The sequence below is a fragment of the Hordeum vulgare genome, chromosome 4H, assembly GCF_904849725.1.
Source record: "Hordeum vulgare subsp. vulgare chromosome 4H, MorexV3_pseudomolecules_assembly, whole genome shotgun sequence".
In the NCBI taxonomy this organism is placed as follows: Eukaryota; Viridiplantae; Streptophyta; class Magnoliopsida; order Poales; family Poaceae; genus Hordeum; species Hordeum vulgare.
The window spans coordinates 449048462-449120550 of NC_058521.1; the positions used below are offsets into that span (position 1 = coordinate 449048462).

General features: G+C 44.1%; 1 protein-coding gene across 1 annotated transcript; it reads right to left on the bottom strand.

Moving 5' to 3' along the window:
• Window positions 1–19181: 19181 nt before the first annotated feature.
• On the bottom strand, window positions 19182–20800 carry LOC123450606 (trihelix transcription factor ASIL1-like). The gene is made up of 2 exons (XM_045127771.1): window positions 20041–20800; window positions 19182–19568 (listed from the first exon to the last, which is right to left on the bottom strand). The coding sequence occupies exons 1-2, from the start codon at window positions 20798–20800 to the stop codon at window positions 19552–19554; spliced, it is 777 nt and encodes a 258-aa protein (XP_044983706.1). The 3' UTR covers window positions 19182–19551.
• Between the last annotated feature and the right edge of the window lie 51289 nt (window positions 20801–72089).

Here is a 72089-nt window from a genome sequence, read left to right on the forward strand (position 1 = left end):
ACAATATGTCAACCACATATACTTATCAGAAATTCTATAGTGCTCCCACTCACTTCTTTGGAAATACAAGTTTCTCATAAACCTTGTACAAACCCAAAATCTTTGATCACCTCATCAAAGTGTATTCCAACTCCGAGATGCTTGCACCAGTCCATTGAAGGATCACTGGAGCTTGCATACTTGTTAGTATCTTTAGGATCGACAAAACCTTCTGGTTGTATCACATACAATGTTTGCTCAAGGAAACCGTCGAGGAAACAATGTTTTGACATCCTATGTGCAATATTTCATAAATAATGCAGCAACTACTAACATAATTCTAACAGACTTTTAGAACCGCTACGAGTGAGAAAGTCTCATCATAGTCAACTGTTTGATCTTGTCGGAAACATCTTTGCGACAAGTCGAGCTTTTCTTAATAGTGACTTATCACCATCATCGTCTGTCTTCCTTTTAAAGATCCATCTTTACTCAATAGTCCTATGACCATCAAGTAGTTCTTCCAAAGTCCACACTTTGTTTTCATACATGGATCCCCTCTCGGATTTCATGGTTTCTAGCCATTTGTCGGAATCCGGACCCACCCTTGCTTTCTCCATAACTCGTAGGTTCACTGTTGCTCAGCAACATGACCTCCAAGACAGGGTTACCGTACCACTCTGCAGTAGTACGCGACCTTGTCAACCTACGAGGTTTGCAGTAAGTTGATCCGATGCTCGATGATCACCATCATTAGCTTTCACTTCAATTGGGGTAGGCGCCACAGGAACAATTTCCTGCGCCCTGCTACACACTGGTTGAAGTGATGGTTCAATAACCTCATCAAGTTCCACCACCCTCCCACTCAATTCTTTCGAGAGAAGCCTTTCCTCGAGAACGGATCCGTTTCTAGAAACAAACACCTTGCTTTCGGATCTGAGATAGGAGATGTACCCAACTGTTTTGGATATCCTATGAAGATGCATTTATCCGCTCTGGGTTCGAGCTTATCAGACTGAAACTTTTTCACATAAGTGTCGAAGCCCCAAACTTTCAAGAAACGATACTTTAGATTTCTCTAAACCTCAGTCTATACTGTGTCATCTCAACGGAAATACGCGGTGCCCTATTTAAAGTGAATGCAGTTGTCTCTAATGCATAACCCATAAACGATAGTGGTAATTCGATAAGAGACATCATAGCATGCACCATACCAAATAGTGCGTGGCTATGACGTTCAGACACATCATCACACTATGATGTTCCAGGTGGCATGAACTGCGAAACAATTTCCATATTGTCTTAACTGTGTACCAAAACTCGTAACTCAGATATTCATTTCTATGATCATAGTGTAGACAGTTTATCCCCTTGTTACGACGAACTTCACTCTAAAACAGAATTGAACTTTTCAATATTTCAGACTTGTGATTCATTAAGTAAATACTCTTGTATCTACTCAAATCGTCATTGAAGTAAGAACATAATGATATCCACTGCGTGCCTCAACACCCATTGGATTGCATACATCAAAATGTATCACTTCCAACAAGTTACTATCTTGTTTCATCTCAATGAAAACAAGGCCTAGCTCATGTGGTATGATTAGCATGTCACTAGTGATTCAAAATCAAGTGAATATAAAGATCCATCAGCATGGAGCTTCTTCATGCAATTTATACTAACATGACTCAAGCGGCAGTGCCACAAATAAGTGGTACTATCACCATTACCTCGTATCTTTTGGCACCAATATTATGAACATGTGTAACACTATGATCGAGATTCAATAAACCATTGAAGGTGATTATTCAAGCAAATAGAGTAACCATTATTCTCTTTAAATGAATAATCGTATTGCAATAAACACGATCCAATCATGTTCATGCTTAACGCAAGCACCAAATAACAATTATTTCGGTTTAACACCAATCCCGATGGTAGAGGGAGCGTGCGACGTTTTGATCATATCAATCTTGGAAACACTTCCAACACATATCGTCACCTCGCCTTTAGCTAGTCTCCGTTTATGCCATAGCTTTCATTTCGTGTTACTAATCACTTAGCAACCGAACCGGTATCCAATACCCTCGTGCTACTAGGAGTACTAGTAAAGTACACATCAACATCATGTATATCAAATATACTTCTTTCGACTTTTGTCAGCCTTCTTATCTACCAAGTATCTAGAGTTGCTCTGCCTCAGTTACTGTTCCCCTCATTACAGAAGCACTTAGTCTCCGGTTTGGGTTTAATCTTGGGTCACTTCATTAGTGCAGCAACGGTTTTGCCATTTCACGAAGTATCCCTTCTAGCCCTTGCCTTTCTTGAAACTTAGTGGTTTTACTAACCATCAACTATTGATGCTCCTTCTTGATTTCTACTATCGCAGTGTCAAACATCGCGAATCACTCAAGGATCATTGTATCTATCCTTGATATGTTATAGTTCATCAGAAGCTCTCACAGCTTGGTGGCAGTGACTTTGGAGAACCATCACTATCTCATCTGGAAGATCAACTCCCACTTGATTCAAGCGATTGTCGTACTCAGATAATCCGAGCACACGCTCAACGATTGAGCTTTTCTCCTTTACTTCGTGGACAAAGAATCTTGTCGGAGGTCTCATACCTCTTAACAAGGGCACAAGCATGAAATCACAATTTCATCTCTTTAGCACATCTCTTATGTTCCGTGATGTTTCAAAACGTCTTCGGCGCCTTGCTTCTAAGCCATTAAGTATTTTGCACTGAACTATCGTGTAGTCATCAGAAACGTGTATGTCGGATGTTCACAGCATCCACAGACGACGCTCGAGGTGCAGCACACCGAGTGGTGCATTAAGGACATAAGCCTTCTGTGCAGCAACGAGGACAATCCTCTACAAAGTTTGCTACTATCAACTTTCAACTAAATTTTCTCTAGGAACATATAAAAACAGTAGAGCTATAGCGCAAGCTACATCGTAATTCACAAAGACCATTTAGACTATGTTCATGACAATTAGTTCAATTAATCATATTACTTAAGAACTCCCACTCAAAAAGTACATCTCTCTAGTCATTTGAGTGGTACATGATCCAAATCCACTATCTCAAGTCCGATAATCACGTGAGTCGAGAATAGTTTCAGTGGTAAGCATCTCTATACTAATCATATCAACTATACGATTCATGCTCGACCTTTCGGTCTCATGTGTTCCGAGGCCATGTCTGCACATGCTAGGCTCGTCAATCTTAACCCGAGTGTTCCGCGTGTGCAACTGTTTTGCACCCGTTGTATGTGAACGTTGAGTCTATCACACCCGATCATCACGTGGTGTCTCGAAATGAAGAACTATCGCAACGGTGCACAGTCGGGGAGAACACAATTTCGTCTTGAAATTTTAGTGAGAGATCACCTCATAATGCTACCGTCGTTCTAAGCAAGATAAGGTGCATAAAGGATTAACATCACATGCAATTCATAAGTGACATGATATGGCCATCATCATGCGCTTCTTGATCTCCATCACCAAAGCACCGGCACGATCTTCTTGTCACCGGCGTCACACCATGATCTCCATCATCATGATCTCCATCAATGTGTCGCCATCGGGGTTGTCGTGCTACTCATGCTATTACTACTAAAGCTACGTCCTAGCAATATAGTAAACGCATCTGCAAGCACAAACGTTAGTTTAAAAACAACCCTATGGCTCCTGTCGGTTGCCGTACCATCGACGTGCAAGTCGATATTAACTATTACAACATGATCATCTCATACATCCAATATATCACATCACATCGTTGGCCATATCACATCACAAGCATACCCTGCAAAAACAAGTTAGACGTCCTCTAATTGTTGTTGCATGTTTTACGTGGTGACCATGGGTATCTAGTAGGATCGCATCTTACTTACGCAAACACCACAATGGAGATATATGAATTGCTACTTAACCTCATCCAAGGACCTCCTCGGTCAATTCTGATTCAACTAAAGTTGGAGAAACTGACACCCGCCAGTCATCTTTGAGCAACGGAGTTACTCGTAGCGATGAAACCAGTCTCTCGTAAGCGTACGAGTAATGTCGGTCCGAGCCGCTTCGATCCAACAATACCGTGGAATGAAGAAAAGACTAAGGAGGGCAGCAAAACGCACATCACCGCCCACAAAAACTTTTGTGTTCTACTCGAGAAGACATCTACGCATGAACCTAGCTCATGATGCCACTGTTGGGTAACGTCACATGGGAAACAAAAATTTTCCTACGCGCACGAAGACCTATCATGGTGATGTCCATCTACGAGAGGGGATATTCGATCTACGTACCCTTGTAGACCGTACAGCAGAAGCGTTAGTGAACGCGGTTGATGTAGTGGAACGTCCTCACGTCCCTCGATCCGCCCCGCGAACCGTCCCGCGATCAGTCCCACGATCGAGTGCCGAACGGACGGCACCTCTGCGTTCAGCACACGTACAGCTCGACGATGATCTCGGCCTTCTTGATCCAGCAAGAGAGACAGAGAGGTAGATGAGTTCTCCGACATCATGACGACGCTTCGGAGGTTGGTGGTGATCTTATCTCAGCAGGGCTCCGCCCAAGCTCCGCAGAAACGCGATCTAGAGGTAAAACTGTGGAGATATGTGGTCGGCCTGCCGTGGCAAAGTTGTGTCAAATCAGCTCTAAAACCTTCGTATATATAGGGGGAAGAGGGGGAGCCTTGCCTTGGGGTCCAAGGACCCCCAAGGAGTTCGGCCGAGCCCAGGGGGGCAACCCTCCCCTTCCAAACCGAGTCCAACTAGGTTTGGAAGGAGGAGTCCTTCCCCCTTTTCCCACCTCCTCTTTTTTTTTCTTTTCTCTTTGATTTTCCTCCTATGGCGCATAGGGCCTTCTTGGGCTGTCCCACCATCCCACTAAGGGCTGGTGCACCACCCCCAAGGCCTATGGGTTTCCCCGGGGTGGGTTCCCCCCCCCCCGGTGAACACCCGGAACCCATTCGTCATTCCCGGTAACTCCGAAAACCTTCCGGTAATCAAATGAGGTCATCCTATATATCAATCTTCGTTTCCGGACCATTCCGGAAACCCTCGTGACGTCCGTGATCTCATCTGGGACTCCGAACAACATTCGGTAACCAACCATATAACTCAAATACGCATAAAACAACGGCGAACCTTAAGTGTGCAGACCCTGCGGGTTCGAGAACTATGTAGACATGACCCGAGAGACTCCTCGATCAATATCCAATAGCGGGACCTGGATGCCCATATTGGATCCTACATATTCTACGAAGATCTTATCGTTTGAACCTCAGTGCCAAGGATTCATATAATCCCGTATGTCATTCCCTTTGTCCTTCGGTATGTTACTTGCCCAAGATTCGATCGTCAGTATCCGCATACCTATTTCAACCTCGTTTACCGGCAAGTCTCTTTACTCGTTCCATAATACAAGATCCCGCAACTTACACTAAGTCACATTGCTTGCAAGGCTTGTGTGTGATGTTGTATTACCGAGTGGGCCCCGAGATACCTCTCCGTCACACGAAGTGACAAATCCCAGTCTCGATCCATACTAACTCAACGAACACCTTTGGAGATACCTGTAGAGCATATTTATAGTCACTCAGTTACGTTGCGACGTTTGATACACACAAATCATTCCTCCGGTGTCAGTGAGTTATATGATCTCATGGTCATAGGAACAAATACTTGACACGCAGAAAACAGTAGCAACAAAATGACACGATCAACATGCTACGTCTATTTGTTTGGGTCTAGTCCATCACATGATTCTCCTAATGATGTGATCCCGTTATCAAGTGACAACACTTGCCTATGGCCAGGAAACCTTAACCATCTTTGATCAACGAGCTAGTCAACTAGAGGCTTACTAGGGACAGTGTTTTGTCTATGTATCCACACAAGTATTGTGTTTCCAATCAATACAATTATAGCATGGATAATAAACGATTATCATGAACAAAGAAATATAATAATAACTAATTATTATTTCCTCTAGGGCATATTTCCAACATCTCCTTAGTCCTTTTCATCTACTTCAGGATATTCTTGACCGCCGTCCAGTGATCCAGTCCTGGATTACTCTAGAACCTGCCTGCCATACTTATGGCTAGGCTAACGTCCGGTCTAGTGCACAACATTGCATACATGATAGATCCTATGGATGAAGCATAGGGGACGGTGCTCATATGCTCTCTATCTTTATCAGTTGCTGGGCACTGAGTCTTACTCAATCTCGTACCTTGTAAGACTGGCAAGAACCCTTTCTTGGACTGTTCTATTTTGAACCTCTTCAAAACTTTATCAAGGAATGTGCTTTGTGAAAGTCCTATCAGGCGTTTCGATCTATCCCTGTAGATCTTAATGCCTAGAATGTAAGCAGCTTCTCCTAGGTCCTTCATAGAGAAACTTTTATTCAAGTAATCCTTTATGCTCTCCAAAAACTCTACATTGTTTCCAATCAGCAATATGTCATCCACATATAATATTAGAAACGCCACAGAGCTCCCACTCACTTTCTTGTAAATACAAGATTCTCCAACCACTTGTATAAACCCAAATGCTTTGATGACCTCATCAAAGCGTTTATTCCAACTCCGAGATGCTTGCACCAGTCCATAAATGGATCGCTGGAGCTTGCATACCTTGTTAGCATTTTTAGGATCGACAAAACCTTCGGGTTGCATCATATACAACTCTTCCTTAAGGAAACTGTTAAGGAACGCCGTTTTGACATCCATCTGCCATATTTAATAATCGAAAAATGCAGCTATTGCTAACATGATTCTGATGGACTTAAGCATCGCTACAGGTGAGAATGACTCATCGTAGTCAACTCCTTGAACTTGTGGAAAACCCTTTGCCACAAGTCGAGCTTTATAAACAGTCACATTGCCGTCAGCGTCTGTCTTCTTCTTAAAGATCCATTTGTTCTGAATAGCCTTGCGGCCCTCAGGTAGTACTTCCAAAGTCCACACTTTTTTTTCATACATGGATCCTATCTCGGACTTCATGGCCTCCAGCCATTTGCTGGAATCTGGGCCCACCATTGCTTCTTCATAATTTGCAGGTTCATTGTTGTCTAACAACATGAGTGACAAAACGGGATTACCGTACCACTCTGGAGCAACACGTGGTCTCGTCGACCTGCGTGGTTCGATAGGAACTTGAACCGGAGTTTCATGATCATCATCATTAACTTCCTCCTCAACCGGTGTCGCAACGACAGGGGTTTCCCCTTGCCCTGCGCCACCATCCAGAGGGATGAGAGGTTCGACAACCTCATCAAGTTCTATCTTCCTCCCACTCAATTCTCTCGAGAGAAACTCCTTCTCGAGAAAAGCTCCGTTTTTAGCAACAAACACTTTGCCCTCGGATTTGAGATAGAAGGTGTACCCAACTGTCTCTTTTGGGTAACCTATGAAGATGCACTTTTCCGCTTTGGGTTCCAGCTTTTCAGGCTGAAGCTTTTTGACATAAGCATCACATCCCTAAACTTTAAAAACGACAACCTTGGCCTTTTGCCATACCACAGTTCGTATGGTGTCGTCTCAACGGATTTTCATGGTGCCCTATTTAAAGTGAATGCAGCTGTGTCTAATGCATAACCCCAAAACGATAACAGCAAATCGGTAAGAGTTATCATAGATCGCACCATCTCTAATAAAGTACGATTACGATGTTCGGACACACCATTACGCTGTGGTGTTCCAGGCGGAGTCAACTGTGAAACAATTCCACATTGTCTTAAGTGAGCACAAAACTCGAAACTCAGATATTCACCCCCACGATCAGACTGTAGGAACTTGATCTTCTTGTTACGATGATTTTCAACTTCACTCTGAAATTGCTTGAACTTTTCAAATGTTTCAGACTTGTGCTTCATTAAGTAGACATAACCATATCTACTCAAATCGTCAGTGAAGGTGAGAAAATAACAATATCCGTCGCGTGCCTCCATGCTCATCGGACCGCACACATCGGTATGTATGATTTCCAACAAGTCACTTGCACGCTCCATTGTTCCGGAGAACGGAGTTTTAGTCATCTTGCCCATGAGGCATGGTTCGCATGTGTCAAGTGAATCCAAGTCAAGTGACTCCAAAAGTCCATCAGTATGGACTTTCTTCATGCGCTTTACACCAATATGACCTAAGCGGCAGTGCCACAAAAACATGGCGCTATCATTGTTAACTCTAACTCTTTTGGTCTCAATGTTATGTATATGTGTATTATCACTATCATGATTCAATATGAACAATCCTCTCACATTGGGTGCATGACCATAAAAGATGTTACTCATAGAAATAGAACAACCATTATTCTCTGACTTAAAAGAGTAACCGTCTCGCAATAAACAAGATCCAGATATAATGTTCATGCTCAACGCAAGCACTAAATAACAATTATTCAAGTTCATAACTAATCCTGATAGTAACTGAAGTGAAACTGTGCCGACGACGATTGCATCAACCTTGGAACCATTTCCTACGCGCATCGTCACTTCATCTTTCGCCAGCCTTCGCCTATTCCGTAGTTCCTGTTTTGAGTTGCAAATATGAGCAACAGAACCGGTATCGAATACCCAGGCACTACTACGAGAGCCGGTTAAGTACACATCAATAACATGTATATCAAATATACCTGATTTTTCTTTGGCCGCCTTCTTATCAACTAGATACTTGGGGCAGTTGCACTTCCAGTGACCCATACCATTGCAATAGTAGCACTCTGTTTCAGGCTTAGGTCCAGCTTTGGGTTTCTTCGTCGGATTGGCAACAGGCTTGCCGCTCTTCTTTTAATTACCCTTCTTCCCTTTGCCGTTTCTCTTGAAACTAGTGGTCTTATTCACCATCAACACTTGATGCTCTTTACGGAGTTCAGACTCTGTGACTTTCAGCATCGCAAACAACTCGCCGGGTGACTTGTTCACCCCTTGCATGTTGTAGTTCAACACAAAGCCCTTATAGCTTGGCGGAAGTGATTGAAGAATTCTGTCAGGGATAGCCTCTTGCGGGAGTTCAATCCCCAGCTCAGCTAGACGGTTTGAGTACCAAGACATTTTGAGCACATGTTCACTGACATGCGAATTCTCCTCCATCTTGCAAGCATAGAATTTATCGGAGGTCTCATACCTCTCGATCCGGGCGTTCTTCTGAAAGATAAACTTCAACTCCTGGAACATCTCATATGCTCCATGACGCTCAAAGCGACGTTGAAGTCCCGGCTCTAAGCCATACAAGACTGCACACTGAACTACTGAGTAGTCCTCCTTATGTGTTAACCAAGCGTTCTTAACATCTTGGTCAGCCGTAGCGGGTGGTTCATCTCCTAGCGCAGCATTAAGGACATAATCTTTCTTCCCAGCTTGTAGGATCAACTTAAGATTATGATCCCAGTCTACAAAGTTTCTTCCATCATCTTTCAACTTAGCTTTCTCTAGGAACGTATTAAAATTCAGGGTGACTATTGCGTGAGCCATGATCTACAACACAAATATATTCAAAGTGGACTTAGACTATGTCCAAGATAATTAGAGTTTAACTTAATCAAATTACTTGCTAAACTCCCACTCAAAAAGTACATCTCTCTAGTCATTTGAGTGGTTCATGACCCACTTACACTAGCTCAAGTCCGATCATCACGTGAGTTGAGTATAGTATCAGTGGTAAGCATCCCTATGCTAATCATATCAACTATATGATTCATGATCGACCTTTCGGTCTCATGTGTTCCGAGGCCATGTCTGCACATGCTAGGCTCGTCAAGCTTAACCCGAGTGTTCCGCGTGTGCAACTGTTTTGCACCCGTTGTATGTGAATGTTGAGTCTATCACACCCGATCATCACGTGGTGTCTCGAAACGACGAACTGTAGCAACGGTGCACAGTCGGGGAGAACACAGTTTCGTCTTGAAATTTTAGTGAGAGATCACCTCATAATGCTACCGTCGTTCTAAGCAAAATAAGGTGCATAAAAGGATTAACATCACATGCAATTCATAAGTGACATGATAGGCCATCATCACGTGCTCCTTGATCTCCATCACCAAAGCACCGACACGATCTTCTTGTCACTGGCGCCACACCATGATCTCCATCAACGTGTCGCCATCGGGGTTGTCGTGCTACTCATGCTATTACTACTAAAGCTACATCCTAGCAAAATAGTAAACACATCTGCAAGCACAAACGTTAGTTTAAGGACAACCCTATGGCTCCTGCCGGTTGCCGTACCATCAACGTGCAAGTCGATATTATCTATTACAACATGATCATCTCATACATCCAATATATCACATCACATCGTTGGCCATATCACATCACAAGCATACCCTGCAAAAACAAGTTAGACGTCCTCTAATTTGTTGTTGCATGTTTTACGTGGTGACCATGGGTATCTAGTAGGATCGCATCTTACTTACGCAAACACCACAACGGAGATATATGAATTGCTATTTAACCTTATCCAAGGACCTCCTCGGTCAAATCCGATTCAACTAAAGTTGGAGAAACCGCCACTTGCCAGTCATCTTTGAGCAACGGAGTTACTCTTAGCGATGAAACCAGTCTCTCGTAAGCGTACGAGTAATGTCAGTCCAAGCCGCTTCAATCCAACAATACCGCGGAATCAAGAAAAGACTAAGGAGGGCAGCAAGACGCACATCACCTCCCAAAAAAACTTTTGTGTTCTACTCGAGATTACATCTACGCATGAACCTAGCTCATGATGCCACTGTTGAAGAACGTCGCATGGGAAACAAAAAATTTCCTACGCGCACGAAGACCTATCATGGTGATGTCCGTCTACGAGAGGGGATTTCCGATCTACGTACCCTTGTAGATCGAACAACAAAAGCGTTAGTGAATGCGGTTGATGTAGTGGAACGTCCTCACGTCCCTTGATCCGCCCCGCGAACCGTCCCACGAACCGTCCCGCGATCCGTCCCACGATCTAGTGCCGAACGGACGGCACCTCCGCGTTCAGCACACGTACAGCTCGACGATGATCTCGGCCTTCTTGATCCGGCAAGAGAGATGGAGAGGTAGATGAGTTCTCCGGAAGCGTGACGGCGCTCCGGAGGTTGGTGGTGATCTAATCTCAGCAGGGCTCCGCTCGAGCTCCGCAGAAACGCGATCTAGAGGTAAAACCGTGGAGGTATGTGGTCGGGCTGCCTTGAAAAAGTTGTCTCAAATCAGCCCTAATAGCTCCATATATATAGGAGGAGGGAAGGGAGGCTTGCCTTGAGGCTCAAGGAGCCCCAAGGGCTGTGCACCAAGGGGAGGAGGAGTCCTCCTCCAATCCTAGTCCAACTAGGATAGGAAGGTGGAGTCCTTCTCTCCCTTCCCACCCCTTTTTTTTCTTTTCTCTTTGATTTTCTGCCTATGGCGCATAGGGCCTTCTTGGGCTGTCCCACCAGCCCACCAAGGGCTAGTGCGCCACCCCCAAGGCCTATGGGCTTCCCCGGGGTGGGCTGCCTTCCCGGGTGAACATCCGAAACCCATTCGTCATTCCCGGTACATTCCCGGTAACTCCGAAAACCTTCCGGTAATCAAATGAGGTCATCCTATATATCAATCTTCGTTTTCGGACCATTCCGGAAGGCCTCGTGACGTCCGTGATCACATCCGGGACTCCGAACAACATTTGGTAACCAACCATATAACTCAAATACGCATAAAACAACGTCGAACCTTAAGTGTGCAGACCATGCGGGTTCGAGAACTATGTAGACATGACCCGAGTGACTCCTCGATCAATATCCATTAGCGGGATCTGGATGCCCATATTGGATCCCACATATTCTACGAAGATCTTATCGTTTGAACCTCAGTGCCAGGGATTCATATAATCCCGTATGTCATTCCTTCGTCCTTCGGTATGTTACTTGCCCGAGATTCGATCGTCAGTATCCGCATACCTATTTCAATCTCGTTTACCGACAAGTCTCTTTACTCGTTTCGTAATACAAGATCCCGCAACTTACACTAAGTTACATTGCTTGCAAGGCTTGTGTGTGATGTTGTATTACCGAGTGGGCCCTAAGATACCTCTGCGTCACACGGAGCGACAAATCCCAGTCTCGATCGATACTAACTCAACGAACACCTTCGGAGATACCTGTAGAGCATCTTTATAGTCACCCAGTTACGTTGCGACGTTTGATACACACAAAGCATTCCTCCGGTGTCAGTGAGTTATATGATCTCATGGTCATAGGAACAAATACTTGACACGCAGAAAACAGTAGCAACAAAATGACACGATCAACATGCTACGTCTATTAGTTTGGGTCTAGTCCATCACGTGATTCTCCTAATGACGTGATCCAATTATCAAGCAACAACACCTTGTACATAGTCAGAAGACCCTGACTATCTTTGATCAACTGGCTAGCCAACTAGAGGCTTGCTAGGGACAGTGTTTTGCCTATGTATCCACACATGTATATAAGTCTTCATTCAATACAATTATAGCATGGATAATAAACGATTATCTTGATACAGGAATTATAATAATAACTATATTTATTATTGCCTCTAGGGCATAATTCCAACACAAACCTCAACAGCGCACACACGCCGACCCCGAGGCCGCACTCCACATGAGCCGACGACTCTGCCGCCCACGTGACCAGACCCGACACTCCAGAACACAAACGTGCTCTTCGAAGCCATCGCTCTAACTTCCCCTCTGGCCCCGAGGCCAAGCTTCGCATGAGCCGACGTCTTTGTCACCCATGAGACTAGATCTGACACTCCACAACACTTAGATTCTCTTCGAAGCCACCACTCCAACTTCCCTGCTGGCTCGAAGGCCACGCACCTGCCTAGCCGATGACGAAACCTTAGGACAACAAAGAGCCACCAAAGGAGAACATAAGATCGGGAATCGAAGGCGGTGCCCCCATGGGGGAAGAGGCAGGAGCGCCGTCGTCGCCCGCCCCGGCTAGTACCGGAACTTAGGTTTTCAGCCAGAGCTCTTGGGACCCAAAAAGTACCAAGGAGGTGAAGCGGCTCCACGACGACGCCTCCAAGAAGGTGAACGACGTCCGAGGACACCACCGACTTTGACCGAGGTTGCTACAAAGCTTTCGCTTGGAGTTCACCATGCCCAAAGTCATGGCATCTCATCCCGACCTTTGTGTGAGAACTAGTAGTCAAGTGTCAAAAAAGACTCATCATCGCCAACATCCACCTCCCACCATCCTGATCCACAACTCCACGGAACCACCATGAATGAACCACGAAGCCGCTGCAACTCCATCCCAGGGCAGCTACCCCGGCATCCTCGTGCCCCGCTGCAAATCCACCCCGATGCAAATCCCAACACCCCCACACTGGCCAGATCTGGCAAAACAAAAATTCATGTCACATGGGAAGAGTAAATCATGATACTAATTGATTGTGCATTTGCTTTCAAACATAAATTTAAAATAATGCACAATTTTAGGGGGAGCTCTTGCTTATCACATACTTCTCAAAGCGACGACGTTATTGATTGACTATATCCAATGCCGAAGCTTTGATCTATATCTTGTCAACAATTAGCAAAAAGGGGGAGATTTAAAGTGCAACTAATCCTCTGCTGTTTTTGGTAATTAATAACAACATATACATCATTGAACTAATGCCTATTCAAGATCATTTCAGTAAAGTTCAAAGTAGGTGTGGCAATGAGATGTGAATGTGGACCCCTCAAAATGCACACGACAAGGATTGGCAAAAGCTCCAAGACTCTAATTCTTCGTTAAGTGACCCAAGATCATATTGAGTCCATAGAACAATCGATAATATTAAATGGGGGTAGGTTTGATCATGACTCAATTCCTCGAAGTACTTGAAGATATTGCTCCAAAACCCTTAGCCACATTCTCACAGTCCAACCTATCAAAAACTACAAAGTCAATCTCGGTCCCATCAAATACTCTAGCCTAAACCCATCGAGGTACTTAAGACACAGCCATTGCCTAAACCCTAGAAACTCGGTCTCACCGAGATGAAATTCAATCCCACCAGAGTGCATATGCCAAACTTATGTAACCCATTGATTTCACTTTGGAACCTCCCAGTGAAACCAATATGAATTACCAAAATGAAAACTCATTAGGTCATCACGAATCGGTCCTACCGAGTAGATCGATCTGGTCTCACCAAAATGTCTCACGTTCGAATATTTTGCACTAGTCGCTGCCTCCGAGAATTCATATCGGATTCGTCGAGTTTGCATAAAGTGTGTAATGACTAGATCTTTGGTGATGGCTATGTATTACCAACCCACACAACCTACTCTCGATGAGAGCAACCAGGACGAAGCATACTCCATGTCCATTTTCCGAGAGAGAACCACCTATAGTTGTGTTGAGATCAAGTCATTCCACTCCAACCATATGATACTTACTTACCCAAGTTGTTTTCCACCAAGTCCCTCTCTTCTACCAAGCCAAATCTGTGAGAGAGTGATTGAGTGTTGAAAAGGCTATCTTTTGAAGCACAAGAGCAAGGAGTTCATCATCAACAACAACGTCTATCACCTTTTGGAGAGCGGTGTCTCCTCGATTTGTCATGTGTCACTTGGGAGTCTTCAAATCTTGTGGAGTTGAACCAATAAGTTTCTAAGGGCAAGGAGATCACCTACGTCGTGAAGATCTACCCCGAGTGAAGCTAGTCGTTCATGGACGTAAGCCATCGTGGAATAGACAAGGTTACTTCCTGGACCCTTCATGGGTGGATCCCTCCATGGACTCGCGCAACCTTATCCTCCATGCGTTGAAGCCTTCATCAAAGTGGACGTACGATAGCACCACCAATCAGAACCACGTCAAAAACCATCGTGTCTTCATTGTGTTTGATTTCTTTGATCCCTCCTTTACTTTCATATGCAATGTCTCTATTTTCTACTGTCCACTAGTTAGACTTGCATATGTAAGATGTTGCTTGACTCATGTATATCGCTAGAACTTGCCTACAATTAATATTGGGGAATGATTAATTCTTATTTGGTCAAATAGTTTAATCACTCTAGACCTACTTGCGATCCTACACTTGTATATAGTGTGTCGTAGTTTGTCCTCCGCGCTCCTGGTTGCGCACCATTTCTGGTTGTGGTAGCACTTGTAACCGCGGTATTGCCGTCGGAACCTCTGTTTTTCTCCTATACCCTTCTAATACATCGACATGCACAACTTTTGCGTGTTCGCAAAAAATAAATAAATCGCAAGTGTATATGTATTGAAAAAGATCGACTCGTTCCCTTAGATTTAAGGCATCGAACAGCCGAGCGTCATCATCCATCATTGCAACACATGTCTTGTTGCAATAATTTCTTGCTACATACATTTAGTTGTAATTTTTTTGCAAAAAATGACTTGTTGTAGTTTTTTTTGGAACAAAATTATGTCGTATTTTTTTAGAATTTTTCTGCAACAATCATCTCGTTATGGATTTTATTTTTGCAACCAAAGACTTGTTGCGGGATTATTCCTACAAAACAAAGCTGTGTCACATAGTCGTTCTCCATCAAGATTTGCAACAACACCATTGTTGCTGAAATAAGTGTTTGTACCTGATTTTATACTAGAGATGCATGCCACACAACGGAGGCGGCGGATGCACCATGATTATCAGCCGACTGATGGAAATTATTTCCCATATATATTAGCATAACATTGGCAAAGACTCCTTTGAAATTTAAAGTTTAAAAGCATTTACTCTCAAACAAGTTTGGGTAGGCTAGAGGTGAAATTCTTAAGATCTCGCGACCAACTCATGATTCTCGCACATGGATAGCAAGCTTCCATGCATCCCTGCCTATGGCTAGTTCTTTGATGATGCTCCAATCCTTTAGATATATTTTTACGAACTCTTCTCATGTCAAATTCGGTCTACCCCGACCTCTCTTGACATTATCATCATGCTTTAGTCGTCCGCTATGCACTCGGACTTCTGGAGGCGTGCACTGAATATGCCCAAACCATCTCAGACGATGTTGTACAAGCTTTTCTTTAATTTACGCTACCCTAACTCTATCTCATATATCATCATTTCGTATTCGGTCCTTCCTTGCGTGTCCACACATCCATATCAACATACGCATCTTCACCATAGCTAGTTGTTGCACATGTTGCTCTTTAGTCGGCCAACACTCAGCGCCAAACAAGATTGCTGGTCGAACCTCGTCCTATAGAACTTGCCTTTTAGCTTTTGTGGCACCCTCTTGTCACAAAGAATGCCAGAAGCTTGGCTCCACTTCATCCATCCGGCATTAATTCGATGGTTCACATCTTCATCAATATCCCCACTCGTCTGTAACATTGACCCCAAATATCGAAAGGTGTCCTTCCGAGGTACCACCTACCCATCAAGGCTAACACCCCTCCTCCTCATGCCTAGTAGTACTGAAGACTCAGTCTTAGTCCTACTAAGTCTAAAACCTTTAGATTCCAAGGTTTGCCTCCATAACTCCAACTTCTTGTTGACCCCGTGTGACTATCATCGACTAGCACCACATCATCCGCAAAGAGCATACACAATGGGATATCTCCTTGTATATCCCTTGTGACCTCATCCATCATCAAGGAAAAAAAAGATAGGGGCTCAAAGCTGACCCCTGATGTAGTCCTATCTTAATCTGGAAGTCATCAGTGTCGCCATCACTGATTCGAACATTTGTCACAACATTATCGTACATGTCCTTGATGAGGGTAATGTACTTTGTGGGAATTTGTGTTTCTCTAAGGCCCACCACATAACATTCCACGGTATCTTACCATAGGCCTTCTCCAATTCAATGAACACCATATGCAAGTCCTAAGTTTTCATACCAAGAAAATGACTTCCATGGTCAACCTCCCAGGCATGAAAACAAACTGACTTTTGGTCACGCTTGTCATTCTTCTTAAGCGGGTACTCAATGACTCTCTCCCATAGCTTCATTGTATGGATCATCAATTTAATTCCACAGTAATTACTACAACTCTGAACATCCCCCTTGTTTTTGAAGATTGGTACTAATATACTCCATCACCATTCTTTTTGGCATCTTGTTCGCCCAAAAAATAAGGTTGAAAAGTTTGGTTAGCCATACTATCGCTATGTCCCCAAGACCTCTCCACGCCTTAGTGGGGATACAATCAGGGCCCATCGTCTTGCATCCTTTCATCATCTTTAAAGCCTTCTTGACCTCCAACTCTTGGATTTGCCGCACCAAAAGTCTGCTAGTATCGTCAAAGGGGTCGTCCAGATCACTGGTGGACCTCTCACTCTCCCCATTGAACATCTTGTCAAAGAACTCCCGCCATCTATGCTTAATCTCCTCGTTCTTCACCAGGAGTTGCTCTGATCCGTCCTTGATGCACTTGATTTGGTCAACATCACTCGTCTTCCTCTCTCGGATCTTGGCCATCTTATAGATGTCCCTTTCGCTTTCATTCGTGTCAAACCGTTGGTAGAGGTCCTCATACGCTCGACCCCTTGCTTCACTCACATCTCGCTTTGCGGACTTCTTTGTCATCTTGTACTTCTCTATGTTGTCTACACTCCTATCTAAATATAGGCGTCTGAAACAATATTTCTTCTCCATACTTGCCTTCTAGACATCATCGTTTCACCACTAGGTATCTTTAGCTTCTCTTCTACTTTCCCTGGACACTCCAAACTCCTCTGAAGCCACCTTACGAATGCAAGTCACCATCTTTATTCACATGTTGTCTGCATCACCTCCTTCCTCCCAAGAGCCCTCCTTAATGACCCTCTCCTTGAACGCGTGAGTTACCTCTCCCTTGAGCTTCCACCACTTCGTTCTAGCGACTTTGGCACACTTGTCCCGCTGGACACGAATTCGAAAGCGGAAGTGAGCAACCACAAGCTTATGTTGAGGGACAATAATCTCTTCAAGTATCACCTTACAGTCTAGGCATGCACGCATGTCTTCTCTTCTCGAGAGGATGAAATCAATCTGGCTGGCTAGAGTGTTGCCTATTAGTGTAAGTCACTAGATGTGGTTCTCTCTTCTTAAAGAGGATGCTAGCTACGATCATGTCGTAGGCTAGATCAAAGCTTAACACTTCTTCTTCTTCTTAATTCCCGATGCCATAGCCAAATCCCTCATGCACCCTTTTAAAACTTGTGTTAGATGTGCCCACTTGGACATTGAGGTCTCCTCTTATGAAGAGCCTCTCGCCAATTGGTACACTCCTAACCATGTCTTCCAAGCCTTCCCAGAACTTCCTCATTGTGGCCTACTTGCGGGGTATACGCGCTGATAACATTAAGAACTAAGGGTGTGTTTGGTTTGAGAACCAAAAGGCATGGCATGTCATGGTCTCATTTTGAAGTAATGGGTTGGTTCCATTCTTGCGTTCAGTTGAAGATAAAAAATGTCACGGATTCGTTCCATTCTTGTGTTTGGTTGGAGATATGAAATGAGAAGAACATGACTCAACTCATCTTGTGGGATTTTTCTTTTTCTTTTATCGATATATTATATAAATTCCAGCAACATTTCCATTGTATTTTTGGTTTTAACAATTAGCAGGGATGTTTTCTTTTTTTCTTCTATCAATACGAGAAGAATAACCAGGTGATTCCTTCGATTTGGTGCAATCGGTTGATGAAGCATATATAAGGAATATTCCTTTTCTGAGGATCACCTGGTTCCGGTTTCATCCTCAACTAAACACTGGAATGATGGACTAGGGACGGAATGAACCCGTCTCGTGCCACTATATCCTCAAAGCAAACACACCCTAAGTCCCCAACTACCAGCTTGACCAGGATAATCCGGTCCCACGTCTCTTGACATCTACCACTCCATACTTAAGACTCTTGCTGATCAAGATGCATACTTCATTTTTGTTTGCAACCATCCCATATCCACCTCCTTTGCCTTCTGCCCCCTTCATTTGGTCTCTTGGACGTCAAAGATATCAACGCCTCTCCTCACCGTTGTATCAACTACCTCCTGAAGCTTACCTGTCAGAGACCCTACGTTCCAGCTACCTAAACGAATTCGTCTAGGCTCGGCTGGCTTCCTTACCCTTCGCACTGGTCGAGTCAAATGCAAAGACACTTGCTCATCTTTCACTACACACGAGCGCCGATGTAGCGTCATTAAGGATCGACGACCCAATCCTTGCTCACTTGCCACAGTATCAAGAACACGATACAACGCGTCACCTGGGTGACGGCCCTGCCCCTTACTGAAGTAGCCAAAACATCATATTTACCGATAATGTTTCACAGCTGAATGGTTCGTGAGCTGGAAACACAAGGTGATTACAGCAGTAGTTACCGTATACCCACATGACTGGCTGAGTCGCAAAGAACTGAAGGACACATTCAGGCAAATCGAGTCCCTCGTCCTGCACTGCTGTAAAACCCGCAATCATTTGAACTAAAAAAGGTCTCATCATGTGCTATCCTATATCTGGCTAAGCTTTTCCTGTAACCTAAACCCATGTAACTTTTGGTAAGGGCATCACCATGATCACGTCAGTTGGCTTCTCCACGCTGCAATCATCTCCTGAAAAGATAATCTGGAATCCGGAGGGCTCTACCATGGCCAGTCTATTGTACTAGTTCCTCTGTCAAAAAGCACAAGACAAACAAAAATGTCAGAGAACTGTGAATCCTGAACAGATGATTCCTAATTGTTCAAAGCAACATAACGATGCACATGATGAACAGATTATTACTACCACAGTACAGTACAGTACTTGTTAACAGTATTCAGTGGCCATCTCTCTGAAATCTTGCAGTTGGTGTTCTACAGGAGATGGATGGAACAGAGCATAAGCAGAGAGCAACCTTGCACATGATTAGTCTGATTAGAAATAATGGCATCGCATCTTCATATTATCTTATGAATGAATCACTCAGGGCTAATAATGAATGTCTCACCACATTTAATGATCTCATTGCTCATGCCGAAGCATAAGCTGATGCACTCAGGAATTGCAGATTTGCAGCCATGTTGCGTCCAAATTCAAACGCGAATCAACAATGATTAACCATGGACAATGAGCAGATGGGCTCAGGCAACAGGAGAAAACTCACCAACTAGGCTGCCGCCGGCTGAGGCGGAGGCGGAGGCGGATGAAGGGTGCGTATCGTCGGAGGTGGAGATGGCGACGTCGGCGAGAACCCGCATGCGCTCGATCTCTAGGTCGCGCTTGGCCTCCAGGCGGCGCTCCTCCAGCCGCGTCGCCTCCATCTGCTTGGCCGCTTCAACCCGCTCGTACGTCCCCGCCAGCCTATCCAGAGCAGCCGCGACCTCCGTGCAGGCCGCTCCTCCGTTCCCGTGGTGATGCTCCGCGGAGGAGCTGAGCGGCGACAACGAGACGGCCGTCCTCCGCCGCTTGGGCACCGGCGGCCAGTCGCGGTAGAGGGGAGACCGGGACCGGTCGGTCTCCTCGTCGTCGTCCTGGCGGTCCTCCCGCTGGACCATGGGCGCGAGGCGGTGCGGGACCGAGGGGGCCTGGCGGAGGAGCTTGGCGAGGCGGCGGAGGGAGCCGGAGAGCGGCGGCGGCGGCGAGAGCCTGGAGCGGTCGGCCCTGAGGCGCTTCTTGAGGTAGTCCATGCGGTTCTTGCACTGGTCGACGGTGCGCGGCGCGCGGCCGTCTGCGGCGCGGCGGGAGGTGACGGCGGCGGCGCAGGCCCGCCAGTCGGAGGTGCGGAGGGGGCCGCCGCCGGCGCGGAGGTGGCGCGGGCCCCAGGCCTCGAGCAGCGCGGACGTCTCGCCGTCGCTCCAGGGCTCGGGAGTCCACGCGGGCGGGGGCGGTGCGGGGCGGCGGCGGCGGTGCGCGATGGCGGACATCGGCGCGGGCTCTCCTTTGGGAGGGAGGCGAGGCGAGGCGTGGCGTGGCGTGGGTGCGTGTGCCTGGCTTCTGAGTCTGATGGATCAATGCGAGCGACGGGGGGTCCTGGCCCTCGGACCCCGGAGGTCCTGTGCTGCGTCTAATATATATACGGTGGTGCCGTGCCTGCGTCGGCGACTCCTACCGTCCTACGGAGCCGAGGCCGAGAGCGAGAGCGAGAGCGAGAGCGGTGCGTCGCAGACTCGCAGGGGAGGGGAGGGGAGGGATTCGGTAGTGCCGTCCCTGTTCCTGTTGTGTGTGCTTGGATCGGCCGGCGGGGCTGCGGCTTGTGATTTCAAACCAGAGGCGTTCCTCTCCTGGTTGTGATTGTGGTTGGGGATTTTGGGATCGATGTTCCCTTCCCTTACATTGCCAGCTCTCAGGGTCGTCCAATTCCTTAATTTTTTTTTTGACAATCTCGCAAAGCTTTTATTCAACCGTCACAAGGTTTATAGAGACGAAAGAAAGATTTTCGGATGGCCTAACTAAATATGGAGGCCACCCCAACTTTAAAGCATGCTTCGCTAGATTGTGAGCCTCGACATTCGAGCTCCTAAATTCATGAACGAAATTACATCTATCAAAAGAACTATCACACTATTATTTCATGTATAATGGCTCCATAAGTAGCCACGTTCCTCTACTTGATAGCGTTCACCACCACTTTGCAATCAGATGCCACATGGATCTGTTGCAAGTTTAGGTCCTCAGCTAGTGCAAGGGCCTCTCGAACCGTGAGAGCCTTCAAAGTCGGTGGGTCTCGTGTTCCTCCAAAAACAATAACCGAAGCCCCTAAGAACAGACCATCGTGAGATCGACACACTGCAGCGACCGATCCATAGCGCTGATTCCTGCTAACTGCCGCATCAGAATTGAGCTTGGAGAAGCTCGCCGGCGGCTGCTGTGAGCCTATCGATCTGTCCGTGGGAGCTCTGGAAACTGATGTTGAAGCACCGAATTTGTCCAGCGTTTCGAGATCTGCCAGGAAATTAGTGATGAAGTGATGGGTGGATAAAGGGCTATGGAAAATATCTTCATATATGGCCTTCCTTCGAGCTCTCCAAATAGCCCATAAGGTAACTAGGCAGCATAGAAATTCCTGCTCGAACAACTTCTCTTGCATAGCAAAGATCCAGTTTCTAGCATTGCAGTCTTGATTCAAACTGAGTTGGTGAACGAGGTTCTCGTCAGCCAAAGACCAAATAGACCGGGACATGGTGTAGTTCAAGAGTGCATGTCTCTAGGAGTCCTGCATCCCGCAAAGCGTGCATCGAGAAGAATCAGCCATGTGCCGGTGGTGAAGCACGTCTGCCGAAGGGATAGAATGTGGGGCCAGATGTGAGCAAAACACTTTGAGTTTGGCGGGACTTTGTTTTTCCACAACGATGTCTATGCCTTTCCCTAGGTTGCATCGTTGGAGGTGCCGCCATTTTCCTCAAGCCAGTTCTCCCTGTGAAACTTTGTGTTCATGATCATATGATAAGCTGATCGGACACTAAACACCCCCTTCCTTTCACTGCTCCATGACCAGAAATCATCAACAGTCCTAGTGCAAAGTGGAATAGCGAGAATAGCTTCCGCATCGATTGGTAAAAAAGTAGAGCAAATCAAATCATACCTCCATGATGCTGAAGTTTCATCAATGAGCTGCGAGACCAGCCTAGGCGGATTATCGGTCAGAGATGCGATAGGTCTCATTGGTCCCACTCTCAGAATCCAGTTTGTGTCCCAAATATCAGTGGTTGCTTCAAGGAAGAGACCGGCCCAATTCCTTCATGATTCTATCAGCGACCGAGTGGTAGAAGAGGTCGTGCAACCAGGAAAAGACCGGCCCAAGAAGGAGCCTCTCAAACTGGCTCGGCTCGCTGGGCCTAAATGGGCTTAAGGCATCGGATGTTCTTATATGACGAGACATGTAGAACTCGCGGGCGACGAACGGCTAGGTAGAGGCGTGTGTTGTGAGAGAAAGATAGTGTGTTCCCCTCTTGTAGCTCGAGATATGGCTTTAATGGATGAATTCAAACTCTAGCCCTCGTAATTTGGTATCACAGCCTCCGAATTCTGGAGATCCCTAGCCACCGCTACCACACCCACATAGAAAACCACCGCCAAGCCAAAGCCATGGACAAAAATTCGCCGGAAGCCCGCGCCATCTATGAGTTTTTGTGCGCTGGCTTCGACGCCGCCGTCGCCAAGACCACGACGGACCGCAGGCCTTGCCAAGCTGGACGGTAAGCTAGATTTGCTGTCCAGACGCATCGACGACGTCAAGCTCGCCATTGGCGTCGGCCTCGACGAACTCTGTGGCCAAATTGGTGTTGACAAAGCACTCATGTCACACCGTCATCCGCGTCGGTGTCTCCAAGGGAGCCACTGTCGAGCTATCAGCCACCTTCGCTCAACGGCGGAGCGAGTGGATCTGAAGGATTCCAGCCACATCTGGAGCAGCGGAACACTGGCAGATGAGTCCTGGCAGTCCAATAGCTGATTCTGGCAATACACATTCATTTGTTGATGGATCTATAGCTGCCAAACTACATGCAATTTCTTCTATACCAGTGAGTATGGTTAAGGTGGCTAACGGTCAGGTGATTGCCTGTGATAAGCAATTGTTGAATTGGCAATGGTCATGTGATAATCATAATTTTGTCAATAACTTTAGAGTTTTGCCTTTGGGTTCCTATGATGGTATTCTAGGTCTGGATTAGCTAGCTATTCACAGTCCCATGCAGGTAGACTCGGGAACACATTGGCTAAGTTTTTAGTTGGGAGACAATCAAGTAACATTATTGGGTCAAGATGCATCCCCTCAACTCCTTACTCTCATTGAGATCTCAGCCCTTCTTGTGACTGATAACAGTACACCATCTGAGATACCCAAGGAAATCCAAGCTATTCTTGATCAATTTGCTCCTATTTTTGAAAAGCCTACTGGTTTACCTCCCAGAAGAAAGTATGATCATATTATCCCATTAATTCCTAGAGCTCAACCAGTTTATACCAGACCATATAGACTTGCTCCTCATCTCAAGGATGAGGTGGAAAAGCAAGTGAAGGAAATTCTTGCAGCTGGAATCATCACACACGTTAACACTGCATTCTCTCCCCCTATGATCATGGTTTAGAAGAAAGAAAAAACTTGGAGGCCTGTCTTGTTGGGGAACGTTGCATGGGAAACAAAAAAATTCCTACACACACGCAAGACCTATCCATGGTGATTATCATCTATGAGAGGGGAGATCGGATCCACATATCCGTGTAGATCGCTAAGCGGGAAGCGTTAAGAAACGCGGTTGATGTAGTTGAACGTATTCGTGATCCAAATCACACGCCTTCCAACGAAACTCGTCCCGATCTAGTGTCAAACAGACGACACCTCCGCGTTCAGCACACGTGCAACTCAATGACGATCTTTGCCTTCTTGATCCAGCAAGAGAGACGAAAAGGTAGCTGAATTCTCCGGCAGCTCGACGGTGTGGCGGTAATGGTGGTGGAGCTACTCCAGCAGGGCTTTGCTACCGTACTGAACTAGCTACAGGGTGTCATGAAGTGGTGGAGGGAGAGAGGGATGCGCCTTTGCTTGAGGTGCCAAAAGCCTCTCTCACCTCCACTATATATAGGAGGGAATGGAGGGTGGCGCCCTAGGGACAAATCCTAGGGTTCGGTCGGCGCAAGGAGAGGAGGAGGAGGAGTCCTCCAATATGGTTTGGAAGGAGGACCTCCCTTCCCCAATTCGGTTTGGCCCCACCCTCCTTTCATTGTTCCCTTTGGCTGAATAGGCCTCCTCCTAGGGCTGGTGTGCCACCCTTGTGGTGGAAATATGCCCTAGAGGCAATAATAAAATGGTTATTATTATATTTCCTTGTTCATGATAATTGTCTATTGTTCATGCTATAATTGTATTAACCGAAAACCGTAATACATGTGTGAATACATAGACCACAACATGTCCCTAGTGAGCCTCTAGTTGACTAGCTCATTGATCAATAGATTATCATGGTTTCCTGGCCATGGACATTAGATGTCGTTGATAACGGGATCACATCATTAGGATAATGATGTGATGGACAAGACCCAATCCTAATCATAGCACAAGATCGTGTAGTTCGTCTGTTAGAGCTTTTCTAATGTCAAGTATCATTTCCTTAGACCATGAGATTGTGCAACTCCTGAATACTGTAGGAATGCTTTGGGTGTATGAAACGTCACAACGTAACTGGGAGATTATAAAGGTGCACTACAGGTATCTCCGAAGGTGTCTATTGGGTTGGTACGAATCAAGACTGGGATTTGTCACTCCGTGTGACGGAGAGGTATGTCTAGGCCCACTCGGTAATACATCATCATAATGTGCTCAATGTGACTAAGTACTTAGCCATGGGATCATGTGTTACGGAACAAGTAAAGAGGCTTACCGGTAACGAGATTGAACAAGGTATAGGGATACCGATGATCGAATCACGGGCAAGTATCATACCGATAAACAAAGGGAATTGTATACAGGATTGAGTGAATCCTTGACATCGTGATTCATCCGATGAGATCATCGTGGAACATGTGGGAGCCAATATGGGTATACAGATCCCAATATTGGTTATTTTCCAAAGAGGTGTCTCGGTCATGTCTGATGGTTCCCTGAACCCATAGGGTCTTCACACTTAAGGTTCGGTGACGTTAGAGTTGTAATGCTAATTGTATATGTGGTTACTGAAAGTTGTTTGGAGTCCCGTATGAGATCTCAGACGTCACGAGGAGTTCCGGAATAGTTTGGAGGTGAAGATTTATATATGGGAAGTCCAGTTTCGGTCACCGGAAAGGTTGCGGGGTTTATCGGTATTGTACCGGGACCACCAAAAGGGTACAGGGGGTCTACCGGGAGGGTCCACCTGTCCCGGAGGTCCACATGGGCCGAAAGTGGGAGGTAACCAGCTCCCTGGTGGGATGGTGCAAGCCACCAAAGAGGCCCAAGGCGCATAGGGCAAAAAAAAACCTAGGGCGTGGGGTTGCCTCCGTCCAACTTGAGAGGCAAGCCACCCCTAGGGCTGCTGCCGCCCCCTCCTAGGGTTTCCTAGGGTGGCCGCCCCCCTCTCTCCTTCCTCCTATAAATAGAGGAGGGTTGGGAGGGATGCGCACCCCCCTGAACCCCTCCCCTTAGCGCAGCCCTACCTCTCCGCTTCTCCTCCTCCGCGGCGCTTGGTGAAGCCCTGCTGGAGAACCACAAGCTCCACCGCCACCACGCGTCGTGGTGCCAGAGCTCTCCCTGAACTTCTCCTTCCCCCTTGCTGGATCAAAAAAGAGGAGACATCCCCGGGCTGTACATGTGTTGAACGCGGAGGCGTCGTTCGTTCGGTGCTTGTATCGGATCACCGTGAGTACGACTCCATCGACTGCGTTCATAGTAACGCTTCCGCTTAGCGATCTTCAACGGTATGAAGATTCTATCCCTATCTCTTGTTGCTAGCATCTCCTAGATTGATCTTGGTGACACGTAGTAAAATTTTAAATTATTACTACGTACCCCAACAGTGGCATCATGAGCTAGGTATATGCGTAGATTCTATGCACGAGCACAACACAAGTAAGTTGTGGGCGATGATTTGTCAATTTTCTTACCGTTACTAGTCCTATCTTGATTCGGCGGCATTGTGGGATGAAGCGGCCCGGACCGACTTTACACGTACTCTTACGTGAGACTGGTTCCACCGCGTGGCATGCACTTGTTGCATAAGGTGGCTAGCGGGTGTCTGTCTCTCCGACTTTAGTTGTATCAAATTCGATGAAGAGGGTCCTTAATTAGGGTAAAGAGCAATTGGCATATCACCGTTGTGGTTATGACGTAGGTAAGAGACGTTCTTGCTAGAAACCCATAGCAGCCACGTAAAACTTGCAACAACAATTAGAGGACCTCTAACTTGTTTTTGCACGGTATGCTATGTGATGTGATATGACCAAAAGGATGTGATGAAATATATGTGATGTATGAGATTGATCATGTTCTTGTAATAGGAATCACGACTTGCATGTCGATGAGTATGACAATCAGCAGGAGCCATAGGAGTTGTCTTAATTTATTGAATGACCTCCATGTCAATCAAAAACGCATGTGATTACTTTACTTTATTGCTAACTGTTAGCCATAGTAGTAGAAGTAATAGTTGGTGAGACAAATTCATGAAGACACAATGATGTAGATCATGGTGTCATGCCGGTGACAATGGTGATCATGCCGCGCCCCGAAGATGGAGATCAAAGGCGCAAGACGATATTGGCCATATCATGTGAGTTTATGATTTGCATGTGATGTTTATCATGTTTCTACATCTTGTTTTCTTAGAACGACGGTAGTAAATAATATGATCCCTCACTAAAATTTCAAGAAATGTGTTCCCCCTAAGTGTGCACCGTAGCGAAGGACCGTTGTTTCGAAGCACCACGTGATGATCGGGTGTGATAGATTCCAATGTTCGCATACAACGGTGTAAGCCAGATTTACACACGCAAAACACTTAGGTTGACTTGACGAGCCTAGCATGTACAGACATGGCCTCGGAACACGAGAGACCGAAAGGTCGAACATGAGTCATATGGTGGATACGATCAACATGGAGATGTTCACCATTGATGACTAGTCCGTCTCACGTGATGATCGGACATGACCTAGTCGATATGGATCATGTATCACTTAGGTGACTAGAGGGACGGCTATCTGGGTGGGAGTTCATTAAATAATTTGATTAGATGAACTTAATTATCATGAACTTAGTCTAAAATTGTCTTTTCAATCTATATTGTAGTTTCGATGGCCCACGCCAATCTCTCCCTGAACTTCAACGTGTTCCTAGAGAAAACCAAGCTGAAAGACGATGGAAGCAACTATACGGACTGGGTCCGTAACTTGAGGCTCATCCTCATAGCTTCCAAGAAAATATATGTCCGTGATGCACCGCTAGGAAATGCACCCGTTTTTCCGGCGGCTCAAGATGATATGAACACCTGGCAGTCGCGTAGTGATGATTACTCCCTGGTTCAGTGCGTCATGCTTTACAATTTAAAACCGGGGCTCCAAAAGCGTTTTGAGCAACATGGAGCATATGAGATGTTCCAAGAGATGAAACTGGTTTTCCAAGCTCATGCCCGGGTCAATATATATGATGTCTCCGACAAGTTCTTCAGTTGTAAGATGGAGGAAAATGGTTCTGTCAGCGAGCACATAGTCAAAATGTCTGGGTTGCACAACCGCTTGTCTCAGCTGGGAGTTCATCTTCCAGATGACACGGTTATTAACAGAATCCTCCAGTCGCTTCCACCTAGCTATAAGAGATTTGTGATGAACTACAACATGCAAGGGATGGAGAAGACCATTTCCGAGTTGTATTCAATGCTGAAATCGGTAGAGGTGGATATCAAAAAGGAACATCAAGTGTTGATGGTAAATAAGACCACTAGTTTCAAGAAAGGCAAGGGTAAGAAGAACTTCAGAAAGGACGGCAAAGCAGTTGCCGCGACCGGTAAACCAATTGTCGGGAAGAAGCCCAAGAATGGACCCAAGCCTGAGACTGAGTGCTATTATTGCAAGGGAAAGAGTCACTGGAAGTGGAACTGCCCCAAGTACTTAGCGGATAAGAAGGTCAGCAACGTCAAAGGTAAATATGATATACATGTTATTGATGTGTACCTTACCAGCGCTCGTAGTAGCTCCTGGGTATTTGATACCGGTGCAGTTAATCACATTTGTAACTCAAAACAGGAGCTGCGGAATAAGCGGAGACTGGCGAAGGACGAGGTGACGATGCACGTCGGGAATGGTTCCGTGGTCGATGTGATCGCCGTCGGCACGCTACCTCTACATCTACCTTCGGGATTAGTTTTAAACCTCAATAATTGTTATTTAGTACTAGCTTTGAGCATGAATATTGTATCGGGATCTCGTTTGATGTGAGATGGCTACTCATTTAAATCTGACAATAATGGTTGTTCTATTTATATGAGAGATATGTTTTATTGGCATGCCCCGCTGGTCAATGGTTTATTCTTAATGAATCTCGAACGTGATGTTACACATATTCATAGTGTGAGTACCAAAAGATGTAAGGTTGATAATGATAGCCCCACATACTTGTGGCACTGTCGCCTTGGTCATATCGGTGTCAAACGCATGAAGAAACTCCATACAAATGAACTTTTGCAGTCTCTTGATTTTGAATCATTTGACACGTGTGAAACCGTGTCTCATGGGTAAGATGACTAAGACTCCGTTCTCCGGAACAATGGAGCGAGAAACCAACTTGTTGGAAATAATACATACCAATGTATGCGGTCCAATGAGCGTCGAGGCTCGTGGTGGCTATCATTATGTTCTCACCCTCACTGATGACTTAAGTAGATATGGGTATGTCTACTTAATGAAACACAAGTCTGAGACCTTTGAAAGGTTCAAGGAATTTTAGAGTGAGGTAGAGAATTCCTATGGCAACAAAAGTCCTTCCCTGGCGCTAGGAATTCTTCTTGTTACTTCTCTCGTTTGCGTCGGTTTTTCCCTTGAAGAGGAAACGGTGATGCAGCACAGGAGCAGTAAGTATTTCCCTCAGTTTGAGAACCAAGGTATCGATCCAGAAGGAGGGTCTCGTCAAGTCCAGAGTACCTGCGCAAACACAAACAAGCTTGCACCCAACGCTTCAAAGGGGTTGTCAATCCCTTCAAGATTGTTTGCAAAGTGAGATTTGAAGGCGGAAAGTGCAACGAAGTAAAAAGTGTAAGGCTGAAAATATGGTGTGGAGAAGACCCGGGGGCCATAGTGTTCACTAGAGGCTTCTCTCAAAATAGCAAATATCACGGTGGGTGAACAAATTACTATCGAGCAATTGATAGAACCGCGCAAAGTCATGACGATATCTAAGGCAATGATCATACATATAGGCATCACGTCCGAGAAAGTAGACCGATAATTCTGCATCTACTACTATTACTCCACACATCGACCGCTATCCAGCATGCATCTAGTGTATTGAGTTCATGACGAACAGAGTAACGCCTTAAGCAAGATGACATGATATAGAGGGATAATCTCAAACCAAGGATGAAAACCCCATCTTTTTACCATTGATGGCAACAACATGATGCGTGCCTCGCTACCCCTCCTGTCACTGGGTGAGGTCACCGCATGGTATGAACCCAAAACCAAGCACTTCTCCCATTGCAAGAATCATAGATCTAGTTGGCCAGACGAAACCCACAACTCGAAGAGAATTACAAGGACATGAAATGATGCATAAGAGATCAGAAGAAACTCAAATAAGATTCATAGATAATCTGATCATAAATCCACAATTCATCGGATCTCGACAAACACACCGCAAAAGAAGATTACATCGGATAGATCTCCATGAAGATCATGGAGAACTTTGTATTGAAGATCCAAGAGAGAAAAGAAGCCATCTAGTTACTAGCTATGGACCCGTAGATCTATGGTGAACTACTCACGCATCATCAGAGAGGTCATGGTGTTGATGAAGAAGCCCTCCGTGTCCGAATCCCCCCTTCGGCTGGGCACCAGAACGTGCCCCAGATGGGATCTTGCGGAGACAGAAGCTTGCGGCAGCGGAAAAGTACTTTTGATGATCTCCTGATTGTTTTGGGATTTTTAGGGAATATATAGGCGCAACCCCTAGGTCAGAGGGTGCTCAAGGGGCCCATAGGCCTGTGGGCCGCGGCCTACCCCCTGGCCACGGGGTGGGGGCTTGTGGGGCCCCTGAGGCTCCCCTGCCTTGGCTCCCAAGCTTCCCGATCTTCTTCCGTTACGAAAAATATCTTTTCGGGGATTTTCTTCCGTATGGACTCTGTTTCAAAATCTCCTCTCAAAGGGGTCAAAAACATGAAAAAAAACAGGAACCGGCACTTGGCACTGAGTTAATAAGTTAGTCCCAGAAAATATATAAAAGGCATGCAAAACATCCAAAGTTTGACAAGATAATAGCACGAAACCATAAAAAATTATAGATACGTTGGATACGAATCAAGCATCCCCAAACTTAACTCCTGCTCGTCCTCGACTAGGGAAGTGATAAAGAATGATTTTTTTATGTGGAATGCTACCTAGCATAGTTGTCCTTTGCAACTTCTTTCACGTGACATGAATGTTCAGATCCATAAGATTCAAAACAATAGTTTGCTATTGACATGAAAACAATAATACTTCAAGCAAACTAGCAAGGTAATCATGAACTTTCAAAATAACAAGGCCAATGAAAGTTATCCCTACAAAATCATATAGTCCGGCTATGCTCCATCATCCTCACACAACTAATGTAAATCATGCACAACCCCGGAATTGGCCAAGTAATTGTTTTCGCACTCTTACTTTCTCAAACTTTTTATAACTATCACGCAATACATGAGCGTGAGCCATGTATATAACACTATAGGTGGAATAGAGTGTGGTGGTGGTTGTGAGACAAAAAAGGAGGAGATGGTCACATTGACTCGGCGTATCAAAGGGCTATGGAGATGCCCATTAATAGATATCAATGTGAATGAGTAGGTATTGCCATACAAGAGATGCACTAGAGCTATAAGTATGTGAAAGCTCAAAAGGAAAACTAGTGGGTGTGCATCCAACTTGCTTGCTCACGAAGACCTAGGGCAATTTTTGAGGAAGCCCATCATTGGAATATACAAGCCAAGTTATATAATGAAGATTCCCACTAGCATATGGTAGTGACAAAGCAAGAATCTCTCAATCATGAAGAACGTGGTGCTATTATGAAGCACAAGTGTGGAAAAAGATAGTAGCATTGTCCCTTCTCTCTTTTTCTCTCTTTTTCCATTTGGGCTCTTAGGCCTCTTTTTTTCTTTTCTTTTATTTTTTTATTTTTGGGCTCTTTGGCCTTTTTTTATTTCCTCACATGGGACAATGCTCTAATAATGATGATCATCACACTTTTATTTACTCACAACTCAAAACTCACAATGATGACTCCGTAGGAAATACCTCCGGCACTGTACCGAGATGTGCAACGATCTAGCATGGCATATGACGTTGAGACATCTCTCTAGCTATCTTACAATCATGCAATGGCAATATGAGAGTGACGACACAAGTCATGAGACGGAACGGTGGGAGTTGCATGGCAATATATATCGGAATGGCTATGAAAATGCCATAATAGGTAGGTATGGTGGCTGTTTTGAGAAAGGAATATAGTGGGTTTGTGCACCGGCGAGAATTGCGCGGTACTAGAGAGTCTAGTGATACGTCTCCAACGTATGTGTAATTTTTGATATTTTCATGTTGTTATCTTTTCAAACTTTGGATGTTTTATATGCCTTTTATATATTTTTTGGGACTAACCTATTAATTCAGTGCCAAGTGCCAGTTCCTGTTCTTTCCGTGTTTTTGACCCATTTTCAGGCGGAGTACAAACGGAATAATTCTTTTGCGATGATTTTTGATGGAAAATATCAAAAATACCGGAAGGAAAAGATACCGGAGAGGCGTCCCGAGGAAGCCACAAGACCTGTTGGCGCGCCCCCACCAGGCCGCACCAACCAACCTTGTGGGCCCCTTAGGGGCCCACTTGACGCAACTCCACCGCCATCTGGTCCTATAAATCCAGAAACCTCCAGAAAGAAACCTTGATCGGGAGTTGGCACATGTTTTGACTCTCTGGTAGAAACTTTGAGTCACTCTTTGAAGTTCTATGTGTTGGTTGAATAGATGATTCTGAGATTATGTGATGCATATTATATAATCATACCCACGGATACTTGAGGTGACAATGGAGTATCTAGGTGACATTAGGGTCTTGGTTGATATGTATCTTAAGGTGTTATTCTAGTACGAACTCTATGATGGATCGAACAGAAAGAATAGCTTCGTGTTATTTTACTATGGACTCTTGAATAGATCGATCAAAAAGAATAACTTTGTGGTGGTTTCGTACCCGACAATGATCTCTTCGTTTGTTCTCCGCTATTAGTGACTTTGGAGTGACTCTTTGTTGCATGTTGAGGGCTAGTTATATGATGCAATTATGTTATCTTTGTTGAGAGAACTTCCACTAGTGAAAGTATGAACCCTAGGCCTTGTTTCCACGCATTGCAATACCGTTTGTGCTCACTTTTGTTACTAGTTACCTTTCTGTTTTTGTAATTTCAGATTACAAAAATCTATATCTACCATCCATATTGCACTTGTTTCACCATCTCATCGCCTAACTAGTGCACCTATACAATTTACCACTGTATTGGGTGTGTTGGGGACACAAGAGACTCTTTGTTATTTGGTTGCAGGGTTGCTTGAGAGAGACCATCTTCATCCTACGCCTCCCACAGATTGATAAACCTTAGGTCACCCACTTGAGGGAAAATTGCTACTGACCTACAAACCTCTGCACTTGGAGGCCCAACAACGTCTACAAGAAGAAGGTTGCGTAGTAGACATCAAGCTTTTTTCTAGCGCCGTTGCCGGGGAGGTTAGCGCTTGAAGGTATATCTTTAGATCTTGCAATCAAATCTTTTTGTCTCTTGTTCTTTAGCTAGAAAACTACAAAAAAAATGGAATTGAGGATGCCTCATATGCTCCATCTTTTCAATGTCTTTCGTGAGCATGATGGGAAGGAAAATTGTGCTCAAGTGCTGAAAGAAGAATTACATAGAATGATTGACATAGAATACGTGAATGATGAGCATGATTGCAATGTTGTTAGCATGAATTCTATGAATATCCATGATGCTAATTGCGATTGCACTATTCATGATGAAAATGTCTCCTATAAGCATGTTGATTTCTGTGGTATACATAGAGTTTGCAAATATATACCAAAAAGAGAAGATAGATTTTGCAAGACGCATAAGTATTTAGAAACTATGTCATTGCATGTGAGGCTAGATGATTGTGCTGAAATATTTAATATTGACAGCCGTCCTTGTGAACTTTGCAATGAACATGATCATTTAAATCTGCAATGCAAATTGTTTCATGATCAAATTGTGTCCAAAAATTTTGATGACTTGATTTCCCTTGCGTATCACAATGAACTTAGTGTGCTTCTGAGATATGAAGAAATGAAACGTATAACTAAGCACCTTCCAGATTGGGCTGTCATGAAAATGCTTGATTATGATCTAGAAGAAATTTATTTGTATTGTGCGATGAATTGCATTGAGAATCCTTATATTGCCAATTACCTAAAGGCAAGGAAACAAATAGGATATAAAGATAAGACTAACGAAGGGGAAGAGGTTTCCCAATACCCTCCTATTATTTCTTATGATGAATCAGGTAACGAGGAGGAGCTCTCTATTCAACCAACCTCTCCAAAAGGAAGCTTGGAAGAATTAAGTAAATCTTCACATGGGGTGAAGAAGAAGAAAAGAAGAAAAAGTAAAGGTAAAGAGGTATCACTCCCAAATGGTATAAATGTGGAGGATGACAATAATTTCTATACTCTTGGAGACTTAGGACAGTAGCGTCGATAGGCAGTAGGGCAAGCTGCCGGATTGAGAGACAGTTATTAGGACAGTGGGTAAGCTACTTAGGCTAGATAAAACATAGGATAACCCAGATCACTCGGACTAGCTGAACTCTCCAGAACAAACACAATCTAGGTGGTTTGACTAACGTTTTGGCACATTAGACTAACCTAAGACAACTCCTGGCTTTGAAGTTAAACTTAATTAAACAAGCCAAGCAATTCTATTTGCTTACAATCACAAGAAATTTGTCCCCCGCCATATTTTCTTCCCCTCTGTTTGTCCACTACCTTGCAAAAGCACAAGCTTGGGGATGCCATGTTTGAGAATATATTTGCTACAATTAAAGTTTGTCCCAAGCTTGGGGATGCTTCGTTAAGTGAAGATGATCCTTTTAGTCCCCCCACTTTGAGTGGTCAAATTTACTATGACTTTTGCATGCCTCCTATCTATGATGATTATTGCGAGGATACTTATGCTATAAAGAAGAGGGATAATAAAACTTGTCATACTCTCGAGTACCCCTTTGCTAAACCTTTCTTTTTCAATGTGGAAACTATTTGTAGCATTCAAGTCCTTTACGATACTCCCACTACTATTCTTGAGAATAGATTTCCTTATGTGGAGAGTAGTAAAATTCCTATGCTTGTAGATCATGAAAAGAAAGCCTTAGGTGCTGGTTATATTGTTGAATTCATTCATGATGCTACTGAAAATTACTATGAGAGAGGATCATATGCTCCTACTTATTTTAATAGTATCAAGCTTCCTCTCCATATGTTGAAATTTTTGAAGCTATGCTTGTTTTACCTTCCTATGCTAGTTGATTCTTGCTCCAATAAATTGTTTGATCACAAAACCCCTATACATGGGAAGTGGGTTAGACTTAAATGTGCTAGCCATTTGCTCCATGATGCTCTCGTTGTGTTTCAGTCCTTATCTTTTATGTGAGCATCATTGAAATCAATGCCTAGCTAAGGGCGTTAAACGATAGCGCTTGTTGGGAGGCAACCCAATGACTAAATTTTTCTTTGCTTTTTGCTTCCTGTTTTGTTTTCTCCACAGCATCATAATTCTTTTATGATTGTGTATTTTGTGTTTCTTTTTGTGTTTGTGCCAAGCAAAACCATTATGATTAGTCTTGGTGATGATTGTTTGATCATGTTGGAAAAAGACAGAAACTTTCTGCTCACGAAAATAATTTTCATTTTTATTCTGTAATATATTTTGAGCTAATTCTTTTTGCTGATGATTGATATGCTTTTTCCCCAGGCCTTCGTAATTTTTTCGATTTTTTTAGGTAACAGAAGTATACGAAGTATACAGATTTCTACAGACTCGTCTGTTTTTGACAGATTCTGTTTTTGCTGAGTTGGTTGCTTGTTTTGATGAAACTATGGTTAGTATCAGGGGGTACTAGCCATGGAAAAGTGAGAATACAGTAGCCCATCATCAATATAGATAGAATTCAAGTTTTCTGCAGTACCAAAAGAAGTCATAATTTGTTTTCTTGTGCTAATGTTATCATGAGTTTCTCTTTAAGTTTTGTGTTGTGAAGTTTTCATGTTTTGGGTGATGTTCTCATGGACGATGGAATAAGGAGTTGCAAGAGCCTAAGCTTGGGGATGCCGAAGGCATCTCAAGCCATATTCAAGTATACCAAAAAGCCTAAGCTTGGGGATGCCCCGGGAAGGCATCCCCTCTTTCGTCTTCAATCCATCGGTAACATTACTTGGAGCTATATTTTTATTCACCACATGATATGTGTTTTTGCTTGGAGCGTCTTGTATCGTAGGAGTCTTTTCTTTTTGTTGTGTCACAATCTTCCTTGCTGCACACCTAGAGAGAGAGACATGCACTCACCGTGATTTTGTCGAGCTTCACTTATATCCTTTGGTTAGGCAATGCAGCTCACATGTATTTCACTTATATCTTTTGAGCTAGTTGATTTTGCTCTATGTGCTTCACTTCTATCTTTTGGAGCACGGCAGTGCGTGGCGTGGTAGTCGATCCATGCTATGAAAGTAGTCTCAAAAGGGGTAGTTATCCAAAGGGATATGAAAACTTCCACCTTCATGTGCATTGAGTAGTTAGAGAAGTTTGATTCATCTCAATTAGTTTTGAGTTGTGGTTGTGGTAATATTGAAGTTATACTAGTAAGGTGTTGTGGATCTAGAAATACTTGTGTTGAAGTTAGTGATTCCTGTAGCATGCACGTATGGTGAACCGCTATGTGATGAAGTCTGAGCATGATTAGTTTATTGATTGTCATCCTTTGTGTAGCGGTCGGGATCGCGCGATGGTTTATACCTACCAACCCTTGCCCTAGGAGTATGCGTTGAATGCTTTGTTTCGATTACTACTAAAACTTTTGCAACCAGCATATGAGTTCTTCTTGACTAATGTTGAGTCCATGGTTTAGATTCACTTTCACCTTCCACCATCACTATCTTCTTTAGTGCCGTGCAACTTTCGCAGGTGCATAAAACCACCATTAGCCTCCCTGAAAACAGCCACCATACCTACCTACTATGGCTTTTTCAAAGCCATTCTGAGATATATTGCCATGCAAATACCACCATGACATGTGCCACAGCTTCTACATTTCCATTGCATGATCATAAGATAGCTAGCATGATGTTTCCATTGATGTCTATGCCATGCTAGATCATTGTCACGGTACACTACCGAAGGCATTTCATATAGAGTCATCATTGCTCTAAGTTTTGAGTTGTAAGTGTGATGATCATCATTGTGGAGCATTGTCCCATGTGAGGAAATAAAAGAGGCCAGCGAAGCCCATTTACAAAAAAGAGGCCAAAGATGCCCACCAAAAAAAAAGATGCCAAAGAGCCCACCAAAAAATGAGAGAAAAAGAGAGAAGGGACAATGCTACTATATCCTTTCCACACTTGTGCTTCATATTAAGCACCATGATCTTCATGATTGAGGGTCTCTCGTTTTGTCACCACCATATAGCTAGTGGGAAATTTTCATTATATAACTTGGCTTGTATATTCCAATGATGGGCTTCTTCAAAATTGCCTTAGGTCTTCGTGAGCAAGCAAGTTGGATGCACACCCACTAGTTTTATTTAAGAGCTTTCACATACTCCTAGCTCTAGTGCATCATTTGTATGGCAATCCCTACTCATTCACATTGATATCTATTGATGAGCATCTCCATACACTACTGGAATCAGAGATTTTGCCGTCTGCCTAATCTTTGTCGTCTGCTACCAGACGACAAAGACACTCTTTGCCATCAGCTTCAGCAAAACTGACGGCAAAGAAGTCGCTGATGGGAAAGAAGGTCTTTGCCAGCAGTCAACTCTTTGCCGTCTGCCGCAGACGGCAAAGAAGCTCATCTGGCCGGGGGAACCTTAGGTCAAACTACTCCCTTCTTTGCCGTCTGCTGGCTGACGGCAAAGATGCCAGAGGCAGACGACAAAGAGTATAGACCCATTTGTCGTGTGCTAGCAGACGGCAAAGGTCTTGAATCTAGTAACGACTGTCCCGCCCCCACCGCGGCCCTCTCTCTCTCAAACGGCCCCTCCCTCTCTCTCTCCTCCCCCGACACACAACGCCGCCACCACTGTCGCCCGGCCACCCCCGGCACCGCCCCGGTGCGCCTGGTGCCGCCCCGAAGCCCCACAACCCCCCCGGCGCCCCCTGGTGCCGCCCCTGAAGCCCCACCGCCGGCGCCCCGTGGTGCCCCTGGTGCGCCCCGCTGCCCCACCCCCGGCGCCCCTGGTGCCGCCCCCGCAGCCCCACCGCCGGCGCCGCCGGTCCAGCCACTGCCCCGCAGGCCTCGGCGCCACCCCCGCAGCCCCACTGCCGGTAAGCCCATCCACCCCCGCCCCCTTGATTTTTTATTTTTTGGTATTTAGTTTTTTGGAATTAGATTATAACTACCGGCATGATTTTTTATTGTTGTTGTAGTTGTTCTTGTTATTGTAGTTGTTGTTGTTATTGTAGTTGTTGTGGCATATATAGTTTAGTTGGTAGGTTAGTTAATTAGTAGTTTTAGTGGTAGTTTAGTTAGTTGGTAGATTTAGTTAGTTAATTAGTAGATTTAGTAGGCATTTTAGTGGTAGACTTTGTTTTGTTATTTAGTGGTAGCTAGATTATTTTTTAGTTACTTAGTGGTAGATTCTGTTTTTGTTATTTTTTTGCTGTTTAGTGCTATCTAGGTTTAGCGATAGGTTTAGTTAGCTTCGTTAGTTAGGTTAGTTAGTTAGTTAGCTTAATAGAAAGAATAGGAAGAAGAAGAAGAGGAGGAGGAGGAGAAGAGGAGAAGAGGAGGAGGAGGAGAAGAAGAAGAAGAAGACGAAGAGGAGGAGGAGGAGAAGAGGAGAAGAGGAGGAGGAGGAGAAGAAGAAGAACAAGAAGAAGAGGAGGAGGAGGAGGAGAAGAGGAGAAGAGGAGGAGGAGGAGAAGAAGAAGAAGAATAAGAAGAGGAGGAGGAGGAGAAGACAAAAATAAGAAGGAGAAGAAGAAAAGAAGAAGAGATGAAGAAGAGAAGAAGAGAAGAAGAATACCTTCTCCTCCTTCTTGCTTCAATTTCCGCAACAATGACATAATTAGCCCATTTAGCTCCAAAATGCCATAATAACCTCAAAATGGCATAAGAACCTTGGTTAGCTCATGAATATTATATACTTAGCTTGTTTTCCTCTAAAATGACATAATTGGAATATTTGTGTTGATCGGGTGGATTTACATGTGATAGTTGTCTCGTCGCTGTGAGGTCTGCTGTGCGAAGACCTGCCAGTGCGTTGTACGAGCTCCGCCCCTGCATTCGTGGGTCAGTACAAATTTCATCTCCTCCCCGCCCCTTCATTTACTGTGGCTCGGTTTCCGGATGGAACTTTCTAGATTTAGGTAATTCAATTAATTTATCAGTATGCGTGACCAGTATGCGTCTCCCGTTCGAAAGGGCGACATCTATAAATATGCATGTCTTTGCATATTTATAACCGCCATCCTTTCGAATTGTCCAACATTATACATGGACAGCCCGAGTATGTGTAGATTGGGTTCGTTTTCCCGTATGTTGTGCTCTGGATCCGATGCGGAATTTTGTCAGTGCCTCCCTGTTGTTCTCCCTTCCACCCCTATCTCTCCGTAGAGCCTTGGCAGACAGTCTTTCGATACCAGCCGGGGGTTCTTCTTCGACGGCGGCATTGCCCACTGGGAGAGGTGCTGGTCGGGTAGGGAGGAAGGGGAAGGGTACAGGGAGAGGTGGTGGCCGCAGAAGATCCAGGAGGACTGTTGAGCCGTCCTCGCCACCACCACCAGCTCATTCACCCGAGCATAGGACTAGTATGGTCGACCCGTTTGCGGAGGAGGCTACGGGGACTCCGGTCCAGGAGCCTGGTGTTCACGGGCATTCGTCCCATGAGACTCCGGTCCAGGAGCACCCTCGGGTCGAGGTGCATTCGGCCCAGGAGCAGCCGGAGGAGACTACGGTTCCGGAGGCTTCACCCGACGTGGAGAGGCCCGGATGGGAGCCTTGGCCGGATCGTACCGAGTTGCCGGATTGGACCGAGGGTCCGGGTGGCTCAGGGGGCGGGGATGGCGGGGATGATCTTACAGATAGTGAGGGCGATGCGCAGGTGGACGGGGCCACCATGTACAAGCGTGGTAGTACACGTCTCCCGGTCACCCCGGCTACCCGCGAGCAGAGGCCGGTGATTAAACCTGAAGGAGATAGGTAAGTACATTTACCCTTTTTTTAGCTTTTGCCTTCAAGTTTGTTCAAATATCTAATGTGCTGACCTTATCATACTGCAGGGTATGGGTACACCCTCTTGGAGTCCGCAGGCCGAACTCCATCCTTGGTGTGCTTTGTCGGACAAATTTCCCGGGGTTTGTCACGTTGCCTGGTGAGGGTCAGGTTCCTACACTAGGATTTACCTAGGAGCACTACCAGGCTGCGCAGGCCCCGCCGGAGGAGATTATAGATGGTGTCTTGTGCCACGCGAGGGCCGAGATGGTGATCAAGAGCTTTTGGGTAAATTATCCTTTTACAGAATCTAAAATTAACAATATACCTAATTATTGTACTAATCGGTGTTTTCACGTTTGATTGCAGACCTTCTATAGGTGTGAGGATGGATATGAGGAGGAGGCGGCCAGGGTTCTCGAGGTCGAGTGCAGGCGGTTACTACAGAACTTGCACCACGAGGCTCGGCCGCAGGCTATTCGAGATTACTACGCCACGCGTGGTATTAAGAAGGAGAAGAAGGATTGTCGCGGAAAGTTTCTGAAGAAGGAGCAATACATGAAGGTAATTACCTATTCTTAAGTCCTTCTACGTAGTTTTCTTGATTTCATTCATAGGCGTAGCGCTGAAAATTCTTTCTAATAACTTACAAGTGCCCCCGAGATGGTGTGCGGATAAGATGGATTGTTGGGAGGCGTTGGTTGATGAGTGGTGCACAGGCAGCTGGCGAGCCGTCCACGAGAATGCGAAGGATCGGCGTAGCCAAATGGTTGGTGTGCCACACCATCAAGGCAGCGCCAACTTACTTCAGTCTGGACGAAACTGGGTATGTGATTTGCTTCATGATTCATGCAATTCATTCTTGATGCTAATATTTTGTTCCTCTCTTTTAGGCGCATCACAATAAGACTGAGATGCCACACTTCTATGACCTTTATGGCATGGCCCATACTACCTCGTACAAGAAGGCGAAGGCATTCTCTGAGTCTGACCTAGATGATCCCAGTAACTTCACCAACATATCATCCCACCAGAAGCTCGTGGCATACAGGGACGCGGGGAAGGCTACGAAAGGGGATGACTTTAACCCTAGCCAGGAACCTTTGGATCCAGAGCTGGTGATGATATCTGGTGGCGGGAGGCCCCATGGCTCGATAGCCATTGGAGATGGGATAATACGTTGTCCACTCACTCTGCCGGAGATCAAGGCGCGCCAGTTGAGCAGATGTCCTGAGATAACGCCTCGTCCACGGCCAGTCGAACTTGCCATCGAGGTTAGTTGTACGGACTAAGAACACTTTCATCCATTTCATTATGTGTGTCACCATAGATCATTAGTGTGGTAACGAGGAATGGTTTTTCAGGCTGCTCTTCAGAAAGAGAGAGCGGCAAACCAGGCTGCTCTTGAGAAAGAGAGATTGGCAAGCCAGGCTGCTCTTCAGGATGCTCTTGATGAGAGGGACCAGACCACGACACGATTGCTTGAGGAGGAGAGGGCCCGGAATGAGGCGGGTCAACGGGCCCTGTACGAGCTTTTTGTGGTATGTTTTTTTTCACATTAGCCAAATCATGTGTGTAATGTCTGTTTCAATACTAACTAATACGACCCAATCTTCACGGTCTGTGCGAGAAGAGCGGTCAAGTCCCTCCGCCGATGCCCGTCTTCTCTTTGATTGGCACGGTGAGTTTCATTATAAACTAGTATTAATAAGTGAATGTCATCATGCTAACTGAGACATTGCAAAATATCTTTTCTACAGAATAACTCCCGAGCGGCATCGCACGACCCTTCTCCAGGGCAACCATCTCCAAACGAAGCCGGCGCGAGCAACCGTGGTGTTTCTCCTCCTTGATGACCACTACGATAAGTTTCTCCTCCAAACTTAGCTTGTTTTCCTGTAAAATGAGATAATTAGCCCATTTAGCTCCAAGAAGACATAATTAGGTAATTTAGCTCCAACAAGAGGAGAAGAAATAGGAAAAATGAAAAGAAAGAAGAATAAGAAGAAGAGAAGAAGGAGAAGGAGGAGAAGGAGGAGGAGGAGGAGGAGGAGGACCTTCTAGTCCTTCTCCTCCTCCTCCTTCTCCTCCTTCTCCTCCTTCTTCTTGATTTCTTCTTCTCCTCCTCCTCCTCCTCTTTCTTCTCCTCTTTCATATTATCCTTGCTTTAATTAACCCAACAATGACATAATTAGCCCATTTAGCTCCAAAATACCATAATAAGCTCAAAATGGCACAAGAACCTTGGTTAGCTCATGAATATTATATACTTAGCTTGTTTTCATCTAAAATGACATAATTGGAACATTTAGCTCAAAAAAGACATAATTAGGTAATTTAGCTCCAACAAGAGGAGAAGAGGAGAAGAAATAGGCAAAATGAAAAGATAGAAGAAGAAGAAGAGAAGAAGAAGAAGAGAAGAAGGAGAAGGAGGAGGAGGAGGAGGAGGAGAAGGAGGAGAAGGCCAAGGACCTTCTAGTCCTTATCCTCCTCCCCCTTCTCCTCCTTCTCCTCCTTCTTCTTGATTTCTTCTTCTTCTCCTCCTCCTCCTCTTTCTTCTCCTCTTTCATATTATCCTTTCTTTAATTAACCCAACAATGACATAATTAGTCCATTTAGCTCCAAAATACCATAATAAGCTCAAAATGGCATAAGAACCTTGGTTAGCTCATTAATATTATATACTTAGCTTGTTTTCCTCTAAAATGACATAATTAGCCCATTTAGCTCAAAAAAGACATAATTAGGTAATTTAGCTCCAAGAAGAGGAGAAGAGGAGAAGAAATAGGCAAAATGAAAAGAAAGAAGAAGAAGAAGAAGAAGAGAAGAAGGAGAAGGAGGAGGAGGAGGAGGAGGAGGAGAAGGCCAAGGACCTTCTATCCTTCTCCTCCTCCTCCTTCTCCTCCTCATCCTCCTCCTTCTTCTTGATTTCTTCTTCTTCTCCTTCTCCTCCTCTTTCTTCTCCTCTTTCATATTATCCTTTCTTTAATTAACCCAACAATGACATAATTAGCCCATTTAGCTCCAAAATACCATAACAAGCTCAAAATGGCACAAGAACCTTGGTTAGCTCATGCATATTATATACTTAGCTTGTTTTCCTCTAAAATGACATAATTGGAACATTTAGCTAAAAAAAGACATAATTAGGTAATTTAGCTCCAACAAGAGAAGAAGAGGAGAAGAAATAGGCAAAATGAAAAGATAGAAGAAGAAGAAGAGAAGAAGGAGAAGGAGGAGGAGGAGGAGAAGGCCAAGGACCTTCTAGTCCTTCTCCTCCTCCTCCTCCTCCTTCTTCTTGATTTCTTCTTCTTCTCCTCCTCCTCCTCTTTATTCTCCTCTTTCGTATTATCCTTGCTTTAATTAACCCAACAATGACATAATTAGCCCATTTAGCTCCAAAATACCATAATAAGCTCAAAATGGCATAAGAACCTTGGTTAACTCATGAATATTATATACTTAGCTTGTTTTCCTCTAAAATGACATAATTAGCCCATTTAGCTCAAAAAAGACATAATTTGGTAATTTAGCTCCAACAAGAGGAGAAGAGGAGAAGAAATAGGCAAAATGAAAAGAAAGAGGAAGAAGAAGAAGAAGAAGAGAAGAAGGAGAAGGAGGAGGAGGAGGAGGAGGAGGAGGAGAAGGCCAAGGACCTTCTATCCTTCTCCTCCTCCTCCTTCTTCTTGATTTCTTCTTCTTCTCCTCCTCCTCCTCTTTCTTCTCCTCTTTCATATTATCCTTGCTTTAATTAACCCAACAATGACATAATTAGCCCATTTAGCTCCAAAATACCATAATAAGCTCAAAATGGCATAAGAACCTTGGTTAGCTCATGAATATTATATACTTAGCTTGTTTTCCTCTAAAATGACATAATTAGCCCATTTAGCTCAAAAAGAAGGAGAAGGAAGAAGAAGAATAAGAAGAGAAGAAGAAGAGAAGGAGAAGGAGAAGAAGAAGAAGGAGGAGGAGAAGAAGAGAAGAAGAAGGAGAAGGAGGAGAAGAAGGAGAAGGCTTCTCCTCCTTCTTCTTCTCTCCTTCTTCTCCTCCTTCTTCTCCTTCTTCTTCTCTTCTTTTTTCTTCTTCTCCTCCTCGTTCTCGTTCTCCTTCCCCTTCCCCTCCTCCTCCTCCTCCTCCTCCTCCTCCTTCCTGTTTTTCTTCTCCTTGTTCTCTTCTTGCTTCTTATCTTTCTTCTTCAATTTAGTTTATTTGTCATATATATGTTGTTGTTCTTCTTCTTCTGACTTTCTTATTCCCATTTTGCAGATTGGATGTACTACATGCATGGAAGCTGGCGTTGGAGTGCTTTAGTTTCCGTTTTTATTTGAGTTGATGAACAATGTGGAACTATATGTATATGTATATATGGATGAACAATATATGTGCAACTATATGTATGTATATATGGATGAACCTTTGTATGTGTTGGTTCTTTTGATATATGGGATGTACGTTGATGAACAAATGGCATTGATGAGCTTTATATGTATATCATATATGTGTTGTGACCTATTTATGATATATGTGCTATGAATTATATGTATATGTGCTGTGAAATAGAAAAAATAAATAAAAATGTGACAATATAGGCTCTTTGCCGTCTGCCAGCTGATGGCAAAGGCCTTTGCCGTCAGCTGACCGACGGCAAAGGTGCCACGTGGCGCCCAGCTGTGCAACCTGGGCAGTAGCAGCTGGCCATATAGTCTCTTTGCCGTCAGCCTCCAGGGTGCAGACGGCAAAGAAGAGGGAACAGAGGAGGAGGCAGACGGCAAAGAGTGGAGAGAGGGGGAGGGGAGGACCCGGCAGACGGCAAAGATGGACGTGGAGGCAGACGGCAAAGATGGAGGGGGAGGGGAGGGGAGGAGAAGGCAGACGGCAAAGATTGATGGGGAGGCAGACGGCAAAGATTGACTGGGAGGCAGACGACAAAGGCTCCGTTAACCCCTAACGGAGGCAACGCGTGTCGGCTGCCGTCTCAAGAGCTTTGCCGACAGCTCCTGAGGAAAGCTAACGGCAAAGAGCTTTGCCGTCCGCCTTGCGCGGGCAGACGGCAAAGAAGGTCCTATGCCGTCGTAGGCCGACGCAGAAATTTTGCCGGCCGTGACAATCTTTGCCGTCTGTTGTATTGTCTTTGCCGTCAGGGATATTGTCTTTGCCGTCTGTGATGGCAGACGACAAAGAAGGTGATTCCTATAGTGATACCTCATTGATATGCCTAGTCAATGTGACCATATTCTCCTTGTTTGCCTTGCAACCTCCACCACACTCCATTCCACTTATAGTGCTAAAACCATGGCTCACGCTCATGTATTGTGTGAGAGTTAAAAAAGTTTGAGAAAATAAAGGTGTGAAAACAATTACTTGGCCAATACCGAGGTTGTGCATGATTTAAATTCGTTCTGCAAGGATGATAGAGCATAGCCAGACTATATGATTTTGTAGGGATAACTTTCTTTTGGCCTTGTTATTTTGAAAGTTCATGATTACCTTGCTAGTTTGCTTGAAGTATTATTGTCTCCACATCAATAGAAAACTATTGTTTTGAATCTCACCGATCTGAACATTCATGTCACATAAGAGGAGTTACAAAGGACATCTATGCTAGGTAGCATGAAAGCATCAAAAATTCATTCTTTATTACTTCCCTACTCGAGGACGAGCATGAGTTAAGCTTGGGGATGCTTGATACATCTCCAACGTATCTATAATTTTTGATGGTTTCATGTTGTTATCTTGTCAAACTTTGGATGTTTTATATGCATTTTATATCTTTTTTGGCACTAACCTATTAATTCAGTGCCAAGTGCCAGTTCCTGTTCTTTCCGTGTTTTTGACCCTTTTTCAGGCGGAGTCCAAACGGAATAATTCTTTCGCGATGATTTTTGATGGAAAATATCAAAAATACCGGAAGAAAAAGATATCGGAGAGGGGTCCCGAGGAAGCCACAAGCCCTGTTGGCGCCCCCAAGCCACACCAACCAAGCTTGTGGGCCCCTCAGGGGCCCAATTGACGCAACTCCACCGCAATTTGGTCCTATAAATCCAGAAACCTCTAGAAAGGAACCTAGATCGGGAGTTCCGCCGCCGCAAGCCTGTGTAGCCACCAAAAACCAATCTGGAGCCCGTTCTGGCACCCTGCGAGAGGGGGAATCCATCTCCGGTGGCCATCTTCATCATCCCGGCGATCTCCATGATGAGGAGGGAGTAGTTCTCCCTCGGGGCTGAGGGTATGTACCAGTAGCTATGTGTTTGATCTCTCTCTCTCTCTCTCTCTTGTTCTTGAGATGTCTTGATCTCGATGTACCATGGGCTTTGCTACTATAGTTGGATCTTATGATGTTCTTCCCCCTCTCCCTCTTTTAATGAATTGAGTTTCCCTTTGGAGTTATCTTATCGGATTGAGTCTTTGAGAACACTTGTTGTATGTCTTGCACGTGTCTATCTGCTGTGATCAACTTGCGGGTTTGTGACAATTTGGAACCTATGCATATGGGTTGGCACACATTTGATTCATGTGAGTACTCGATGTACGTTTTGGTGATCAACTTGTGGGTTCGTGACATTGGGAACCTATTCATAGGGGTTGGCAGACGTTTTGACTATTCGGTAGAAACTTTGAGGCACTCTTTGAAGTTCTATGTGTTGGCTGAATAGATGATTCTGAGATTATGTGATGCATATCGTATAATCATGCCCACGGATACTTGAGGTGACAATGGAGTATCTAGGTGACATTAGGGTCTTGGTTGATATATATCTTAAGGTGTTATTCTAGTACGAACTCTATGATGGATCGAACGGAAAGAATAGCTTCGTGTTATTTTACTACGGACTCTTGAATAGATCAATCAGAAAGAATAACTTTGTGGTGGTTTCATGCCCGACAATAATCTCTTCGTTTGTTCTCCGCTATTAGTGACTTTGGAGTGACTCTTTGTTGCATGTTGAGGGCTAGTTATACGATCCAATTATGTTATCTTTGTTGAGAGAACTTCCACTAGTGAAAGTATGAACCCTAGGCCTTGTTTCCACGCATTGCAATACCATTCGTGCTCACTTTTGTTACTATTTACCTTTCTGTTTTTGTAATGCCAGATTACAAAAGTCTATATCTACCATCCATATTGCACTTGTTTCACCATCTCTTCACCGAACTAGTGCACCTATACAATTTACCATTGTATTGGGTGTGTTGGGGACACAAGAGACTCTTTGTTATTTGGTTGCAGGGTTTCTTGAGAGAGACCATCTTCATCCTACGCCTCCCACGGATTGATAAACCTTAGGTCACCCACTTGAGGGAAAATTGCTACTGTCCTACAAACCTATGCACTTGGAGGCCCAACAATGTCTACAAGAAGGTTGCGTAGTAGACATCAGCTAGCAATGGTGGAAGGTGAAAGTGCATCTATACCATGGACTCACATTAGTCATGAAGAACTCACATACTTGTTGCGAAAGTTTTTATTAGTAATCGAAACAAAGTGCCAAACGCATACTCTGAGGGGAAGGGTTGGTAGGTATTAACCATCGCGCGATTCCGACCTCAACACAATGGATGACAATCAATAGATCAATTATGCTCCGACTTCCTAACATAGCAGTTCACCATACGTGCATGCTACAGGAATCACTAACATCAACACAAGTATTTCTAGATTCACAACACCCTACTAACATAGTTCTTAATATTACCAAATCCACGTCACAAAACTAATTGAGAGGAATCAAAACTTCTCTTTCTACTCAATGCACATGAAAATGGAGGTTTTTGCATCCTCTTTGGGTACCTATCACATTTGGGACTACTTTCATAGCATAAGCCAACTACCAAATCACGGACCACCGTGCTCTAAAGATATAAGTGAAGCACTAGAGCAAAAGTATCTAGCTCAAAAGATATAAGTGAAGCACTATGAGCATTCTAGCAAAATCACGATGAGTGCATGTCTCTATCTCTCAAAAAGGTGTGCAGCAAGGATGATTGTGACACAATAAAAGGGAAAGACTCCTAAGATACAAGACTCTCCAAGGAAAACACATATCATGTGGTGAATAAAAATATAGCTCTAAGTAATGTTACCGATGGATTGAAGACAAAAGAGGGGATGCCTTCCCAAGGCATCCCCAAGCTTAGGCTTTTTTGGTGTCCTTGAATTTGCTTGGGATGCCTTGGGCATCCCCAAGCTTGAGCTCTTTCCACTCTTTATCTCTTTGTCCATGAGAACATCACCCAAAACTTGAAAACTTCACAACACAAAACTTAAACAGAAAACCGTGATAACATTAGCACAAAACGCAAACTACCACTTCTTTTGGTACTGTAGAAAACTTGAATTCTATCTATATTGGTCTTGGGCTACTGTATTTTCACTTTTCCATGCCTAATACCCCCCGATACTAACCATAGTTTCATCAAAACAAGCAACCAACTCAGCAAAAACATAATCTGTCAAAAACAGACCAGTCTGTAGCAATCGGTATACTTCTATACTTCTGGTACCTCAAAAATTCTGAACAATTACGACTGCCTGGGCAAAAGGTATATAAACCAGCAGCAAAAAGAATCAACTCAAAAGCTCTTTATGAATAAAAATGAAAAATCATCTCGTGAGCGAAAAGTTTCTGTCTTTTTCCAGCAGGATCAAACAACCATTACCAAGACTAGTCATAAAGGTTTTGCTTGGCTCAAACACAAAAAGAAACACAAAAGACACAATCATAACAGAATTATGATGGTGTGGACGCAACAAAATAGAAATAAATTCATTGGGTTGCCTCCCAACAAGTGCTATTGTTTAACGCCCTTAGCTAGGCATTGATAATTCAATGATGCTCACACAAAAGACAAGAATTGAAGCACAACGAGAGCATCATAAAGCATGTGAAAATCACATCTAAGTCTAACATACTTTCTATGCATAGGAATTTTATAGGAAAACAAATTGTCAAGACAACCAATAGTTACCAAATGGAAGGAAGAAGAAAGAGACAATAGCAATCTCAACATAACGAGAGATGATTTAGTGATATGAAACTTTCTTCCACCATATTTTCCTCTCTCATAATAATTACATGTGGGATCATATTCGAATTCAACAATGTAACTATCACATAGGATATTCTTTTTATGATCCACATGCATGCAAAGTTGATGCTATTCAAAAATAGTGGGATTATCATCAAGTAAAGTCATGACTTCTCCAAACCCACTTTCAATAATATTGCAAATATCATATTCATCATGAGGTTTAAACAAATTTTCAAGATCATAAGAAAAATCATTACCCCAATCATGATCATTGCAACAAGTAGTGGACATAGCAAAACTAGCATCCCCAAGCTTAGGGTTTTGCATATTTTTAGCATGATTGTCACTAATAGAATTTATAGTGAAACCATTTCAATCATGCTTTTCATTCAAGGAGCCCTCGTGAATCACTTCATAAATTTCTTCATCACGATTTTTAGATTCACGCATCTCACTACTGGAATTCAGTTATTTGCCGTCAGCCCCTTCTTTGCCGTCTGCTGGCTGATGGCAAAGGCCCTATTTGCCGTCAGTCACAGGAAAACTGACAGCAAAGAGCAGACGGATGGCAAAGATACTCTTTGCCATAAGTCTTGTCTTTGCCGTCTGCTCGCAAACGACAAAGAGCAGGAGGGCACACGACAAAGAGCCCACCGCACACCCCCTCCCACCCCATAACGGGCGCTCCCTTTGCCGTCTGCCCTCCGTCTCTTTGCCGTCGGGGGGCGGACGGCAAAGCGAGCCCCCCCTAACGCCCGTCTCCCCACCCCGTCCCCCTATCTCCTGCTCTTTGCCGTCGGGGGGCGGACGACAAAGAGAGCCCCCCCTAACGGCCGTCTCCCCACCCCAGTCTCCTCCGCTCCGACAGTACTCACTGTTTCTCTCACCCGCTCCTCCCCCGCCCGCCGGCCGCCTCCCCTCCCGCCCCCTCCTCCCCTCCCGCCGGCCGCCTCCTTCCCCGCCCCCTCCTCCCCTCCCGCGGCACCCCTCCTCCCCGCCCGCCGGCCGCCTACCCTCCCGCCCCTCCTCCCCGCGGCCTCCTCCCTGCGCCCTCCTCCTCACACCCCTCCTCCTTGCCCGCCGGCCGCCTCTGCTCCCGCCCGCCGGCCGCCTCCCCTCCCCCCCGCCGGCCGCCTCCCCTCCCGCCCGCCGGCCGCTTCCCCTCCCGCCCCCTCCTCCCCACGCCCTCCTCCCCGCGCCCTCCTCCCCGCGCCCTCCTCCCCACACCCTCCTCCCCGCCCTCCGGCCGCCTCCCCTCCCGCCTACCGGCCGCCTCCCCTCCCGGCAGCCAGCCACCTCCCCTCCCGCCTGTCCTCCCCGCCCCTCCTCCCCGGCTGCCCACCGCCCATAGGTGAGTTTTTTATTTAATTAGATTTAGTTAGTTGATTTAGTTATTTGATTTAGTGGTAGTTTAGTTAGTTGTTTTAGTTAAATAGTAGATTTAGTCCTAGGTTTAGTTAATTAGTGCTAGGTTATTTGTTATTTGTTAATTTAGAGGTAGATTCTATTTTGTTAATTAGTGGTAGATTCGTTTTTAGTTAATGATTGGTAGATTCTGTTTTTGTTATTTTTTTGCTGTTTAGTGCTATATAGGTTTAGCGATAGGTTTAGTGATAGGTTTAGATTCAACATAGTCATAATTGAAATAAGTAGAAAAAAGATGAAGAATAAAAGAAGAATAAGTAGATAAGGGAAGAAGAATAAGAAGAAGAGGAGGAGGAGGATAAAAAGAAGAAGAAGAAGAAGAAGAAGAAGAAAAAGAGGAGAGAGGAGAAGAATAAAGAAGATGAAAAAGGAAGAAGAAGGAATAAGAAGAAGCAGAAGAAGAGGGAAATGGAAAAGAAGGAAGAAGAAGAAGAAGAAGAAGAAGAAGAAGAAGAAGAAAAGGAAGGAAGTAAGAAGAAGAAGAAGAAAAGGAAGAGGAGGAAAAAAAGAAGATGAAGAAGAAGAAAATGACACCCTCACACCTCAACACCCCGACACGATGCCCGAAACCCCGACACGACATCCTGATGACACCCTGGCAGAATACGCCACCCCCGACGCCACTGACCCCCAACCCCCGACCTCTGACACCTCTTGGGACTCTTGTTGACTGAAAAGTCCCCCGACCACCGACCCCTGACGCCACTGACCCTGGACCCCCGACGACACTGACCCCCAACCACCAACGCCACTTACCCCCGAACCCTAACGCCACCGACACCCGACACCACCGACCCTCGATGGCACTGAGTCCTGACGCCACTAAGCCCCAACCCCCGACAACTCTTCTACCTCCGGTTGAACGAGAAGGTGCTTTTCGGCCTTCCACAAACCGACGGGGTCATAGTTTTGTAAATTATAAGTTAGGTCACATATTTTCCGATTATGTTTTAAAAACATCATATTTGTGTTGATCGTGTGAATTTCAATGTGCAGTTGTTCGACGACCTCCACGTGCGTTGGACGAGCTACGCCCCTGCGTTTGTTGGAAAGCACAAATGACTTCTCCTCCTACACCCTTAATTTGCTCTATTCTGGTCTTCGTGTCGATGAAACTTGCTAGATATAGGTTTCTTCAATCATGAGTATGCGTGACCAGTATGCGTCTCCCGTTCAAAAGGGCGGCATCTATAAATATGCATGTCTTTGCATATTTATAACCGCCATCCTTTCGAATTGTCCAACGTTATCCATGGATAGCTTGAGTATGTGTAGATTGGGTTCATTTTCCCGTATGCCGTGCTCCGGATCCGACACGGAATTTCGTCAGTGCCTCCCTGTTGTTCTCCGGGTACACATCCTCTCTGCTTATTGCCGAGACGTGTATCAGGAGAACAGCAGGGAGGTGCTGCCGAAATTCTGCGTCGCATCTGGAGCAGAGCATGGGAAAACGAACCCAATCTACACATACTCTGGTGGGATTAGGACCTATATTTACCTATTAGCGTGTAGGTTGCAAGGACGTAATAAAATTGACAAACTTGATTAGCGAATGAATATAGATGATGAATTATATATTTATTTCTTGTGCCCCCATAGGTAGCTAGGCAAAATGAGTGATCGTGCTTGGATGTACACTGGTCACCCTAGTCAGAAATACATGACCCATGAATGGTTAACAAAAACCAGGGGTTTGTGAGAGCTGCATTTGCAAATGGCCAGCAAAAAACATGGTGCCCCTGTCCCACCTGCGACAACTGGAAAAAGCAGACAGAGTTTGAAATGGGTAAACACCTGCAGGAGTGGGGTTTTACGCCTAATTATACGGTGTGGACTTTTCATGGTGAGTCTGACCAACGTGCCAGAGCTGAGGTGATTCGTCGTCGCACCGACGAGCATGGTACCGGGATTGAAGACATGGTGCAAGACTTTGATGATGCTCGGGATTCGGATGATGAGATGGAGGAATCTGCAAAGGCCTTGTATGTAATATTGGAGTCTTCAAAACGACCTCTCCACGAGGAGACTGAGCTTTGTCAGCTGGATTCCATCGCGCAAGTAATGGCTCTGAAGGCTCAATTCAACCTAGGCAGAGAATGCTACGATGCGATGATGATGATATTTGGACGCTTTCTACCCAAAGGCCATGTATTGCCTGCAAACCTGTACCAGTCAGAGAAAATCCTCCGTGTACCTAAGATGCCCTATGAGAAGATACATGCCTGTGAGAATGGATGTGCCTTATTTAGGCTTGAGTATGCGGCCTTGAACTATTGCCCCATTTGCAATTCTTCCAGGTATATTGTGGTAGACAACGGTATGGGTGAGAAGAATTAGACCAAAATCCGCATTATGTTGTGCGTTGGAACCAATATGATTACATTGCTAACAATGAGTTGTGTTGTAGATTGCTATTCAGAAAGAGAGAGAGGCAATGCAGGCGGCTATGGCGGAGAAGGATAAGGAGATTAGGGAGCTGGAGGAGAGGACGACTGCATTGGTTGAGGCGGAAAGGGCACGGAATGATGCGTCTAACAGGGCCATATACGAGCTCTTCGTGATAAGTTTCTTCTTCATGTTATTTCAAATCTTGCATTTGAATGTCCGTTTCATTAATAAATAAAAAGTTTGACTTGTCGAAACCAAATGTATAGTCTATGTGCGAGAACAGTGGCCAAGTCCCCCCGCTGATGCCAGTCATTAACGTGGCGGGGACGGTGAGTTTCATTTCAGTGCAGTGATCTTAAGAGTGTCCTCATGCTAACGACACATTGCAAACGATGTTTGGTGCAGAATATCTCCCGAAACGCATCGCACGACCCTTCTACAGTGGAGCCTTCTCCACGGCAGCCTTCTCCAGGTGAAACAAGCCAGAGCCACCGTGCTTCACCGCCGTGATGACGATAATGGTATGTTATTTCTAGTGTTTCAATAAAAAATAGCTACACTTCCATCTAAATGACATAATTAGCTTAGTTAGCTCCAAAATGGCTAAATTGGCTAATTATCCTACAAAATGACATAACTAGCTTAGTTAGCTCCAAAATGACCTATTTAATAAAAAATGACCTATGGTTAGCTAAGTTCTCTCTTAAATGACATAATAAGGTTTACGTAACTGCAAGATGACCTATTCCCCCTAACTTAGGTATTGAATGGCCTACAATTAGCCTAACTAGATCCAAAATGGCTTAATAAGTATAGTTTGCTCCGGAATGACCTATTTTACCCAAGTTAGATCCGAAACGACCTATAGTTAGCTAGGGTTCCACCTAAATGACATAATTAGCTTAGTTAGCTCCAAAATGGTCTATTTAATAAAACATGACCTATACTTAGCTAATTATCCTCGAAATGACATAATTAGCTCGAAAAAGGCATCTTAGCTAATTTAGCCCGAAGAAGGAGAAGAGAGGAGAAGAAAGAGGAAAAATGAAAGGAAGGAAGAAGAAGAAGAAGAGAAGAAGAAGAAGAGAAGGAGGATAAGAAGAAGGAGAAGAAGGAGGAGAAGAAGGAGAAGGAGCTCCTCCTTCTCCTTCTTCTTCCTCCTTCCTCCTTCTCCTTGTCCTTCTTATTTTCTTCTTCTTCTCCTCTTCCTTCTCCTTCTCCTCCTCCTCCTCCTCCGCCTCCTTCTTTTACTTCTTCTTCTCTTTCTCTTCTTCTACGTAGCTTAGACTCATCCAAGAAAGACTAAATTTGCTAATTATCCTACAAAATGACATAATTAGCTTAGTTAGCTCCAAAATGACCTATTTAATAAAAAAATGACCTATAGTTAGCTAAGTTCTCTCCTAAATGACATAATAAGGCTTACGTAGCTACAAGATGACCTATTCCCCTAACTTAGGTATTAAATGGCCTATAATTAGCCTAGCTAGATCCAAAATGGCTTAATAAGCATACTTTGCTCCGGAATGACCTATTTTACCCAAGTTAGCTCCGAAACGACCTATAGTTAGCTAGGGTTCCACCTAAATGACATAATTAGCTTAGTTAGCTCCAAAATGGTCTATTTAATAAAACATGACCTATACTTAGCTAATTATCCTCGAAATGACATAATTAGCTCCAAAAAGGCATTCTTAGCTAATTTAGCCCGAAGAACGGGACAAGAGGAGAAGAAAGAGGAAAAATGAAAGGAAGGAAGAAGAAGAAGAAGAGAAGAAGAAGAAGAGAAGGAGAATAAGAAGAAGGAGAAGAAGGAGGAGAAGAAGGAGAAGGAGCTCCTCCTTCTCCTTCTTCTTCCTCCTTCTTCTTCATTCTCCTTCTCCTTCTTCTTTTCTTCTTCCTCTCCTCTCCCTTCTCCTTCTCCTCCTCCTCCTCCTCCTTCTTCTTCTTTTGCTTCTTCTTCTCTTTCTCTTCTTCTACGTAGCTTAGACTCATCCAAGAAAGACTAAATTGGCTAATTATCCTTCAAAATGACATAATTAGCTTAGTTAGCTCCAAAATGACCTATTTAATAAAAAATGACCTATAGTTAGCTAAGTTCTCTCCTAAATGACATAATAAGGCTTACATAGCAGCAAGATGACCTATTCCCCCTAACTTAGGTATTAAATGGCCTACAATTAGCCTAGCTAGATCCAAAATGGCTTAATAAGCATAGTTTGCTCCAGAATGACCTAATTTACCCAAGTTAGCTCCGAAACGACCTATAGTTAGATAGGGTTCCACCTAAATGACATAATTAGCTTAGTTAGCTCCAAAATGGTCTATTTAATAAAACATGACCTATACTTAGCTAATTATCCTCGAAATGACATAATTAGCTCCAAAAAGGAATTCTTAGCTAATTTAGCCCGAAGAAGGGGACAAGAGGAGAAGAAAGAGGAAAAATGAAAGGAAAGAAGAAGAAGAGAAGAAGAAGAAGAGAAGGAGGAGGATAAGAAGAAGGAGAAGAAGGAGAAGGAGCTCCTCCTTCTCCTTCTTCTTCCTCCTTCTTCCTCCTTCTCCTTCTCCTTCTTCTTTTCTTCTTCTTCTCCTCTTCCTTCTCCTTCTCCTCCTCCTCCTCCTCCTTCTTCTTTTACTTCTTATTCTCTTTCTCTTCTTCTACGTAGCTTAGACTCATCCATGAAAGACTAAATTGGCTAATTATCCTACAAAATGACATAATTAGCTTAGTTAGCTCCAAAATGACCTATTTAATAAAAAATGACCTATAGTTAGCTAAGTTCTCTCCTAAATGACATAATAAGGCTTACGTAGCTGCAAGATGACCTATTCCCCTAACTTAGGTATTAAATGGCCTATAATTAGCCTAGCTAGATCCAAAATGGCTTAATAAGCATACCTTGCCCCGGAATGACCTATTTTACCCAAGTTAGCTCCAAAACGACCTATAGTTAGCTAGGGTTCCACCTAAATGACATAATTAGCTTAGTTAGCTCCAAAATGGTCTATTTAATAAAACATGACCTATACTTAGCTAATTATCCTCGAAATGACATAATTAGCTCCAAAAAGGCATTCTTAGCTAATTTAGCCCGAAGAAGGGGACAAGAGGAGAAGAAAGAGGAAAAACGAAAGGAAGGAAGAAGAAGAATAAGAGAAGAAGAAGAAGAGAAGGAGGAGGATAAGAAGAAGTAGAAGAAGGAGGAGGAAGAAGAAAAGAAGAAGCCTATAGTTAGCTCCTTCTCCGTCCTCTACTCCTTCTTCTTCTTCTTCTTGTCCTTCTTCTTTTCTTCTTCTTCTCCTCCTCCTTCTACTCCTCCTCCTTCTTCTTCTTCTTTTTCTTCTCCTTCTTCTTCTCTTCTCTCTTCTTCTCTTCTTGCTTCTTCTCTTTCTTCTTCTACGTAGGTTATTTTCCCCAACAAAGACATACTTAGCTAATTATCCTCCAAAATGACATAATTAGCATAGTTAGGTAAAAACATCATAAGAACCTTGGTTAGCTCATTAAAATGACTAATTTAGCTCCAAAATGACATAATAAGGTCAAAATGGATTAATAATCATAGTTGGCTACAAAATGACATATTTTTTATCCAAGTTAGCTCTAGAATGACCTATACTTAGCTAAGTTCTCTCCTAAATGACATAATAAGGCTATGTAGCTCCAAGATGACCTATTCCACCTAATTTAGCTATTAAATGGCCTCTACTTAGCTAATTTCTCTCCGAAATAACCTATATATACTTCTTCATCTAGTATTCTTCTTCTAACTTTCTTATTTGTCATTTTGCAGATTACATTCACTTCACGGGAAGCTTGGATTATATTGATGGAATTCTTGAAGATGATTTCTTGTACCATGGATTCATGGAAGCTTGTATTGAAACTATTGTAGTATATGGATATATATGAAACTTTGTATGCATGTGGATGAAACTGGTGTAATATATGGTTTGGTACGGATGCAACTTGCATAATAAGTATGCACTATGGATGAAAGTTATTTTAATATGGTTATGAGTACGGAAAGAAAATTATTTATGTCAAATATATATATATCCTGATTATTGTTAAAAATGCTGGATATAATAAGAAATAAATTAAAAAGGGGCTGGTTCCCCCCTTTGCCGTCTGCCCCCACATGGCAAAGGGGTGATGGCAGACGGCAAAGGGGAAGAGAGGGGGGGCTGGTTCCCCCCTTTCCCGTCTGCCCCCGCATGGCAAAGGTGGGATGGCACACGGCAAATAGGGGAGAGAGAGGGGGATGGTTCCCCCCTTTGCCGTGTGTCCCCACATGGCAAGGGGGGGAACCAGCCCCCACTCTCTCCCCTCTTTGCCATGAGCCCCCACATGGCAAAGGTGGGATGGCAGACGACAAAGAGGGGAGAGAGAGGGGGCTGGTTCCACCCTTTGCCGTCTGCCCCCACATGGAAAAGGAGGGATGGCAGACAGCAAAGAGAGGAGGCCTGTCGTTAACACTTAACGGGGCCATTGGAGTATGTGCCGTCCCATTTAATTTGTCGTCTGCCCCCTCATGGCAAAGATTCTTTGTCGTCCTCTTTAAAAAAGCAGACGGCAAAGAACCTCTTCCCCGGATTTTTTTTGCCGTCTACTTTGCCGTCTGCTGACCGACGGCAAAGCCTTTGCCGTCAGTGGTTCCCCCCTTTGCAGTCCGCCATGGCAGACGGCAAATTTCTGAATTTCAGTAGTGTCTCAAGCAAAACTCCATAGAGAAAGTCAAGTGCACTCAACTCACTAGAAATAGGATCAACATAATTGGATCTCTTAAAGAGATTAGCAAGTGGATGAGGATCCATATCACTAGATTTTCAGCAAGCGAAGATGCAAGCATATTGAAGGCACGTAGCACACAAGTGAACAGAAAGAAAGCGAAAGAAAGGGCGAACAAAAAAGGCAAAAGAAAAAAAAGGCAAACAAAAAAGGAAAATTGTGAAGTGGTGGAGAGGAAAACGAGAGGCAACATGCAAACAAAGTAAATGCAAGAGATGAGTTTGCGGGACCTACTTGGATGAGTTCTTGACTTAATCCTCCCCGGCAACGGCGCTAGAAATTCTTCTGCTACGGCAACAAAAGTCCTTCTCTAGCGCTAGGAATTCTTCTTGTTACTTCTCTGGTTTGCGTTGGTTTTTCCCTTGAAGAGGAAAGGGTGATGCAGCACAGGAGCAGTAAGTATTTCCCTCAGTTTGAGAACCAAGGTATCGATCCAGAAGAAGGGTCTCGTCAAGTCCAGAGTACCTGCGCAAACACAAACAAGCTTGCACCCAATGCTTCAAAGGGGTTGTCAATCCCTTCAAGATTGTTTGCAAAGTGAGATCTGAAGGCGGAAAGTGCAACGAAGTAAAAAATGTAAGGCTGAAAAGATGGTGTGGAGTAGACCCGGGGGCCATAGTATTTACTAGAGGCTTCTCTCAAAATAGCAAATATCACGGTGGGTGAACAAATTACTGTCGAGCAATTGATAGAACCGCGCAAAGTCATGACGATATCTAAGGCAATGATCATACATATAGGCATCACGTCCGAGACAAGTAGACCGATACTTTCTGTATCTACTACTATTACTCCACACATCGACCGCTATCCAACATGCATCTAGTGTATTGAGTTCATGACGAACAGAGTAACACCTTAAGCAAGATGACATGATGTAGAGGGATAATCTCAAACCAATGATAAAAAACCTCATCTTTTTACCCTTGATGGCAACAACATGATGCGTGCCTCGCTATCCCTTCTGTCACTGGGTGAGGTCACCGCACGGTATGAACCCAAAACCAAGCACTTCTCCCATTGCAAGAATCATAGATCTAGTTGGCCAGACAAAACCCACAACTCGAAGAGAATTACAAGGATATGAAATCATGCATAAGAGATCAGAAGAAACTCAAATAAGATTCATAGATAATCTGATCATAAATCCACAATTCATCGGATCTCGACAAACACACCGCAGAAGAAGATTACATCGGATAGATCTCCATGAAGATCATGGAGAACTTTGTATTGAAGATCCAAGAGAGAGAATAAGCGATCTAGTTACTAGCTATGGATCCGTAGGTCTATGGTGAACTACTCACGCATCATCGGAGAGGTCATGGTGTTGATGAAGAAGCCCTCCGTGTCCGAATCCCTCCCTCCGGCAGGGCACCAGAACGTGCCCCAGATGGATCTTGCGGAGAAAGAAGGTTGCGGCGGTGGAAAAGTACTTTCGATGATCTCCTGATTTTTGGGATTTTTAGGGAATATATAGGCGCAACCCCTAGGTCAGAGGGCGCTCAGGGGGCCCATAAGCCTGTGGGTCGCGGCCTACCCCCTGGCTGCAGGGTGGGGGCTTGTGGGGCCCCTGAGGCTCCCCTGCCTTGGCTCCCAAGCTTCCCGATCTTCTTCTGTTACAAAAAAAATCTTTTTGGGGATTTTCTTTCGTTTGGACTCTGTTTCAATATCTCCTCTGAAAGGGGTGAAAAACATGGAAAAAACAGGAACTGGCACTTGGCACTGAGTTAATAAGTTAGTCCGAGAAAATATATAAAAGGCATGCAAAACATCCAAAGTTTGACAAGATAATAGCATGAAACCATCAAAAATTATAGATACGTTGGAGACGTATCAAGAATCAACATGACAAGAAAATAAAGTTCTTACGATCTGATCATGGAGTAGAATATTTGAGTCATAAGTTTGGCACACACTTAAGGAAATGTGGAATTGTTTCACAACTCACACCGCCTAGAACACCTCAGCGTAACGGCGTGTGTGAACACCGTAATTGCACTCTATTGGATATGGTGCGATCTATGATGTCTCTTACTGATTTACCGCTATCATTTTGGGGATATGCATTGGAGACTGCCGCATTCACTTTAAATAGGGCACCGTCTAAATCCGTTGAGACGACACCGTATGAATTTTGGTTTGGGAAGAAACCTAAGCCGTCGTTTCTAAAAGTATGGGGATGTGATGCTTATGTCAAGAAACTTCAACCTCAAAAGCTCGAACCCAAATTGGAAAAGTGCGTCTTCATAGGATACCCTAAGGAAACTATAGGGTATACCTTCTACCTCCGATCTGAAGGCAAGATCTTTGTTGCCAAGAATGGATCCTTTCTAGAGAAAGAGTTTCTCTCGAAAGAAGTGACTGGGAGGAAAGTAGAACTTGATGAGGTAGTTGTACCCCTCTCGAACCGGAGAGTAGCGTAGCACACGAAAATGTTTCTAGGGTGCCTACACCGCCTACAGAGGAAGTTAATGATGATGATCATGAAACTTCGGATCAAGTTACTGTTGGGGAACGTCGCATGGGAAACAAAAAATTTCCTACGCGCACGAAGACCTATCATGGTGATGTCCATCTATGAGAGGGGATTTCCGATCTACGTACCCTTGTAGATCGCACATCAGAAGCGTTAAGAAATGCGGTTGATGTAGTGGAACGTCCTCACGTCCCTCGATCTGCCCCGCGAACCGTCCCACGAACCGTCCCGCGATCCGTCCCAGGAACCGTCCCGCGATCCGCCCCATGATCCGCTCCGATCTAGTGCTGAACGGACGGCACCTCCGCGTTCAGCACACGTACAGCTCGACGATGATCTCGGCCTTCTTGATCCAGCAAGAGATACGGAGAGGTAGATGAGTTCTCCGGTAGCGTGATGGCGCTCCGGAGGTTGGTGGTGATCTAATCTCAGCAGGGCTCCGCCCGAGCTCCGCAGAAACGCGATCTAGAGGTAAAACCGTGGAGGTATGTGGTCGGGCTACCGTGGCAAAAGTTGTCTCAAATCAGCCCTAATAGCTCCATATATATAGGAGGAGGAGAGGGGAGGCTTGCCTTGAGGCTCAAGGAGCCCCAAGGGCTGCGCCACCAAGGGAGGAGGAGTCCTCCTCCAATCCTAGTCCAACTAGGATTGGAAGGTGGAGTCCTTCTCTCCTTTCCCACCTCCTTTTTTTCTTTTCTCTTTGATTTTCTATCTATGGCGCATAGGGCCTTCTTGGGCTGTCCCACCAGCCCACCAAGGGCTGGTGCGCCACCCCCAAGGCCTATGGGCTTCCCCGGGGTGGGCTTCCCCCCCGGTGAACACCCGGAACCCATTCGTCATACCCGGTACATTCCGGTAACTCCGAAAACCTTCCGGTAATCAAATGAGGTCATCCTATATATCAATCTTCGTTTCCGGACCATTCCGGAAACCCTCCTGACGTCCGTGATCTCATCCGGGACTCCGAACAACATTCGGTAACCAACCATATAACTCAAATACGCATAAAACAACGTCGAACCTTAAGTGTGCAGACCCTGCGGGTTCGAGAACTATGTAGACATGACCCGAGTGACTCCTCGGTCAATATCCAATAGCGGGACCTGGATGCCCATATTGGATCCTACATATTCTATGAAGATCTTATCGTTTGAACCTCAGTGCCAAGGATTCATATAATCCCGTATGTCATTCCCTTTGTCCTTCGGTATGTTACTTGCCCGAGATTCGATCGTCAGTATCCGCATACCTATTTCAATCTCGTTTACCGGCAAGTCTCTTTACTCGTTCCGTAATACAAGATCCCGCAACTTACACTATGTCACATTGCTTGCAAGGCTTGTGTGTGATGTTGTATTACCGAGTGGACCCCGAGATACCTCTCCGTCACACGGAGTGACAAATCCCAGTCTCGATCGATACTAACTCAACGAACACCTTCGGAGATACCTGTAGAGCATCTTTATAGTCACCCAGTTACGTTGCGACGTTTGATACACACAAAGCATTCCTCTGGTGTCAGTGAGTTATATGATCTCATGGTCATAGGAACAAATACTTGACACGCAGAAAACAGTAGCAACAAAATGACACGATCAACATGCTACGTCTATTAGTTTGGGTCTAGTGCATCACATGATTCTCCTAATGATGTGATCCCGTTATCAAGTGACAACACTTGCCTATGGTCAGGAAACCTTGACCATCTTTGATCAACGAGCTAGTCAACTAGAGGCTTACTAGGGACAGTGTTTTTGTCTATGTATCCACACATGCACTATGTTTCCAATCAATAAAATTATGGCATGGATAATAAACGATTATCATGAACTAAGAAATATAATAATAACTAATTATTATTGCCTCTAGGGCATATTTCCAACAGTCTCCCACTTGCACTAGAGTCAATAATCTAGTTCACATCACCATGTGATTTCAACGAATCCAACACCCATATAGTTCTAGGGTCTGATCACGTCTTGCCTGTGAGAGAGGTTTTAGTCAACGGTTCTAAAACTTTCAGATTCGTGTGTTCTTTACAAATCTTTATGTCATCTTATAGATGCTGCTACTATGTGCTATTCGGAAATACTCCAAACATCTACTCTACTATACGAATCCGTTTCACTACTCATAGTTATTCAGATTAGTGTCAAAGCTTGCATCGACGTAACCCTTTACGACGAAATCTTTAACCACCTCGATAATCGAGAAAAATTCCTTAGTCCATCAGTTACTAAGGATAAAATTTGACCGCTGCTAGTGATTCAATCATGGATCACTTTCTGTACCTCTCAACAGACTTTGAGTCAAGGCACACATCAGGTGCGGTACCCAGCATGGAATACTTCAGATTCTACGGCCAAGGCATAGAAGACGACCTTCGTCTATTCTCTTTATTCTGCCGGGGTCGGGTTTTGCGTCTTACTCAAATTCACACCTTACAACGCAACCAAGAACTCCTTCTTTGCTGATCTATTTTGAACTCCTTCAAAAACTTGTCAAGGCATGCACCTTGTTGAAACTTCTATTAAGCGCTTTTGATCTATCTCCATAGATCTTTGATGCTCAACGTTCAAGTAGCGCAATCCAGGTATTCCTTTGAAAACTCCTTTCAAACAACCTTGTATGCTTTATAGAAATTCTACATTACTTCTGATCCACAATATGTCAACCACATATACTTATCAGAAATTCTATAGTGCTCCCACTCACTTCTTTGAAAATACAAGTTTATCATAAACCTTGTACAAACCCAAAATCTTTGATCATCTCATCAAAGTGTATATTCCAACTCCGAGATGCTTGCACCAGTCCATTGAAGGATCGCTGGAGCTTGCATACTTGCTAGTATCTTTAGGATCGACAAAACCTCCTGGTTGTATCACATACAATGTTTGCTCAAGGAAACCGTCGAGGAAACAATGTTTTGACATCCTATGTGCAATATTTCATAAATAATGCAGCAACTACTAACATAATTCTAATAGACTTTTAGCATCGCTACGAGTGAGAAAGTCTCATCATAGTCAACTTGTTTGATCTTGTCGGAAACATCTTTGCGACAAATCGAGTCTTTTCTTAATAGTGACTTATCACCATCATCGTCTGTCTTCCTTTTAAAGATCCATCTTTACTCAATAGTCTTACTACCATCAAGTAGTTCTTCCAAAGTCTACACTTTGGTTTCATACACGGATCCTCTCTCGACTTTCATGGCTTCCAGCCATTTGTCGGAATCCGGGCCCACCATTGCTTGCTCCATAACTCGTAGGTTCACTGTTGCTCAACAGCATGACCTCCAAGACAGGGTTACCATACCACTCTGCAGTAGTACGCGACCTTGCACTACAACAGGACAGAGCTTTAGTAACACCGTGTTATGTTGCTACAGGCCCAAAAACGTGTTACTACGCCATGTAGTAACACATTTTGGAATATGTTCCATTAGACCGTGTTACTAACAGGTGTGCACTGTAACACATAATAGTTGTAACCACATTTTAAATATTGTGTTACTGTTATGTTGTAGTAACATGCATATTATGTGTTACTCAACAGTATGGTAACATCTTATTGTAGCCACAGTAACACCTATAGTAACATACCTACCTAGACCTAGAATATTGATGGTAACATATTTTGTAACTATAGTAACTCAATTCGTAACACATTTTTTAGCTTCAAAACTAAACTAGTAACATAATACTCCCTCCGTCCCAAAATACTTGTCTTAGATTTATATAAATATGAATGTATCTAGTCACATTTTAGTATTTAGATTCATCCATTTCTAAACAAACCTAAGACAAGAATTTTGGGACGGAGGGAGTATTCAAATATTGTAACACTATAAGTTATAGTTGTCAATGCCCTAGTAACACAGTTTGTAACTCTAGTAACTCCATCAGTAACACTAGTATATTAGCATCGCAACATAATTAATATATTTATTTTTTATTATACACAAAATTGGGTACATATTTTATTGAATAAAAAATTATTCAATAAAATTACCACACCTGCTCGAATAATTAAAATGACAGAGAAACTGAAGCACAACACATACACAAATTGAAAATTTCAAGATAATTATTACAAATATACAAAAGTTTAGGATTGTACGGATCATAGCATAATTACATTGCATTAAAATCAATGTAAGTATCTTCACATCATTCAATACTATTCCTAACATTTCAAATGGTTAAGAAACACTAATTTGGAAAATATTACATTTTACATCCATCGACATAAACTATACTTGTTGCTTCTATCTTCAATGGACTAAATGCTTCTTGAATTCATCATGAGCATGAGGATAGGATCCAACCGGAGGAGTTCTGCCATTAATTCATCTTTATGTTCTGAAAAGAACAAAGGAAATAAACAACCACCTTCACTGTTGCAACCGAAATATTGTATAAGTAAATGAAGAAATGGAAAACATAACTTTTACCATTGGAAATAGTAGCTCATATACTCCCGCATGAAGAGTAAAATCGGTAAATATAGTAAAAAAATCGAAAAAATCTGAAATTTTTAGGCCTGAAACATTGATGTTTTTTCTATACGTGTGCAAAATTTCATGGTGAAATCACATTTGTGGAGGTGTGGGCAAAAAAAATCAATGCTTCAAAAATATTGTTTTTGGAACCATTTTGGAGAATTAATTTGTTTTTTTGTCTACGCCTCGAGGAATGTGATTCCGTTATGAAATTTTGCATGCATGTAGGAAAAATATCAATGTTTCTTGTCACAAAATTTTAGATTTTTTTTAGTTGTTTTACTATTTTTAGGATTTTACTGTTCATCCGAGAGCATATGAGCTCGAGCTCACAATAGCACTTTCGGAGAATTGCAGATAAAAGACATACCCATGCTGCTGGGGCCATGAGTCATACAGTATGGTCGTATTATAACCTTGATGCCCTCCTCCTTATGATTTGTCCTACAAAAAGTACTAAGGTAATAACATGCAGTCTAAAATCAATTCAAGTATCTAGAAGTATGTGCATATAACTGAAATTGACGATCAGAGGAGTATCACAAGTAGAGTTCAACAATAACAGCTACAGATTTGACCTGCAATATACCTTGTATAGGAAATGCTCATAACGATCATGAGTACTCAATCATCAATCTTGTGCACCGTGCTGTGAAAAACTCATCTGCAAATATATAATGATAAAAGACAAGCTACATACTAAAAAGAAGCTGCATAAGCTTTTCTACTCTTCTTCGTAAGGGATTTCTTCACAGACACCCTAGGACCATGGACTGTTGGTGAACATAGATATCTTTTGGCCCCTCTTGATAGGTGATGCAAGTACAAAAAAACTGATAGAAAACTGATTACACATACTTGTAGTCACTTACTAAAAAATATGCTTACTTACATTAAAATTTCCAACCCTGTAAATATATCAAAATTGGTTGAATCAACTAAGAGTTTTGGATCACTGAGACCACAAAAGTCAAATGTGGCATGGACGCCATATATAGCCATATAGACATAGTACAAATTAAGGTAGATAGTCACAAGACACCTTTGGTGTAAGACGATTTAGATAAATATAGGATGATGTCTGATGCAGTAAGCAGAGGAAGCGCATATCTGAAGTCATCATCCAGAACAATTATTAGAATGATAGGCAAAACACAGTCCTAAAAAGTGAGTGCACTGGTGGAGAAACATAGGACTAATGGATGGGTCAAAAGTAAAATATAGCAATATATTTATGAGCAAGTCAGACAGTGTGACGGTTATACTAATTAACTACAGACTAAGAATGTATTTAGGTCTGTCATATATTAACTAATTTTTAATCAAGTCTCCTAGCAAATAACAATTTCTCACTGAAAAAGACCCCAATGGAGTTGACCATTTAAGAAAATAGCTTCATCACAGGTTTCGAGAGCTCTACAAACAGGTTATCCCTTGATTAAAAATATATTCTAGATATAAACTTAAAAATAAAGGCTTCGGGAAAGGTGGATTCGTTTAACGAGGGCTTGCCTCCCTTCAGATGAGACCCCGACGGAGTTCCATTGGAGGACTCAAAACCCAAGAAAATGCATTCTAGGTCGATTTTATTTAGAACAATGGCATTGGATTTCTCGGTCATCTTGATTGGATCGGTAAAGTGTACACTAATTTATCACAATTATTAATGCTTCAAAAAATTCTATCAAAACTTAATAACAAAATCAAGAGATTAAAAAACGCAGGTTCGCAACACAGGACAAAGATAAGAACGACCAAGGGTACTCTAGCAGACATATCTGATTAGCTGGATGACCTACACGTTGATTTTGCAGCACCATATGCTGCTGGATGCTAGCCTCCTCCTGAAAAATAAACTCATGTGAAGGTATTATTAAACTGTGTGAAAAGAAATTAAGGTGGCAAATGCAAACCTAGGGAATTAGATCGACGAATCAAATCAAATTCTGAAAAATCGGACCTCAAAATCAGACCTCACAATGGGAACAAGGTCCGGCAAAGGATCAAAGATACGTCTAGATTTTGTCTAATGGTGAGGGGAGGCATGTAGGGGGCATAAATCCATCATCGGGGAAACAGGATCAAGGGCATGGCCGGTGGCGGGATCCCACCAGCGTAGAGGCAATGCCGGGAGCTGATGGTTGGCGGGAGGCGGCGAACAGCGCAGAATCTGGCGATGGGGCGCGACATCCTGGAGCAACGACGAGCGGTAGGAGAATCAAGAGGCAACTGGAGGTGGAGGGCGGCACGGTGGTTGGAGTACGCCGGTGTCGGCTTGCTGGTGGGGGCCGACGTAGTGGTGGGGCGTCGCGGTCGTCGGAGTACGCCGGTGGCATCTTGGTGGTGGGGCGACGTGGTCGGGGGCAGCGGCGCGGTGGACGGAGTATGCCGGTGGCGGCTTGGTGCAGGGGTGTAGTGGTCGGGGGCGGTGGCGCGGTGGCAGCTTGGTGGTAGGGGCCGACGCAACAGTGGGGCGACGCGATCGGCGGCGGCGGCGCGGTGGTGGGTAGATGAGTATTTCTTTTTCTTGATTGTGTAGATGAGATAATCACGGGGAATTATTTACCGCTGTTTAATCAGAAGGATCACTTTTTGTATTGGAGGGTAAAGTAAATATTAGAGGGAATCATTAAAAAAATCCCTCCAGCTGTTTTTCTTACGAAATAGTAGTACGTGGCCTCCTCTCCTCCTCCTCGCCCCCTCCCCTCCCACCCCCGCCGCCTTCCCCCTCTCCCGCGTCTCCTCCTCCTTCGTCGACCCTCCGTCCTATGCCGACGTCGCCGCCTCCTCCCCGCGCTTCGCCTCCGCCTCCCCGAGATCCGCACTCGCCGCCACGTTCGCGTATTCCTACATCACACTCTCCGACCCGGAGACCGAGACCGAGGCTGTCGCCACCTCCCTCGTCCCCAGACCCGGCTCCACCTACAAGGCCGGCGGGGCGGCGGTGGTGAGGAGGACGAGTGTCAGTCACTGATGGGTGGGACCAGGGTGGACATAAGCGGACGGGAGGAGACGACAGGAGCGCCTGCTTTTGTCCGTCGCGGACCCATTTGTGACCCATATTTGGGTTCAGTTTGGGTCGGGAACGGACACCAGACGTACTTGTTGTCCGTTTGGGTCGCCTAGTTGGGCAAAGTTTTTTATCCGTGCCGACTTAAACAGACAGCGATGGATGAAATAGGTCGCCCCATTGAAGTCGCTCTTAGTGCTTCATTGATGCTTTTAGTTGGAATACTATAATCTTCATGAGTACATGTATTGACGTCAATTGCTTAATTCTATAGGATCAATTTAAGGTGTGCATATAAGGTCGTTGAGTCATCCTAAAACTAGCGCCTTATTTGGTTAATATGGTATTTACCAAAACCATCTCGAAATAGTTCGATATTTATCAAAACCAAACCATGGATCAACACATGATTACGTGTTACTTTCTCTACAATCTGTAACACACTCCCACTAACATATATTAATATGTTACTGTAGCGACATCTGTGTAACACATTGCGTGCAACACATAATTACGTGTTACTTAGATGATATTGTCGTAACACATTTTCGAGCTTATATTGTATGTGTTACAGTTTGTCTTTGCAACACAAATCATGTGTTACTAGATTTTCGATTGTAACATATTTTACTATGTGTTACATGATTGTGTTACCAAAGCTCTGTTCTCTTGTAGTGTTGTCAACCTACGAGGCTTGTAGTAATTTGATCCGAAGCTCGATGATCACCATCATCAACTTTCAATTCAATTGGTGTAGGCGCCAGAGGAACAACTTCCTGCGCCCTGCTACACACTAGTTGAAGTGATGGTTCAATAACCTCATCATGTTCTACCACCCTCCCACTCAATTCTTTTGAGAGAAACCTTTCCTCGAGAAAGGATCCATTTTAGAAACAAACACTTTGCTTTCGGATCTGAGATAGGAGATGTACACTGTTTTGGATATCCTATGAAGATGCATTTATCCGCTTTGGGTTTGAGCTTATCAGACTGAAACTTTTTCACATAAGTGTCGAAGCCCCAAATTTTCAAGAAACAACAGTTTAGATTTCTCTAAACCTCAGTCTATACTGTGTCATCTCAACGGAAATACGCGGTGCCCTATTTAAAGTTAATGCGGTTGTCTCTAATGCATAACCCATAAACGATAGCGGGAATTCGATAAGAGACATCATAGCATGCACCATACCAAATAGTGTATGGCTATGACGTTCAGACACATCATCACACTATGATGTTCCAGGTGGCATGAACTGCGAAACAATTTCCACATTGTCTTAACTGCGTACCAAAACTTGTACCTCAGATATTCATTTCTACGATCATATCGTAGACAGTTTATCCTCTTGTTACGACAAACTTCACTCCGAAACAGAATTGAACTTTTCAATATTTCAGACTTGTGATTCATTAAGTAAATACTCTTGTATGTACTCAAATCGTCATTGAAGTAAGAACATAATGATATCCACTGCGTGCCTCAGCACCCATTGGACTGCATACATCAAAATGTATCACTTCCAACAAGTTACTTATCTTGTTTTCATCTCAATGAAAACAAGGCCTTGCTCATGTGGTATGATTTGCATGTCACTAGTGATTCAAAATTAAGTGAGCATAAAGATCCATCAGCATGGAGCCTCTTCATGCAATTTATACCAACATGACTCAAGCGGCAGTGCCACAAGTAAGTGGTACTATTATCATTACCTCGTATCTTTTGGCACCAATATCATGAACATGTGTAACACTACGATCGAGATTCAATAAACCATTGAGGGTAATTATTCAAGTAAATAGAATAACTATTATTCTTTTAAATGAATAATCGTATTGCAACAAACACGATCCAATCATGTTCATGCTCAACGCAAACACCAAATAACAATTATTTGGGTTTCACCACCAATCCCGATGATAGAGGGAGCGTGCGACGTTTGATCATATCAGCCTTGGAAACACTTCCAACACGTATCGTCACCTCGCCTTTAGCTAGTCTCCGTTTATGCCGTAGCTTTCATTTCGTGTTACTAATCACTTAGCAACCGAACCGGTATCCAATACCCTCGTGCTACTAGGAGTACTAGTAAAGTACACATCAACATCATGTATATCAAATATACTTCTTTCGACTTTTGCCAGCCTTCTTATCTACCAAGTATCTAGAGTTGCTCCGCCTCAGTGACCGTTCCCCTCATAACAGAAGCACTCAGTCCCGGGCTTGGGTTTAATTTGGGGTCTCTTCATTAGTGCAGCAACTGCTTTGCCGTTTCACGAAGTATCCCTTCTAGCCCTTGCCTTTCTCGAAACTTAGTGGTTTTACTAACCATCAACTATTGATGCTCCTTCTTGATTTCTACTTTTGCAGTGTCAAACATCGCGAATCGCTCAAGGATCATTGTATCTATCCTTGATATGTTATAGTTCATCACGAAGCTCTCACAGCTTGGTGGCAGTGACTTTGGAGAACCATCACTATCTTATCTGGAAGATCAACTCCCACTTGATTCAAGCGATTTTCGTACTCAGATAATATGAGCACATGCTCAACGATTGAGCTTTTCTCCTTTACTTCGTGGACAAAGAATCTTGTCGGGGGTCTCATACCTCTTAACAAGGGCACAAGCATGAAATCACAATTTCGTCTCTTTAGAACATCTCTTATGTTCCGTGACGTTTCAAAACGTCTTCGGTGCCTTGCTTCTAAGCCATTAAGTATTTTGTACTGAACTATCATGTAGTCATCAGAAACGTGTATGTCGGATGTTCACAACATCTACAGACGATGCTCGAGGTGCAGCACACCGAGTGGTGCATTAAGGACATAAGCCTTCTGCGCAGCAACGAGGACAATCCTCGGTTTTACAGACTCAGTCTGCAAAGTTTGCTACTATCAACTTTCAACTAAATTTTCTCTAGGAACATATAAAAACAGTAGAGCTATAGCGCAAGCTACATCGTAATTCGCAAAGACCATTAGACTAGTTCATGACAATTAGTTCAATTAATCATATTACTTAAGAACTCCCACTCAAAAAGTACATCTCTCTAGTCATTTGAGTGGTACATGATCCAAATCCACTATCTCAAGTCCGATCATCACGTGAGTCGAGAATAGTTTCAGTGGTAAGCATCTCTATGCTAATCATATCAACTATACGATTCATGCTCGACCTTTCGGTCTCATGTGTTCCGAGGCCATGTCTGCACATGCTAGGCTCGTCAAGCTTAACCCGAGTGTTCCGCGTGTGCAACTGTTTTGCACCCGTTGTATGTGAACGTTGAGTCTATCACACCCGATCATCACGTGGTGTCTCGAAACGAACAACTGTCGCAACGTTGCACAGTCGGGGAGAACACAATTTCGTCTTGAAATTTTAGTGAGAGATCACCACATAATGCTACCGTCGTTCTAAGCAAGATAAGGTGCATAAAGGATTAACATCACATGCAATTCATAAGTGACATGATATGGCCATCATCATGTGCTTCTTGATCTCCATCACCAAAGCACCGGCACGATCTTCTTGTCACCGGCATCACACCATGATCTCCATCATCATGATCTCCATCAACGTGTCGCCATCGGGGTTGTCGTGCTACTCATGCTATTACTACTAAAGCTACGTCCTAGCAATATAGTAAACGCATCTGCAAGCACAAACGTTAGTTTAAAGACAACCCTATGGCTGTTGTCGGTTGCCGTACCATCGACGTGCAAGTCGATATTAACTATTACAACATGATCATCTCATACATCCAATATATCACATCACATCGTCGGCCATATCACATCACAAGCATACCCTGCAAAAACAAGTTAGACGTCCTCTAATTGTTGTTGCATGTTTTACGTGGTGACCATGGGTATCTAGTAGGATCGCATCTTACTTACGCAAACACCACAACGGAGATATATGAATTGCTATTTGACCTCATCCAAGGACCTCCTCGGTCAAATCCGATTCCACTAAAGTTGGAGAAACCGACACTCGCCGGTCATCTTTGAGCAACGAAGTTACTCGTAGCGATGAAACCACTCTCTCGTAAGCGTACGAGTAATGTCGGTCTGAGCCGCTTCGGTCCAACAATACCGCAGAATCAAGAAAATACTAAGGAGGGCAGCCAAACGCACATCACCGCCCACAAAAACTTTTGTGTTCTACTCGAGAAGACATCTACGCATGAACCTAGCTCATGATGCCACTGTTGGGGAACGTCGCATGGGATACAAAAAATTTCCTACGCGCACGAAGACCTATCATGGTGATGTCCATCTACGAGAGGGGATTTCCGATCTACGTACCCTTGTAGATCGCACATCAGAAGCGTTAAGAAACGCGGTTGATGTAGTGGAACGTCCTCACGTCCCTCGATCTGCCCCGCGAACCGTCCCATGAACCGTCCCGCGATAT

What these genes read in the sequence shown, in the direction of transcription:
- LOC123450606 (XM_045127771.1), bottom strand. Translation starts at nt 20,800, where the DNA reads ATGTCCGCCATCGCGCACCGCCGCCGCCGCCCCGCACCGCCCCCGCCC.